The following is a 60,948-nucleotide window of genomic DNA, read 5'->3' on the forward strand; positions in this document are numbered from 1 at the left end:
ACCGGGGCTGCCCTTCATTTAACTTTTTAATGAAGTTAAATAATGCCTGCATTTGGACCCAGCAATCTTACTTCTAGACATTTACCTAAGAGATCCCGGAAGAAAACATAAATCCACAGCAGCTCTATTCATAATAGACCCAAATTGGAAAAACCTGTATGTTCATCAATAGGAGAATAGAGAGTAAAATAGTGTTATGTTCTTTTTTTTCTTCAAGATTGTATTTATTTATTCATGAGATACAGAGAGGCAGAAACACAGGAAGAGGGAGAAGCAGGCTCCATGCAGGGATGCCTGATATGGGACTTGATCCTGTGACTCCAGGATCATGCTCTGGGCTGAAGGCAGTGCTAAACCACTGAGCCACCCAGGCTGCCCGTGTTATGGTCTTATGATTTTTGCTACTCAGAAATAAAAAGAAGCTATTGATCGATGAATAATGTGGATGAATGTTAAAAATATTATAGGGGGGGATCCCTGGGTGGCGCAGTGGTTTAGCGCCGGTCTTTGGCCCAGGGCGCGATCCTGGAGCCCCGGGATCGAATCCCACGTCAGGCTCCCGGTGCATGGAGCCTGCTTCTCCCTCTGCCTGTGTCTCTGCCTCTCTCTCTCTCTCTGTGACTGTCATAAATAAATAAAAAAATTTAAAAAAAAATATTATAGGGGCACCTGGCTGGCTCAGTTGGTAGAATATGTGATTCTTGACCTTGGGGTGGTGGCTTCAAATCCCAGATTGGGTATAGAGATTACTAAACAAATTTTTTAAAAAGTATTATGTTGAATAAAAGTAGCCTCATATGAACATATGGTCAAGAACAAGTAAAATTGGGGCGTCTGGGTGGCTCAGTCGGTTAAGTGTCTGCCTTTAACTCCGGTCATGATCTTGGGGTCCTGGGATGGAGTCCTGCATCAGGCTCCCTGCTGAGCGGGGAGTCTGCTCTGCTTCTCCCTCCACTCCACTTGTGCTCTCTCTCCCTCAAATAAATAAAAATCTTAAAAAAAAAAAAAAAAGGAGAACACCTGTATGTCTCAGCAGTAAAGCGTCTGCCTTCGCTCAGGGCGTGATCCTGGAGTCCCAGGATTGAGTCCCATAACAGGCTCCCTGCGAGGAGCCTGCTTCTCCCTCTGTCTCTGTCTCTGCCTCTCTCTCTCATGAATAAATAAAATATTTTTTAAAAAAGGACTTCCAGGTGGCTTGAGTGCCTGCATGATCAGGGCATGGCTCAGGGCATGATCCTGGAGTCCCAGGATCGAGTCCCACATCAGGCTCCCTGTATAAAGACTGCTTCTCCCTCTGCCTATGTCTCTGTCTCTCTCTCTGTGTGTCTCTCATGAATAAATAAATAAAATCTTAAAAGAAACGTAAGCCAAAAATCTTTGGGGTTATGGTTACATGATTGCATACATATGTAAAAACAGAGCTGCACAAAAATTTTTTAAAGTTAATAAAATTAGGGGTGTCTGGCTGGCTCAGTCGGTAGCACGTGTGACTCTTCATCTCAAGGTTGTGAGTTCAAGCCCCACACTGGGCATAGAGCCTACTGAAAAAAAAAAATCAATAGGGAATCCCTGGGTGGCTCAGCGGTTTTGTACCTGCCTTTGGCCCAGGGCGCGATCCTGGAGTCCTGAGATCGAGTTCTGCGTCAGGCTTCTGGCGTGGAGACTGCTTCTCCCTCTGCCTGTCTCTCTCTCTCTCTCTCTGTCTATCATAAATTAAAATGAATCTTTAAAAATTAATAAAGTTAAACAGTACTCTCAGTTACTTTTTTTTTTAAAGATTTTATTTATTCATGAGAGACACAGAGAGAGAGAGAGGCAGAGACACATGCAGAGGGAGGAGCAGGCTCCATGCAGAGAGCCTGATGTGGGACTCGATCCCAGGACTCCAGGATCATGCCCAGGCTGAAGGCAGTGCTAAACCGCTGAGCTTGGGCCTGCCCTCTCAGTTACCTTTTTAAAAAACATTTTATTTTATTCATTTGATAGAGACAGAGAGAGCACAAGCAAGCAGAGTGGCAGGCAGAGGGAGAGGAGAAGCAGGCTCCCCACAGAACACAGAGCCCAATGTGGGGCGTGATTCCAGGACCCTTATATCATGACCCAAGCTGAAGGGACCCACTTAACTGACTGAGCCACCCAGGCACTCCAATACTCTCAGTTTTGTGGTATGAAAAACATCAGGCCTCACTCTATTGTTCCTTACCAATATCTACTCCCCAGAGACAGTCACTTTAACTTGTTCCTTTTACTTTTCACATTAACCTCCATAGTTATATGTACTAACATTGGCATTTCTTGATTTCTCATGTATAGATATTTTATATTATGTATTGATTTCCTATTATGGGAAATAAGCATTTAATTTTTTATACCACTACTAGAACTAGCCACACCAGGGATCAGAAGCCATATAGATTTCCTGAATTGCCAGGTCCAACAATAACAGCAGCCCAGCCAAAGGCACAAAAACATTAGACTCTGGTTATTTGTACTTTTCCTATTTGTATAAGCATGGGACATGTTTCTAGTAAGGTTACCAGACAGAGAACTGGTTCTGAACTCAGGTTCAGCTCCTTGCAGCTTGAAAATCAGTACTCAGAGACAGGTGATGGTGGGAAGGGAAAGCTGGCAACCTGGGAAGATGGTGGACTAATGTCTCAGAGACCATCGTCCCTGTCCAGGTGAAGCTGGAGGGCAGTGAAGGGGCAGGCATGGGGATAGGGAGGCAGCCAACACCCCCAGAGAAGCAGGTATCCAGCCTGCTACTCTATGGGGACATGACCCTGCACAGACTTGTGGGATTGTGGCAGCGGTTTCCAAGGCAGTAAGGCCTTGTCTTCTGAGAATGCCTGGCCTTCACTTCTCAAGGCCAGTGGTCTGCCCAAGGAAAGTAGGTTATTTCTGCTACAGACTTAGGTCAGCAAGCAAGGAGCACATGCGCTTGAAGTGAGTTAACCCTTAAGATCAGTTGGAGTGCTGTTACAATAATACTCCAAATATTTTCCATACCTGGTGCCTCAAAAGTGTTCCCAGATTCTCCCCAGTTGCTGCATTTTAGTTTCAAAAGCATCACTTCATATATAGTATATGGACTAGCATAGTAATTTTCAAACATTTTGGTCTCAGAGAGCCTGGCTGGCTCAGTCAGAAGAGCATGCAACTCTTGATCTCGAGGTTGTGAATTTGAGCCCCAGGTTAGGTGTAGAGATCACTTAAAGATAAAATCTTAAAAAGTGTTTTTTGAGGTCTCATGATTCCTTTTATATTCTTGAAAATTAATGAGGACCCCAAAGAGCTTATTTTTATGTGGTTCACATATACATCACGATTCGTTGTGTTCAAAATTTAAAAAGAGGAATTAAAAAAATTTCTCCTCAAAATGACAGGAATATTCCCATTACATGTTAACTTAATATACCTTATGGAATTTAATGATATCTTCCAAAACAAACAGTTAGTGAAAGGAGTGGAATTATTTCACATTTTTGCGAATCTCTTTAATATCTGGCTTAACAGGTGGTTGGGTTCTCACACCTGCTTCCTCTTTAGTATCAGTGGAGAAATTCAAACCTCAGGACCAAATGTGATAAAGGGTAAGAGTGAGCCATTCATTTAAGAACTGCATTTGGGGCAGTTGGAGATCTCCCCTAGCAGGCTGCTGACGCTTTGTCCTTTGCCTACAGCTTAATACCCACTTTCTGAAACAAGTAAAAAGGCTCTTACCAAGCAACTGAAGCCTAAGAAAGAAGCATGGCAAATTTTGAGATGACTCTGGACCTTTAAATGGAATGAGGAAGGATGCCTGGGTGGCTCAGTGATTAAGTGTCTGCCTTCTGCCCAGGGCCTGATCCTGGAATCCCAGGATTGAGTTCCACATTGGGCTCTGTGTGCATGGAACCTGCTTCTCTCTCTATGTCTCTGCCTGTCTTTCTCTCTCTCTCTCATTCTGTGTGTCTCTCATCAATAAATAAAGTCTTCAAAAAAATTTGAATGAGGAGGAGGGAAAATAAAGATAGCATTGTCTAGAAGTGAAGTATATTGAAGTTTTCCACCTCAGAGAGAGGTCCATGTTTTGGTAATTGTGTAGCTTTCCAGCCTGTCTGCCTGCTCCCTGTTCATTTCCTAGAGGAAGGCCTGCCCAAGGCCTACATATGTCCAACCTGGATTGGGTCTTCCCACTGGGCTAAGACCAGCTGCAGAAACAGCCTCCTACAACTACAGTGGAAACACATACTACCTACATTAACCAGCACAGGACTCTGTTCTTTTTTCTTTTTCTTTTTTTTTTTTTGACTCTGTTCTTAGATATGAGTGACACCAAACATCAGAAGACACCTAATAAAATCAAGAGCCGAGAATGAAAGGGAAGGGGCAGTTATAACATACATCGAAACAAACAAACAAAACATACATAGAAACAACCCAGGGAACAGAAAACTGGAGTAATTGTAAATAATGTAGGGGAGTAAAAGCTTTCTCCCGTCTAGTTTTTTTGGTTGGCCTAATAATTAAATCAACATAAGACAGACTAGCTGAAGGAAAAAAATTTAGGGTTGTTCATATGAGAGTTCATAACAATATGGTGCTCAAGGAAGTGGCCAAAGCAGGCAGCTTTTACGCCTTTTAGACAAAGAAATAATAAATTTGAGAGGAATTCACAAGATAAAAAAGTCTGGGCTTAGGGTAGGAAACTGGTAAAGAAGTAACAAGGTTGTTTATAAGGTCTCTCAGCCCTGAATTTCCTGTTTCTGGTGATGAGGACATCTCTTTATTGGCTGGTACAGGGAGGGTACATTCCACATGGGAGATTTATTTTCTGCTTTCAGGAGGGGCAAAGGAGGGTCAGAGTTTCCTTTTTGTATTGGCTATTTCTTAAGTAATTTTAATTCAAAATAATCAATAGTCCAAAGTGGCATATTTGGGGGCAGCCTGCCTTGAACTCCATCATCAACAAACAGAAAAAGAAATGGGGAGGTACAGTTAGGTAACATCATTTCAGCTGTAGGCTTTGTAGATATTCTTATCAGATTAAGAACTATCCTTCAATTACTTAATTTGCTAATTTTGAAAATTATGAATGGATGTTAAATTCTATCACCTTTTCTAAAGCTATTGAGTGTTGTATTATTTTTGTCCTTTAACATGTTAATATGAATTACATTGATTTTCTCTAATGTTAAGTCAACCTAGCATTCCTGGAATAAAACCAACTTGGTTATAATGTATGTCATCCTTTCAATATATTGGATTTGCCTTAATATTAGTTTTTGCATTTTTGTAACTTTTGTTCATTAGTGACACTGTCCAAGTCAAGTTTGGAATCAAAGATATGCTTAGCCTCATAAAATGGGTAGAGTATAACCTGATCTTTGTATTCTGGAAAGGTTAATATAAGAATTATTTAATTTTTGAATTTTTAAAAAGATTTTATTTATCCATGAGAGACACACAGAGAGAGGCAGGCTCCCTGTGGGGAGCCTGCTGCAGGACTGGATCCCAGGATCCTAGGATTATGATCTGAGCTGAATACGAAGGCAGAGGCTCAATCACTGAGGCACCCAGATGCCCCTATTCTTTAAATGTTTGGTGGAATTCTCCAGTGAAACCATCTGGATTTGGAATTTTCTTTATTTTTCTTAAATTCAGTTATCCATGTAAACACCATGGGATCTTATTAACAATATCACCAATTTCCAGCTTATGCCATCTTGAGAGGCTTCCTTGATTTACTCTGATGAAATAAAGATGTAAAGGAGAAATCATCAGAGACAGCAGATTCTCCTTTGAAATGTTGCTGTTTTCCATGACCATAACCACTCTTCTCAGTTCTAGTTACCTTATACCTATATGACTGCAGCCTTGAGATAGTCTTTATAACTCTATTCCATCCCAGATATGGTTATACTAGATTCATGCTCCTTAAGTATCAATATCATTCCTCCATCACTGACCATGAGTGGTTCCTTCTCTCCTTATCACTAAAACAATTTTAAACTTCTTTGTTTGCCTTTTCTAAATTATATATTGTTATTTGAAAGATTAAAATAACAAAATATGATAAAGATTAGAATCTATGTGTATATAAAAAAAGCTGACATCTTTATCCCCAAATGCTATTAACTAGAATGTTGCAAGAAATTCTCCAAGGATTTCTCACATTTCTCCAAGTCTTCTGATGAATTTTCTTTCAGGTTGTCTTTTCATAGATGTATTTCCTTTTTTTTTTTTTTTTTTTGATGCATCTCCTTTTGGACCAGATTTACTTCTTGACCAGGATAAAGTTTCTTTTCTCTTTTTTTAAAGATTTTATTCATGAGAGACACAAGCAGAGAGAGAGGCAGAGACATAGGTAGAGGGAGAAACAGGCTCCATGCAGGGAGCTCCACGTGGGACTCTATCTTGGGTCTACAGGATCACACCCTGGGCTGAAGGCCCAAAACACTAAGCCACCCGGGCTGCCCCTGACCAGGATAATAAAGATAATGCTTCATTCTGGGACAAGACTAGGCAAAGACTGGGGGCCTGAGGACAAGGGAAACATGAAGCTCACAGTGTTTGTGTCATTAAATAAAATCCTTTGTTTCTGTCACTGGAGTCTGGTGACTTCTACAGTTCAGGATTTGTGAATCTGGCAGGTGAAATTGTTAGCTTGAGAATACTACGAAGTCTTCACAATTCTAAGCCTGAGGGGATCACTGCTCAGGTTGGAGTGCATTCTTTTCCTTCACATGCACAAGCACAGCATATAATTACATCTATATACACATAGTTTTCTTTTAAGAAATGTGGAATACATATTGTCCTGACACTACTTTTTCCAATGACAATTTGCTATTTTAATTGCTGAATAGTATTTTATTTATTAAGATTTTATTTATTTATTTGAGATAGAGTGAGCACGTGAGAGAGCACAGCAGAGGGGATGGGCAGAGGGAGAGGAAGAAGCAGATTCCCCACTGAGCAGAGAGCCTGACTTGGGGCTCAATCCCAGGACCCCAGGATCATGACCTGACTCAAAGGCAGGTGCTTAGCTGACAAAGCCACCCAGAAGCCCCCGAATAGTATTTTATTATATAATATGGCATATGTAATTATTCTCCTATTGATAGACATGTAGATTGTTTCCTTTCTTTCTAACATTAGCAACTCCGTGTTTACTGCCCTCTAGAATCCCCCCCCCCCATCTAATCGCTGTGATACTTCCCCCATACTCTCAAGTCAAGGATTTGTCTCATTGTTTCTTACTCATTCTAAACACTAGTCTGTTATTGGAATAACAGGTCTCTCTTCTCAGGATTTTATCAATCTATTTATCACATTCTATTTTATATTACTTGCTATTATTGCATTTGATCTTTAAATAGAGTATAAGTGGGTGCCTGGGTGGCTCAGTCAGTTAAGTGTCTGCCTTCAGCTCAGGTCATGATCCCAGAGTCCTGGGATGGAGACCCACACCAGCCTCCCTGTTCAGTGGGGAGCCTGCTTCTCCCTCTCCTGCTCCCCCTGCTTGCGCTTCTCTGTAACATAAATAAATAAAATATTTTTAAAAATAGAGCATAATCTTCCTCATTTAATATTCTGAGATCTCTCTCCCACTTCCAACACACAGTGGCCCTTAAACTATGCAGATATGTCATACATTTCAGACAGGAAAAACGGTTTGATTTGTCAACTAGCTAAATTTAATCAATCTGATTCACCTTCCCCTTTCTTTTTTATTAATTCCTTCCTCCCGAGATCTGTCCTTATTCATCCAAGTAACTACTTCTCAAGAGCCTACCTGTGCCAGGTGCCCAGTCTGGTGAGAGTGCTGAAAGGAGCACATATATGAAGCTCCTTTGGACAATGACCACAACCTTGTCCATTCGTCATGGCTTGTCTGTTACTCAAGTCCTGCAGTTTACTTTTATGGGGGGGGGGGGAGCCAAAGTAGCTTGCCCTCTTAGCCTTCTAGGTTTTTGGCTGAGATACCCCCAACACCCAATAAAAAGACAGGTTAACAGGAGAGAAAGTGGGCAGTAACAGGTGTACCTCCTGTGCAAGTGCGAGACCCAGGAAAACTCAGCGAATCCGTGAAATGGCCCTATTCGCAAATGAAGATTTCTGGGGTTTGGGTGAAGCACAGTACTGAAGGACGGGATTGCACCACAGGTGTGTTATCTTCTTTATGACAAGAGGTTCTGGAGGTTTGGAGTCCTTCCTTCTCTTCCTCCCGGAGACATCCTTACAAATGGAAATTTCCCTTACACATGTAAATATTTCTTACAATGAAGTAACTCTCACGTGGTTTTCAGAGCTCCAGTCGTTTGTTCTAAAATAATAATAATTAATAATAATAATAATAATAACCAGTCTAAACTATCCTTACATCAAAGAGGCATATTTGGGGTAGCCGATTTTGCTTTTCTCCTTCACTTTTCTTCCACATGAGAGGTCGCGGGGCGCAGAGGCCTGTCCCCACGGTCAGTCTCGGACCTCCTGTGGAACCCTGACGATTTGGCCCGCCCCACGGTCAAGGGGCTTTATGGGAATCTACCCGCCGCCTGACCGAGCCTTCGGGAGCCCCCCACACCGGCCTTTCTGGCCTCTTTCAGGCTGGAACCCGAGTGCTCCTGGCCTCGGGGAAGACCGAACCCTTTTCCCGGCGCTCTTACGACTGTAGCCACTTCCGGTTACTGGTTGCTAATGGTTCCGGAGCGGCTGGCTGGAAGGGCTGGCGCCGGGGGAACAGCGGCGCTTCGGGCTAGGAAACCCGCCCGAGAGAGGGGCTGGTGGTGAGTGATGGGGCAGGGTGTGGCGGGGCGGGCCCGACGCTGGGCCGGAGCTGCAGCCAGGTTGAGACTGTGCTTGCACGTAAGGAGCGGGGCAGAACGGCGGTAACTGTGACCGTGACGGGTTATCGCTGGAAACAACCCCCAGGGTGGCGGACCTGTGAAGGGAAGTCAATGTGGGGTTGGACGCTCGGGGCCAGTGTGCCGCCCGGGTGTCCGGATGCGGCGCCCCGGACGCGACCGCCTTCTTCCGGGGCCTTGGGGTCTCCGGGGCTAGGCGGGGAGCTGTGCGGTGCCCCAGCGGGACGCATAGCTGTGTCTGCCGTTGTGTTTGCGCACCACGTCTTCTCGGCTCCCCTCTCTGTAGGGTATGCCTGCCTGTCAAAGCACCATGAGGCACCACCAGTAGTAATACTCTATTGTACGTGTATACCACAATTTCTTTATCCATGCATCCATCAGTGGACACTTAGGCTGTTTCCGTATCTTACCTGTCATAAATAATGCTGCGGTGAACATGGGGGCACGTGTATCTTTATTATTGCTTTTATTTTCTTTGGATAAATACCCAGAAGTGGAATTGCAGGATCATATACTTTTTAGTTTTTTTGAGGACTGTCATACAGTGGTTGCACCACTTTACTTTCCCACCAACAGTGCACAAGGTCTCTTTCTCCACATCCTCATCAACAATTGTTATTTCTTGTCTTTAAAAGTTTTTAGACTTTTTAGACAAAGAGACAATATACCTGTAAGGAATTGAGAGGACAGAGAAAACTTAACTTTGGGAGCTTCAATCAGTAAGGAATTTTAAACAGAATTTGGGCTGGGGAAGTAAATTAGTAAACAGTAACAAGGGGTATCTATACAGCCTTCTGGGCTCTAAATTTCCCATCTCTGGAGCTAAGGATGTATCCTTACCTCCTGGTACCTTTCACATGGGAGATTTATTTTCTGCTTTCATGGGGACAGAAGAGGGGAGGAGTGTCCTTGCACCAGCTGTCTTTTCAGTAACTTATGCTATAGTGGTACCTCATTTTGAGGCAGCCCGTCCTTGTCTCCTATAGCACACAGTATGTGCTCAATACTTGTTGAACAAATCAATAAGAAGAAATAGGTAAACAGTCCTTGGCATCATAGAACTTAGTCTCACAGAATTAAAGTGGTTTGAAACATAGAGAATGGGAGGTAGAGAAGATCTTGATTAGGCTGTCCAATAAATAGGAATATAATGTGATCCACCTATGAGGTTTTCTAGTAGCCACATTAAGAAAGTAAAAAGACAGGTAAAACTAATAATATATTTTATTTAAACTAGTATATTCAAAATATTAATATCCAATCAATATAAAAATTAATGAAATATCTTCCATTCATTTTTATGCTATATTTTTCTACTTATTGCACATCTCAATTCAGATATTAAATTTTCACTGAAAATACTTAATCTATATTGAGATTATACAAAATTTAAAATGTTAAAAGTAGATTCACATACCCAAACTACACCAAACATAAAGGTTTTCCAATAATTGAATTATGTTTTTAAATTTAATTAAAATTAAGTGAAATTAAAATTGTAGTTCCTCAGTTTCATAGCCATGTGTACCTGGTGGCTACTATAGTGGACAGTGCAGATCTCAATGAAAAGTTTTTGTTCTTGGTTGGGTCAGGGGTCAAATGAGAGGGTGGCACCACAAGTATGCCAGGGAGGGAAGAGGAGAGTCTTGAGGGCAGATTCCCCTGGTCTTCAACAGTGAGGTATGGCTTCCTAAAGCAGATGAATTCTTCAGCATGATTGTTGTTAGTTTAGGTACTCCGGTAATCATTTTTTGGGGTAGGAAGAGGGTCTAAGCAATGCTGGTTAAATGTACCATCTGTAAGTCGAATCTTACTGTATATAAGGAACAGTCAGAAATCAGATTATTTTTCTACAGATAAGTTGTTCTCAACTGGGGGCGACTTTGCCCCTCAAGGGGGCATTTGATCCACCTTAAAAATGCTTGCTTATAGTTGGTGTAGTAGCATCTAGTGGTTGGAAGCCAAGAATACCGTTAAATGCCCTACAATGCAGGGGACAAGACAGTACAAGGAACTAGGTCTGGCTGAAAATGTCAACAGAATCAAGATGGAGAAAACTTGCTCTAGAGGATTTGAGGAAGACTGAGCTAGCTGTTCCTTCAGAACTTCAATATGACTTCCTTATGGGATCAGGAGAACAGCTTGTTTTGTTGAAGTGTGTCAAGGTTTCTAGTTTTCATTGTTGATGGGCTTTTTGATTATAAACAAATAATGTTATGGTCAGGGTGAGAATGGAGACTTGTTGGATAGAGAAATAATACATGCTGTGCTTATAAGACTCTGTACCTTGGGATAAGGAGTTCATCTGTTCTCCTTTGTATGGCTTGTATCCTGTGACCCAGTCTCAAATGTGATTGATGCCTGATGAGATTATTTTCGTTCTTTCACCTGTACCCTTGCTTCTCTTTCTCTCTCTCTCTTTTTTTTAAAGATTTTATTTATTCATGAAAGAGAGAGAGAGAGGGCAGGCAGAGAAAGACGCAGGCTCCATGCCGGGTGCTCGATCCCGGGACTCCAGGATCACGCCCTGAGCCAAAGGCAGGCGCTAAACCGCTGAGCCACCCAGGGATCCCCTGTACCTTTGCTTCTCATTTACAGAGATTGCCAACAGCTTCTGTCTTGTTTTTCAGCAAAACAAAAGATAAAGGGGGAAAAGCTATCATTCAGCATCTAGCTTTATTTTTAAAATAGGGATATTTCTAATACTAAAGATTTAATACTTTACTTTTCTCTTCAGGACCATTAAAAATCCTTTGTTTCAGATGCTTTGAAATACTGCTCAGGTTCTTTTTTCTTTTTTTATAAAGATGTTGCATAGTTTTATTTATTTTTATGATTTTATTTATTTATTCATGATAGACATAAAGAGAGAGAGGCAGAGACACAGGCAGAGGGAGAAGCAGGCTCCATGCAGGGAGCCCGATGCGGGACTTGATCCCGGGACTCCAGGATCGCGCCCTGGGCCAAAGGCAGGCGCTAAGCCGCTGAGCCACCCAGGGATCCCATGCTCAGGTACTTCTAAGTCATAAAAACAAGTATGAGACTTGATGGTTTAAAATTTTCTACCAGTTGATGCAGACAAAGTAAATTTACATTTTTTTAAAAGCAGCATTACGTTCAAAAGATATAAAGGTTCAGTTTATGGTGTTACAAGGAGTGACTTAAGATTCATATTCCAGTAGTAGTGGAGACAGAAATGACAGGTGGTTACTTAGTCACAATACAGAATCAAGTGTGTGTAATTCTTGTCTTCAGGAAGAGATTAGATCCCTTCCTGCTTGTTCTGGGGATGGCTAATTCCTAGAACCATTGATTCATGGTGGTTTGATGTGCTGGGCCTCTGGGCACAATTTTTGTCATGTTATGATATTCTCAAACTAGGAATGTAAAACTGTTGCAAGTACATGAACTGCTAATACATTTCCAAGCCAAAAAGAAAAAATTGGATTGAGATAATAAACTGAGAGTGCCAGTTTCTTATCAGCATAGGTATCTGATGGGTAATTAAAGCTCTCAATTTATTTTTTAAAAATATTTTATTTATTTATTTATTTATTCATGAGAGAGAGAAGAGAGAGAGAGAGAGAGAGAGAGAGAGGCAGAGACACACAGGCAGAGGGAGAAGCAGGCTCCATGCAAGAGGCCTGACATGGAACTCAATCCCGGGACTCCAGAGTCACTTCCTAGGCCAAAGGCAGGCGCCAAACCGCTGAACCACTCAGAGAGCTTTTCTAAAGCTTTCAATTTAGATTAGGTTATTGTATTTACTTTAATAATCTTCAATCATCCAATTACAATACACTTTTTTTTAAAATTAAAAGTGCTATAAAGTTATTACTAAATTCCTTTTTTAGAGTGTTTATATTTTATCTCCTGTTGCTACTACAGTCTCTTCATGTGTCTCTTTTACTACCTTCCTGAACTCAGAATTACACAATACCTAAATTGGATGACGCATTACTGTTCGATTAGGACAGCAATGTCCCAATGATAAAAATGTGCATTTGTGCTGCTTAGTTCAATAGCTGCTAGCTGCATGTAGCTGCTGAGGACCTGTAATATCACTAAGGAACAGAATTCTCTACTTTGAGTGAATTTAATTTTAAATTTATACAGCCATGTGTGGGCACTGGCTACTCCACTGGACAATGCAGTTCTGGACCAATCCCTCCCCATGTCTCTCTGTTTAGAGGAACCTGAGTCTCAGAAAAGTGACTTATCCTCATTACTGTCATCCCCAGTCCCAGCAGCTCCTACTAATCACTTAGGCTTTCCTTTCCACTTGAACGTTTTCCTTGTCCTGCTGTGTTTTCTGATAGTTTCCTCTTTTTAAAGATTTCATTTATTTATTCATGAAACACACAGAGGCAGAGACATAGGCAGAGGGAGAAGCAGGCTCCATGCAGGGAGTCCGATACAGGACTCGATCCTGGGACTCTGGGATCACGCCCTGAGCCAAAGGCAGTCGCTCAACTGCTGAGCCACCCAGGTGTCCCTGATGGTTTCCTCTTTTTTAGTGTAGGCAAACAAATTCTGCAAAAATGATTATACCCCCTACTTTAAGATAAAAAGGGGATTAATATTTAGGTCATTATATCAGTAGTGATGGAAAACAAATACTTAGTATTGTTTTAGTTTAGTTTAGTTTTTTTTTTAAGATTTTATTTATTTATTCATGAGAGACAGAGAGAGAGAGAGAGAGAGAGAGAGAGAGAGAGAGAGAGAGAGAGGGCAGAGACACAGGCAGAGGGAGAAGCAGGCTCCATGAGGGAGCTCCTTGTGGGACTTGATCCGGGGACTCCAGGATCAGGCCCTGGACTGAAGGCGGCGCTAAACCGCTGAGCCACCCGGGCTGCCCTTGTTTTAGTTTTTAACGTCAAAAGAAGCTTTAACTTAATACAACATACCTGGTAGGCCTCTACTATGTCCTCTACAGAAGGAGAAATGAAGGCAGAGAAAAATGTGAATGCTTTCCCTAACGTCATACACAGAATGTCAAGTGAAAAGGAAAGCTGAGAAATAGAATTCACTATTTTTCAACCAGGAAACATGGTAATTTGGGGCTGCAAGTGAACAGGCTGTCAATAGACGTTTCCAAAATAACCCTTAATGCTTCTTAAGAAACTGAACTAATTTAGAAATAAAAGGAAATTTCCTCAGGTATATTCTCTGGTGCCAGAGAAATGTTTAATGACTGAAGGATCATTGCCTACATTCAGGATACTCATAGTTCCTAAGGCATATTCTTTGATAACTAAGGAGACCTGAGTAGCTGAAGAACTTCTGTTACTTCACCATCTTAGTAAAGCTTATTTGCGGTATGAATTCTTTGATGTCTGATCAGGGCTGAACTTACACGGAAAGGCCTCCCACACTCATCACATTCATAGGGTTTTTCACCTGTGTGGATTCTCTGATGCTGAATAAGACCTGTGCGCCCACTAAAATCTTTCCCACATTCTTCACATTTATAGGGTTTCACTCCAGTGTGTACTCTGTGGTGTCCAATAAGATGGGAGCGTTGAATGAACGCTTTTCCACATTCATTGCATTTGTAGGGCTTCTCTCCAGTGTGAGTCCTCCTGTGCTTACTAAGGTCTGAGCTGTGACTGAAACTTTTCCCACAGTCATCACATGCATAGCGTCTTCTTTCCTTCTGTTGCCACTCTAATCTACCTTCACTTTCAGTAGCATCTTTGGATTCAGGATGCTGAAGAATGTCTTTGTTAAGTCTGTCATTTATCTTCCCAAGGAATTCTGTATCCTTGGGCCTATGTTCCTTCTGGGACAGAGCTTCATCCTTAATTCTGGTTTTATTACCTGTAACAAAGAGTTCACAAACATGTCCTAATCTAGGTTTGAGAAGCAAACCCTATGAAAGAAAGAACACATAAATGTTATAAATGTATTATAAAAAATGTTGGGATGCGTGAGTGGCTCAGTGGTTGAACGTCTGCCTTCGGCTCAGGGTGTGATCCCGGGATTCTGGGATCAAGTCCCACATTGGGCTCCCTGTGAGGAGCCTGCTTCTCTCTCTGCCTATGTCTCTGCCTTCTGTGTCTCATGAATAAATAAAATATTTAAAAACAAAACAAAGTCACATACAATGCACAAACTAGGTATTTGGCACCATCAAAACATATATTGATATTATAAGGAAGAGACTAAGAGGCCAGTAGGGAAGACAGCAGCAGGATACATTATTTGGGAACAGACTAAGAAGAGAGGAAAAAGGCAATGATGTGGATCAGGGGGTTATAATCCCTTGCAAAGGCAGAATGGTGAGGGACTAAGAGGGACCGATGGGGATTACAGAATAGAGATGGGGCAGAGTTAAAAGTTTGGGAGAAACATGCAGGGGCCTAAAACACAGGTGATTAAGTGGCAATAAAACTGAGTAAAAGTGGAAAAGACTGGGATTAGGAATCTAAAAGGAATGTAGTGAGTGGGAACCATCAAAGGAGGGGAATGTGTAATTAATTGAAAGCATACCAAGAGTATGTAGGTTAGGAAAATTAGCAGGAAGTGACAATGGATGGTCTGGTGTGCTGGGTTGAATCCTTTTTTTTCCCCTGAAACTGATCTCCTCACTCTCATCTCTTCCCATCCAAATCCTAGCATGGTGGTTCCCTCAAACTTGACTGTGCATCAGAATCACTTTGGATGACTTATTAAAACAGAACGCCACACTTTCTGACCCCAGAACTTCTGATTTGAAAAAGATGGAGTATGGGTTAAGAATTTGTTTTTTTTTTTTTTTTTTTTTACATTTTTTAAAAAAGATTTTATTTATTTATTCATGAGACACACAGAGGCAGACAGGCAGAGGGAGAAGCAGGCTCCATGCAGGGAGCCCAATGTGGGCCTCGATCCTGGGATTCCAGGATCACACCCTGGGCCGAAGGCAGGGGCCAAACTGTTGAGCCACCCAGGGATCCCCAAGAATTTGTATTTCTAACAAGTTTCCTGGTGTGACAGATACTGCTGGTCCAGGGAACACACTTTGAGAACCACAGGCCTAGCTATTATGCAAGGTCCATCTCAAATGCTCTCTCTTCTAGGAAGTCTTCTCTAATCTCCTAAATTGGATGTGCTCTTTCCCTCTTCCTGCTCCCCATGTCCTCAACCCCAAGCTTAGCACAAAATAGCACACGATAGCAAGTACTCAATATTTGTTAAGATGAATTTTATGAGAAAATAGCTGTTCTGATGATTTTGGGGGGGAATAGAAAGTGTCACCTATTTCATCATGCTGTGACCACCATTTCAACAAATCTAGGAATCCTAACTGTGCAACAGTTCATTTAATTACTGTTACTGCTTTCAGTGGTCACTTGGCATGATGGAAGCAGCAGCAAGAGCTACCAGATATTTCAATGCCTGGGCTTGGGGTGGAAAACACTAGGTTACATGGTTCACTGACTGCCATGTCGTAAGTCCGCTGCCCTTCACTGTCATCACCATATCTCCTTGCTACCAGTCTTCAAATCTGTTCCTTCTTAACGACCTTTTTTTTAAACCAGGCAGTAGACTTTCTCAGTTTGGATATTTGCTCTAAGTTGACATTGTTTTGGAACCTAAATGCCATATTATCTTTGGCTAGAAATGACAAAGACTAAATTAGAACCAGGAGGTCTAGATTCCAGTCTGGGAATTATCTGATTGTTTAAATTTTGGCAGATGACAACTATTTTGGTTTCTTTCTTTTTTAAAGATTTTATTTATCTATTCATGAGAGAGAGAGAGAGAGAGAGAGAGAGAGAGAGAGAAAGAGAGGGGCAGAGACATAGGCAGAGGGAGAAGCAGGCTCCACGCAGGGAGCCTGATGTGGGACTTGATCCTAGGATCACGCCCTGAGCTGAAAGGCAGACGTTCAACTGCTGAGCCACCCAGGCATCCCTATTTTGGTTTCCTTATCACCTCTGTGCCCTCCTTTTTACCCATAGTTTGATTAGATGAGGGAATGTATGATAAAATGTTTGTGAAAGTATAATGTATAACAGTATTGCTGAGTTAATAGGATAATAATGATCAAGCGAATCATGGAAATTAGAGACACTCTCATACCATTAAGAAAAGCGTTCTCAAACATCATCATATTGGTTCAACCACTTCTTTTATATATAGCTGTCACTAGTGGTTGGCTTTCCTGTGGCTTACTGAAGATGAATATTAAAAAAAAAAAAAAGAAACAAAAGGTTTATTCTAAGGTCAGTTCACCATCTTCAGTGTAATCTACTAGTCCTCAGGATGAGTCTTCCCCCACAATTTCAGAAGAAATCTAGAGAAAAATCCCACCAGGACTTCAAAAGGCTTTCTTTCTATTTTCTTTCTTATTTTGAATACAAGGTTGGTTTTTCATGGGTCAGCAATTGAAATGACAATCCTCTCCCTTACATCTGCAATTGAACAATGTACAGAATAATATTGTATGGAAATTGTCAAAAGTAAGTTTTCTCATCTCAGAGACCTGTAGTCTACTTCTTGGTCAATTGGGAGTTTCAGAGCTTTATTTATATATCTAAGTGCCAGCTAGTCTCAGAGTCTCAGGCCAATAGGATTCCAGGAGACCTTCTTTCAAAAATTTCCTTATTTGGGGATGGTGTGATGGTGGGGGGCGGGGCAGGAGGGCCGAGTGCAAGGGAGAGCTTAAGTGGGAGGAGGGACAGAGGGAGAGAGAGAATCTCAAGTAGACAACTCGCTGAGCATGGAACCCAATACTGGGCTTGATCTCATGACTTGAGCTGAAATCAACAGCTGGATGCTTAACTGAATGAGCCAACCTAGGTGCCCCTCGAGACCTTTTAGAGCAGATAAAATGAAAAATATTTGGATCTAAAATCTTGTGTACAACTTGCTTCACGGTCTAGGGGAGCAAGGACAAGGTTAAAAGCTGAGTGAAGTGAAACTGGAACAGAGTTAAGGAGACTTCTATTTATTGGTAATAGAGGATCAGTGTTGTGGAGAGTAGCATGTCCAAAAAGTTCCCTTTGAAATACTTTAAAGTATTAAAAATTAGCACATTTGTGCTACAAAGAATTCTAAGATACTCTGCTCTCCCAAGTTTTTCTGTTATCTATGAAGATAATTCTGTATTAAGGGAGCACTACTGTTTTAATTCCCAGTTTTGTTTACAGAGAGGAGTCCTATTACCCTAGCCAACAGCTAATACAAATAATACCTTACTGGTGTGGATAAAATGAAATTTTTAAACCAGATATAGTGTGTAAAAGTTTATTTAATGATAAATTTATTTTTGAAAGAAAGTGACTAAATTTTGGTACATTATCCTGATGGCTGTTAATGATTGTTCTGGACCAGCAGGCAGGAGCCCCAGGTTCTGACTGTAATCTTAGCTCTGCCTTTACTCTTTGGAAACAGACTAAATCACAACCACTGTGGGTGTATTTCTTCAAATGTAAAATGAGGATTTGGACCAGACATTAATATGCTTTTAATAAAATTGAGAGACACGTCTTGAAATGTGTTATGATTTCTGCAGGGTTTTGTTTTGTTTTTGTATTGTTTTGGTGGGTTTTGTATTTTGCTTGTCAGTTGTTTTGGTAAGGGGTGTGTTGATGGTGGTGACACAGATAAAAATTGTGTATGGCTCTTGGTGTTGTACCTTAGGGAAAAAGTCATATTCATACTGTTCAATGCAGACAAATGTATTCCCTAAAAATTCTCAGGCCTCGTACGGTAACTACATTTCAGGAAGCACCTTTCAGTAGATTAGATTAAGAAAAGACAATTCAGGGACGCCTGGGTGGCTCAGTGGTTAAACATCTGCCTTTGGCTCAGGTTGTGATCCCAGGATCCTGGGATTGAATCCCACATCAGGCTCCCTGCAGGGCGCTTGCTTCTCCCTCTGCACCCGCCCCCCCTTTCTCCATGAATGAATGAATGAATAAATAAAATCTTTTTTTTAAATAAATAAAATCTTAAAAAAAAAGACAATTCATATTTTCCCTTGGAAAGTTATTTTAATAGCAACACAGGGCAGCCCGGGTGGCTCAGCGGTTTAGCACCGTCTTCAGCCCAGGGTGTGATACTGGAGACCCAGGATTGAGTCCCACATTGGACTCCCTGCATGGAGCCTGCTTCTCCCTCTGCCTGTGTTTCTGCCCCTCTCTCTCTCTCTGTGTGTCTCTCATGAAGAAATAAAATCTTAAAAAAAAAATAATAGCAACACATAAAGCCTCTACAATTTTAGGTATAGGAACTGTGTATTTTTCTGAATTTGTAACATGCTGTAGAGTGAAACCAGTCCAAAAATATTAAAAAAGACCAAGGAAAGACCATCTAGAACTTAAAGTTTTGCACAATTAGTCATAATCAATAATTGTATGTTCTACATAGAATTTAGCATGTTGACATATTATTGTGATTCCCCCTTTTTAAAAAAATATTTTATTTACTTGAGAGACAGCCTGAGAGAGCATGAACGGGGGGGAGGGGCAGAGGGAGAGGGAAAAGCAGGCTCCTGGCTGAGCAGGAGCCCAACATGGAGCTCAAGACCTGAGCCTAAGGCAGACATTTAACTGACTGAGCCACCCAAGTGCCCTATTGTGACCTATTTTACGACTGACTGCATGTCCTGTCTCCTCCCAAAAGCAGGGAGAGAAATTTTTCTTTCTTTTTTTTTTTTTTTTAAAGATTTTATTTATTTATTCATAGAGACAGAGAGGCAGAGACACAGGCAGAGGGAGAAGCAGGCATCATACACAGAGAGCCTGACGTGGGACTCGATCCAGGGTCTCCAGGATCACGCCCTGGGCTGCAGGCGGCGCTAAACCGCTGCACCACCGGGGCTGCCCGAGAAATTTCTTATAATAGGCCTGCTCACAGAAAAAAGATGAAGACTCCATATAGTTAAGCTTACTAAAGCTTATTAAAATAGTCTGCATCTTTTACCTTTTGCCTTCTGAAACTATTTTTGACTACCATTAACTTCTAAATGCCAAATTCAGTGAGTTGATGTTTATCAGTTCCTAATCCTGTGTCCTATTAGTAGCATTGGCTATAGCTGGCTGGAATTCCTGGTGTCTTTAGTGACACCACCCTCTCCTGCTTCTATTACCTGACAGTCCCTGATCTTTACAGAATCCTCTTCATCCACCCAAACTTCAAATGGTGGCATGCCTCAGAAATTTACATATGGCTCTTTTTTAAAAGATTTTATTTATTTGAAGAAAGGGAGGGACTCCTGGGTGGCTCAGTGGTTGAGCATCTGCCTTTGGCTCAGGCGTGATCCCGGAATCCCCGGATCGAGTCCCACATCAGGCTCTCTACACAGAGCCTGTTTCTCCTCCCTCTGCCTATGTCTCTGCTTCTCTCTGTGTCTCTCGTGAATAAATAAAATCTTAAAAAAAAAAAAAAAAAGACCATGAGGAGGGGGACAGGCAGAGGGAGAAGGAGACTCCTCACTGAGCAGGGAGCCTGATATGGAGTCTGGTCCTGGGATCATGACCTGAGAGGAAGGCAGACCCCCCAATCCCTATTTGATTGCAGGTGTCTCTCTTCTCCTCACTTTATATATATATATTCTTCTTGGTAAACTTCACCTATAGCCATGTCTTCTGTCATGTACCCACTGAGGAATCCCAAACCTCTTATCTCCTTCTATATTTTTCTCCCATATCTAGAACCATATATATATATATATATATATATATATATATATATATATATATATATTTAAGATTTTAATTTGACAGAGAACGTGCGCACAAGCAGGGGGAAGGGTCGAGGGAGAAGCAAACCCCCTTGCTGAGCATGGACACATTCCCAATGCAGGGCTCAATCCCAGGATCCTGGGACCATGACCTGAGCTGAATTAGAGGCTCAACTGCCTGAGCCACGCATGTGCCCCTAGAGCCATATATTTTTTTTAAAGTTTATATATATATTTTTAAGGATTTATTTATTTTTTTTAAAGTTTTTTAACTTTTTTTTTTTAAATTTTTATTTATTTATGAAAGTCACAGAGAGAGAGAGAGGCAGAGACATAGGCAGAGGGAGAAGCAGGCTCATGCACCGGGAGCCTGACATGGGATTCGATCCTGAGTCTCCAGGATTGCGCCCTGGGCCAAAGGCAGGCGCTAAACCGCTGCGCCACCCAGGGATCCCTATTTTTAAGGATTTATATTTATTCGTTTATTTATTTATGAATGATAGACACACACAGAGAGAGAGAGAGAGAGGCAGAGACACAGGAGGAGGGAGAGGCAGGCTCCATGCCGGGAGCCTGACCGCGGGACTCGATCCCAGGACTCCAGGATTGCGCCCTGGGCCAAAGGCAGGTGCCAAACCGCTGAGCCACCAGGGATCCCCTAGAACCATATTTTAATCTGTATTGCCTACTGGATGCATGTTTTAGGGATAGAGCAAATTCACATGTATAAAAGCTGAATCCATTGTTTTCACACACAAGATATTCCCACCTTCTGATTTTCCTATCAATTACTGACACCAGGGGATCCCTGGGTGGCGTAGCGGTTTAGCGCCTGCCTTTGGCCCAGGGCGCGATCCTGGAGACCCGGGATCGAGTCCCACGTCGGGCTCCCGGTGCATGGAGCCTGCTTCTCCCTCTGCCTATGTCTCTGCCTCTCTCTCTCTCTCACTGTGTGCCTATCATAAATAAATAAAAAAAAATTAAAAAAAAATTACTGACACCATTATCTGCAAGTTGCCCAAGTCACAAACTTGGATTTTTATTAAAATACCCCCCACCATCAGTATCTAATCAGACCTGTTCAGTAATAAATGAATAACAAATATCTCTTGAATTTTCTCTTTCCAGCCTTATTCGAGCACTGGTCTATAATCTTCTATATTTCAAAGTGGTCTCCCCTCAACCCCCTTGTGTTTATTTATTTTCTATTTACAGCGGTGTCCTCATTTACTTACAGACTTTGGAAAATAGAGAAGAATAAGTCACCTGTGATTTCATTACCTTCAAATAATCTTTGTCTACATTTGGAGATATCCTTCCAATATCTTTCTTTGTAACTTTAAAAAAGTAGAATCATGGATAGTGATTTTTTTTCAAATTTTATTTATTTATTCATGAGAGACACAGAGAGAGAAAGGCAGAGACAGGCAGAGGGAGAAGCACACTCCATGCAGGGAGCCCGACGTGGGACTCGATCGCGGGGCTCCAGGATCAGGCCCTGGGCTGAAGGTGGCGTTAAACCGCTGAGCTACCCAGGCTGCCCATGGATAGTGATTGTTAAACACCCATCTGTCATCCACTCCTCTATCTCTATGTAAAATAATGTAATGGGGGCACCTGGATGGTTGGTTGAGTATTTGCCTTGATTTCAGCTCAGGTCTTGATCTCAATGTTTTGAGTTCAAGCCCTGTGTTGGTGTTGGAGCATGGAGCCTACATTAAATAAAATAATGTAACAAACATCCCTGTGATAGGATGAAATTCTGTTTCCTCAGCATGGTATTCAGGAATACCATGGCTGAGCATCTGCCTTTGGCTACTTGCCTACTGGCTTTTGATTTTTCAAAATTCTCTTTATCAAAATCAACTCAGAGCAATTGCTATTCTTAGAATGTTATGCTTTCATGCCAGCCTTCCCCTGCCCCTAGTGTTGTAGCTCTAAGTCACCAGTGTGACTGCATTTGGAAAAGAGGCCTTTAACAAGTAATTAAGGAGGACAGCCCAGGTGGCTCAGCGGTTTGGCGCCGCCTGCAGCCCAGGGTGTGATCCTGGAGACAGAGGATCGAGTCCCACGTTGGGCTGCCTGTATGGAGCCTGTTTTTCCCTCTGTGTCTCTGCCTCTCTCATAAATAGATAAATACCATGTGAAGACCCAGCAAGTCTGTGAGTCAAGGAGAAGCCTCACCAGAAACCAAGCATGCTAACACCTTGATCTTGGACTTTCCAGCCTCTACAACTGAGAAAATAAACTTCTGTTGTGTAAGTCACCCAGCTTGTGGTATTTTGTTCTGGTAGCTCTAATAGACTAATACAAGGTGTCAAATTCTCCTGCTCAAAATCTAAATTTAAGAGAATTTAGAACTAGGATCATCCAATAGCAAACAGAAATGTATTATTAAGTATTTAAATCCCATCCCCCCATCCATTGGGCCAAAAAGCAGCTTTTAAGTCTAATGAAAAACTAAAATTTAATTCTTTCCATGATGAGGCAGTGGTAAGAATGGGGGGATAAAATCTTCCACAGTGAGATGGAGGATTAGCAAGAAAACTTGGCAATGGAGAACATTAAGGGAGAAAGCTCCTAACACAAGGAACCACATCTTCCCTCACACATAAACTTCTCCTTACCATTCCTTTGGGGCTCCCCGGATTCCTGCTCCTGCTGAGTCTTCTTGGGACGGAGCTGGGTAGTCAGTGACTCATGGGGCCTTTCCAAGGGGGTCAACTTGTCCAAAAGCGTGTCCTGTCTTTCTGAATTGGCTGGGAGCTGGGAACAATGAAGTATGATTGGGCTTATAAGGCAGATTTTGTGAAAGAACTTAAAAGAATTTCAGAGAGAGGATCAAAAGAAGCATTTGCCAGGGACCAGGAATACAAAAGAGAAAAATTCTCATTGAAGTGCAGAAGTAATAATGACTAAAAAAAGTAGAGGCAGAAACTCATCTCTACACCTCAGGTCACTAGAGTGAAATTCAGTGTCTCACAAAGATTGGCACAGGTTCAGGATCACGGTCTTCAGACTTGGAAAGAACCTTAAAAATTATCTAGTCCAACTGCCACCCAATGGGGGCATTTCTTCTCTAACTGCATTGTCCAGTAGGATAGCCTCAAGCATGAAGTGCTTACAGAGCTCTTGCAATGTGGTTAGAAGGAATGAAGATATGTAAAGTGTAAAACATACACTGAATTTTTAAAAACAGTACAAAAAAGGAATAAAAATGAGGTATTTTACCAGGTAGCCCATTTTTTACATAGATAGCTATGAATGTTGGAGAACTCTTAGTTTACTTCTGAAGCCTACCTGCCTTCCTGTAACTTCTCCCAGATCCCAGCCTTCCAAACTGATTCTGAATCCCGTTTCCTGTGTCTTTACTCAGCCACACTTGAGTTATTTGACACTGGCAGCTAGGTCCCTCCCTAAGCCTTGCTCTTCGCTAGGACAACCTACTACAGACCTTCAGATGTTCTTTCACAGCCGAGTGTCCCCTTCCCACCTGCTTGCGCGGTTCCTCCAGCTCCCTCTCCAGGTCCTCCAGCACGGTGACCGCCTCCTCTCCTGTCTTCGGATGGTGCGCCTGCACCCACGCTTGCAGGTCCCGAGGAAGAATGCTCAGGAACTGCTCCAACACCAGCAGGTCTAAAATCTGCTCCTTGGTGTGGTATTCCGGCCTCAGCCACTGGCGGCAGAGCTCCCAGAGCTGGGAGAGGGCTTCGCGGGGTCCGGGAGCGTCCTGATAACACAGCTTCCTGAAGTGCTGCCTGAAGAGCTCCCTCCTGTGAGGGCTGTAGTTTGCGGGGATCGCGTCCTGTGCCCAGGAGTGGTCTTCGGGCTTGATCATCACGAGTCCTTCCTGTTCTTCGGGTTTCGGGGTTGCGGCCATTCTGGTTGCGTGAGGACAGTCCTCTCTGGGGCTGGACTCCTGTTACCGCAGAGAAACGACCAAGCTGCTGTGGACAGGACACTCACGAAGGTACCAGAGCGAGCCGACCGTCTTCCAACGCTGAAGCGGGGCCACGGTCTGACACCAGGCTCTCATTCAGACCACCTGTGAGATCCTCGGGTTTCTCACGGGACTGACAAGCGGCACGCACCCGTCAGCACCGAGTGACCACTCAGATTCCACGGCCCGCGGGGCGCAGCTTCCCGGGCGTCCGCTCTCATCCCGTCCCCCCCGCACAAGCGCGGGACCACGCCGAGGGAGCCCTCCCGCGTCCCTTTCCCAGCCCAGGAGACACGGCCGACTCACCCTGACGCGCGTAGGGACGCAAGCGCCACGGCAGCCCCCCGCAGCCACCGGAACAAAGACCGGACTCCACCGACCAGGGCGCCCCGCCGCGGGCCTCGGCACTTCCGGCCGCTCTAGGAAGCCGGGCCTCGTTGGTGGCGCCCGGCTCCCTTCCGGCCCCGCCCATGGAGGACCCCGTGGACAGCCACGTACACCGCCCAGCTGGGCGGGGGCGGCGCCGGCGCCGGCGCCGCGCCTCTCAGTTCTCTTTAAAAACATTTTCCCTCTCAAGAATTTCTTAGGTTTACTGATTAAACACGTAGTGTAGAAAACTAATATATTACCACAGCTCAATATTTAAAAAGAATACGTGTTCTCCAGCATGTAGTGTTGACCTCCCGTGTTCCTCCGGACACACGCACCTTCCTTCCCTCCTGCACAAATGGTAGCATCTCCGCGCCTTGCCTCCGCCTTCCCAGCAGCTAATACTGGAGATGGTGCATAGAGGGTTGCCTCGAGCCTGCCTTTTTTTTTTCTTTTCAAACAATTGCGTAGTATTTTTTATATGTGCCATCATTTATTAATAATTACTTCACTGATGGCCATATAGGTTGTTTTCAATCTTTATTTTGAAACGCTGCTGCAGTAAATTACTGTAAACATAAATCTTTCTCATGTGTAAGGGTATTTACATAGAATATATTCCCAAAAATAGAATTACTAGAGTACAGAGTAGGGACATTGTACTTTTGTTAGTGCCAAATTACCAATCATAGAACCTAGTAGAGATGTTCATGTTTACCTGTCTTTGTCAGTGCAACCTCATAACATATTTTGATCTTTGCCAATCTGATGGGTTAGAAATGGCTTAGGTTTTTTTTCTCCCTCTTTCCCTTTCTTACCCAAATACTGATTATTCATCTGCTATGGCAGGCAATTTTTTAAAAGATTTTTTAAAAATTCATTTATTCATGAGAGACACACAGAGAGAGGCAGAGACTTAGGCAGAGGGAGAAGCAGGCTCCCTGCAGGGAGCCCAGTGTGGGACTGGATCCCAGAACTCGAGATCACGACCTGAGCCAAAGGCAGACACGCTCAATCACTGAGCCACCCAGGTGCCCCTATGCCAAGGCATTATTCTGGAAGCTGGAACTATAGTTTAAAGGAAAATAATACCCTTACCTTCATGGAATTTGTTTTTTTTTTTTTATTTTTTTTTTTAAATTTATGATAGTCATACAGAGAGAGAGAGGCAGAGACACAGGCAGAGGGAGAAGCTGGCTCCATGCACCCGGGTCTCCAGGATCGCGCCCTGGGCCAAAGGCAGGCGCCAAACCGCTGCACCACACAGGGATCCCCTTTCGTGGAATTTGTAATTTAGTATGTGTGCTTGTGTGTATGAAGTAAGGAGGCAGACAATAAACAAGAAAAATATGTAGTGTATTAGATGGTGAGTGTTAGTGCCAAGGAGGAAATAAAGGAAATACGAAGTTTGGGGTGAGAATGAAGTAATGCAATTTTAAATAGGGTGGTCATAAAGAATCTCACTAGTACACTGACATTTGAGCAAATATTGAAGGAGATGAATGGGTGTATCATCAGGGGTGATATCGTGGATACTTGTTCATGATACCTGTCCAAATGCTATCATTAAAAGAAGAAGAAAACATGCACTTCACATGGTTCGAAGCTATTTCAGGGAGAGGGGTAGCAAAGGCACAGCCTGGAGTGTAGAGTGTTTGAAATATTCTAGGCACAGGAAAGATGCTTGAGTGGCTGGAGCTAGGGTAACAAAAGGATGTTGGGAGTAGAGAGAGGGTCTCTGAGATAGGAGGGTCTTGGGTGAGTTCAAGGATATATATAAATTTTTTTTTCTTTTTACTTCAAGATGGGAAGTCATTCAGAGTTTCTGAGCAGGGGAGTAACATGTTCAGGTACAGGTATTGAAAATAAATTTCTGACCGCTGTGTTAAAAATAAATTTGTAAGTCTGGGCAAGTACAGAAGGAGGAAGATAGGTTGGGAAGCTACCTCAGAGTGGGGAGGGTTCTAATCATGACATAAAACCCTAAAGACACATAACTGAAAACGTATAAAAAGAAGGGCAGCCCCGGTGGCTCAGCGGTTTAGCGCCACCTTCGGTCCAGGGCGTGATCCTGGAGACCTGGGATCCAGTCCCATGTCAGGCTTCCTGCATGGAGCCTGCTTCTCCCTCTGCCTGTGTCTCTGCCTCTCTCTCTCTCTGTGTCTCTCATGAATAAATGAATAAAATCTTTTTAAAAAAAAAAAGATAAATGAAACTGGTGACATAAAAATTTGAAATTTTAAATGAAGAAAATAAAAACTAAATTATAAGCTCAGAGTGAAATGTCACCCATCTAAAGACACAAGACTGATTTTCCTAATATACAAAGACCTCTTCCCAAAAAAATAAGAAAAATACCGCCAAACCAATAGAAAAATTGACAACTTACATTTACAGCACACAGAGCATTTACAGAACACAAAGAGACTATTCAAGTTCACTAATAAAGAATTTAAATTAAAACAATAAAATTTTCTTAAATTGTTCAGATTACGAAAGATAAAAAGATTGGTCATATTCACTATTGGAAAGTATGTGAACATACAGGCACTCTTAGGTTGTATATTTTTGGAAGGCAAGACTTTTTAAAATTAGTATGTCTGTACCTCTTGATCCAGCAACTTAGTTTCTTGGAATTATTTATATAGAAATACTTACACAAGGGGCACCTGGGTCACTCAGCAGGTTGAATGGACTCTTGATTTCTGTTCAGGTCATGATCTCAGGGTGGTGAGATCAAGCCCACTTGGGCTCTGCACTCACCGGGGAGTCTGCTTGAGATTCTCTCTCCTTCTGCCTTTCCCCCAGTTTTTGAGCTCTAAAATAAGTAAATAAATCTATAAAAAACTCACCAATGTTCAAACATACAAAATACATTATTTAAATTGGAAAACTCAAATTTTTGTAGAATAATTATCTTAAATGTGTTCTCAATTGGGGTAAGCTCAAAGAGAACTTGATTTCTATACATTATATACTTCTACAAAAGTTAACTTTTTTTTAAAAAAAAGATTTTATTTATTTATTCATGAGAGACACAGAGAGAGGGGCAGAGACAGGAAGAGAGAGAAGCAGGCTCCATGCAGGGAGCCTGATGTGGGACTTGATCCCAGGACTCCAGGATCAAGCCCTGGGTCAAAGGCAGACACTCAACTGCCAGGCATCCCAAAAGTTAACTTTTTAAAAAAATTTTTATTTTATTTTATTTTTTTTTAAAGTTTCTTATTTATTTATGATAGTCACAGAGAGAGAGGCAGAGACACAGGCAGAGGGAGAAGCAGGCTCCATGCACCGGGAGCCCGACGTGGGATTCGATCCCAGGTCTCCAGGATCGCGCCCTGGGCCAAAGGCAGGCGCCAAACCGCTGCGCCACCCAGGGATCCCAAATTTTTATTTTATTTTTTAAACATTTTTTTAAAGATTTTATTTGTTCATAGAGACACACAGAGAGCATGGAGCCTGACGTGGGACTGGATCCCTGGTCTCCAGGATCACGCCCTGGACTGAAGGTGGAGCTAAACCGCTGAGCCACCCGGGCTGCCCTAAAAAAGATTTTAAATAATCTCTCTGCGCAAACATGGGGCTTGAATTTACAATTCCCAGGGTCACATGCTCTACAGATTGAACCAGTCAGGCACACCTATAAAATTTAACATTTTACAAAAATCTACTATGGGTGTAAACAGGAAAGACACTTGTCTTAAAACCTCATTTATTCTTCACAACCCACAAACAATTTCCCTGTTTGGGGAATGTTATCAATATCCCTTTCTGAAATTCTTTGCCTGACAAGTCATTTTGTAAGAGGATGTAACTCTTTGAAGATGAAAATCAGATTCAATTTCACTGTGCTTCATAGGGCAAATATAAGTGGTCAAATAAACCTGGGGGTGGCACCTGGATGGCTCAGTCAGTCAAGCATCAACTCATGATTTGGCTCAAGTTATGATTTCAGGGTCCGTGCTCAGCAGGGTGACTGCTTCTCTGTCTCTCCCTACTCCTCTGCTGTCTCCCAGCTCACACACTCTTTAAAATAAGCAAATCTTTTAAAAAATGAAAAAATAAATCTGGAGGGGTCATTTAGGAAACACAGAAATGACTTCCAAGTAAACTAGCCTTAGACAACTGTCCTCTCTGGGAGATAAATTTAAAAACAGCATAACTTCTGCTTTTCTTCCCATTAGAAGTACATGATGGAAAGCCAACCCCTTCCCTTGACTGTGATGTAACACATCCTCATAGCCAGCTGAGCAAATTTAAATAGACAACGATCAATTATTCTCTGCCCCGCCCCTGCAGTGCAGTGCATTATCAGCATGTTTCTCCCTCCTAATCTAATGTCTTGTGTCAAATTCTCTCCCAGGTTCCAAACACAAACCCTCCTCCAGGTCCTGAGGAATCCAGAATATTCTTCAGGTATGTCCCTAGCTTCAGGCAGCCATTCACTTCAGACAATCAGCTTGCCAGAGCCTTGGAGCACTTGGCTGTGGTAACCTGAGTGGTTGGATGTCAGACAGGATGAGGCTTCCTAGTGCTGTCACAGAGCCTGGTAAAACCCTGGTTCTGGTCCTTGTCTTAGTTACATCCTTCCTTTACCTGGATGGAGCCTCTCTGCTCTCACGATTGAGGCATAAGCAGGCAGTCCTGTGCATGACAACCAGGGACCTCTTATTTATCTTCCAAAGCTACCAAAAACAAACAAAAAACCACCCCGTAAAACCACTAGTAGACTATTTAAAAATAACAATACTTGATGGATGTATATTACTTGCTTTCATTATTTAAAAAGAGAGAAAATAAATGAACTAAGCATTCAAGAAATTAGAAGAAGGAAATCCTCAAGGAAAAGTTTAGAAGAGAAATAAGGATAAAAGCAGAAGTAAATGAATTAGAAGATAGAAAAAGTAACATTAATAGATCTAAGAATGAAACATTTGTAAACAAGCCTATTAAAAACCACAAACCTACAGTAAATCCAATTGAGAGAAAACCCTTAAAAATTGTAAATGACAAATAGCAGATGAAGTAAATATGCTACTAATGTTTTAAAAAATATCAATGAAATTGGTGATTTTCTGGGAAAGTACCTTTAGTTCCATAATTCATTGAAGTAGCAGGAAAATCTGTGGGGCAGCACCTGGCTGGCTCAGTTGGTTGATCTTGAGGTTGTGAGTTCGAGCCCCACGATGGGCATAGAGATTACTTAAAAATATTTTTTTAAAAGGTAGAAAACTCTAAATAAACCAATCCTAAAAGAAATAACTGAAAAAGTTATCAAAGAATCATCACCAGAAAGGCTCAAGTGATTCTGTAGTATTTAATTTTTTTTAAAGTATTTATTACCTGTGTATGATGAATTCTAACTTTTCCATTTGGAATATACAGAGAAATAGAAAAGGTGAGAATCACTCCCTTTTCTTTATCTAAATACACTTAACATTTTATCACTTCCAACTTTTAATATTTTAAGTCTATTTTACAGAATTATACTCTAAAAATACTTTTATAGGCTGTTTAACATTTAAATGTATTAAAAACTTTTCATTTTATTTTTTATTTATTTTTAATTTTTTTTAAATTTTTATTTATTTATGATAGTTACACACACACACACACAGAGAGAGAGAGAGGCAGAGACATAGGCAGAGGGAGAAACAGGCTCCATGCAGGGAGCCCTATGTGGGACTCGATCCTGGGTCTCCAGGATCGCGCCCTGGGCCAAAGGCAGGCGCCAAACCGCCGCGCCACCCAGGGATCCCAAACTTTTCATTTTATTATAAGCCTTTCATGAGAATAAATTATGTCTATACATTGTTTGAGATACTAGTACCTCAAAGAAGAGTGGGAACATTTACATGAGCTATATAACATGATTGGTACTGGACACAACTGGTGTTCAACAGATGGCAGCCATGATTGTCAGTTTGCCAAGGACTTTTCCTTTTGCTACATCATTTAATTAACTTATAATGGGTATTATTATTTTATTTTATTTTTAAGATTTTATTTATTCATAGAGACACACACAGAGAGACAGAGGCAGAGACACAGGCAGAGGGAGAAGCAGGCTCCATGCAGGGACCCAGACGTAGGACTCAATCCCGGGTCTCCAAGATCACGCCCCAGGCCACAGGCGGCGCTAAACTGCTGTGCCACCGGGGCTGCCCTGTTATTATTTTAGAACACACTTTTTCCTTTTTTAGGAGGAATAGGTAAATCACATGCTTCCCAGAGAGGCCAAGAATGTATTCTTTTAAAATACATTCATTTATTTAGAGTGGTAGAGAGAGGGGGAGAGAGTGAGCAAGCTAGTGAGAGCCAGCCAGGGTGGGGATGCCGAGAGGGAGAGAGGGAATGTTAAGCAGGCTCCATGCCCAGCACCTGAATTGGGGCTTGATATAAACACCCTGAGATCATGACCTGAGCCAAAATCATGAGTTGTATGCTTTAATGGACTGAGCCACCCAGGGGCCCCAACAAAAATAGATTTTTGCTCCTGGGGGAGAATCCCTCTGGTTGGCTGATTTTGTTAAGAAGGCTGAGCAGGGTTGAACGGTCTTTTCTACACCTAAAGAGAGGTGTCCCGTGTCCCAACACTCAAGAGAGCCATGCAGGGCCAGAGTCCTGAGTGATACAAAGAAACAGCAGTCAAGTCAGGTTTGGGTGAAGGTCTTTCACATTAGGCATTTGGCCTACGCAGCATAGAAATGAAGGGCGGATTAATACTCAGTGCTCCCACCTCCAGCCTCTCAAACTCCACCTCCCATTTCTGCTTTTTCTTTTTTTTAAGATTTGATTTGCTTTATTTGCTTGAGACAGCACGCACACAAGGAAGAGTGGACTACCTGCTGAGCAGAGTCCAACTCGGGGCTGGATCCCAGGACCCCTGATCATAACAACCTAACTGAGCCATCAGGCATCCCTCCACCTGTTTCTTTAAAGCCTGCTTTCTCACCTCTTGTTTTCACTGCCTTTGCTTCAGCTTCCTGTTTTGCAGTTTGTTTTCCTGGTGTCTCTGGCTTTTCTACACTCCCCCTTTATGCCAGACTGTCCTGTATTCAAAGCTTTTTCTTTTTCTAAAGATTTATTTATTTATTCATTCAGAGAGAGCGAAGAGAGAGGCAGAGACACAGGCAGAGGGAGAAGCAGGCTCCATGCAGGGAGCCCGACGTGGGACCCGATCCCGCGTCTCCAGGATCACACCCCGGGCTGCAGGGGGCGCTAAACCGCTGCGCCACCAGGGCTGCCCCAAAGCTTTTTCTTCTCACCTCTCCCCTTCTCCCGTTTGGGCCTCATCTCACGGCCTTCCCACAGCTGCTCAGGTCACTAAATGCTTCTAATCTCAAAGCTTCTCTTTCCGAGCTGCACCTCTGCTTTCAGCCCTAGAGCTTCTTACTCCCACATTCCTGTCGACCCCTGCCACGTTTGTTATTTTCATCTCACCCAAAGAACTAGCTTCCGTGGGTTTGATTCAAAGCCATTAGAGTTAACTTAAAGTGACATTCCTCTACCTTTAGGTGCCCAAGTACACACTTTTAAATTTTTTTAAACGAAATCTTCAAACTGTTATCAGAAAGCTCTTTCTTCAGAGAAAATCTTATTGGGGGCTGGTGTGTAAAACTAAGGAGGAACTTTTGGTGGCAAGGTGGCCTGGAATCCGCAGACCCTGGAGAAGCCCTTAGGGAGGGGCAGGAGACCCCACGGGAGGCAGTGTGGCAGTGGACCATGTCTAAAAATACAGTGGTGATGATCTGTTACAGTCAATTCTTTCCTTGTGGGAAATGTGGCATCTATGTTGCAATGTCGTGCATTTTTGTAAGAGAATCTGGAAAGTCAGATTTTATGTGAAATCTCCAGATTTTTAAAAAACTGAAATAATTGGGGCACCTGGGTGGTAAAGTCAGTTGGAGGTCCAGTTCCTGATTTTGGCTCAGGTCCTGATCTCAGGGTCATGAGATTGAGCCCTGCATTGGGCTCCATGGCTCAGTATAGAGTCTGCTTGGGACTCTCTCTCCCTCTGCCCCTCCCCCCACCCCAAATAAACCTTAAAAAAAAAAAGCTTAAAAAATTGCAATAATTTTATATATTATTGAAAACAAAATACCACGTGGGAAAAATGCCCATGCAGGCCACATACAGCCCACTGGCCTGTTTTGCCATCTCTGGTGGAAGATATGAAAAGTCACTGGAATGTGTGTAATCTATCCTCTTGCTCCACCCTACTGAACCTTCCCATCTACACAAATCGTTCATCCCAAATTATGGAGTGTTTTTTGTATTCACAGTGTTTTTAGTGTAGGTAACTGATAGGCTGGTGTCTTTTATCAAGTTAACCTAAAATTCAGGATTTTTAAAAATGTAGATGAGATATTAAGTCTAAATTCACACTTCAGACAAGATCATCACTCAACTCCAAAGAAAACGGGGAGAAAAAACGGCAGCCGTCTCTACAACCTCCCAGTACATATCTCACGGATCACTGAAGTTTCTTGAACAGTGTGCTTGTTAGTAAGCTGTCAGGTGATCATCTATTTCAGCTTCCAGAAGTATTTTCAAATGACTGTGCAAACTGCATCATCAGGACTTCTCCCCAGTGTGGATTTGCTGGTGTACAATGAGGTGTGAACTCCACTGGAAAGCTTTCCCACATCCATCACACTCATAGGGTTTCTCTCCAGTGTGGATTCTTCGGTGGCCCAGAAGATGCGAACTGTAGCTGAAAGCTTTCCTGCACACGTCACACTCATAAGGCCTCTCTCCACTGTGGATTCGCTGGTGTCCCACCAGAGCTGAGCTGTGGCTGAAGGCCTTCCCACACTTCTCACACCCATAGGGTTTCTCCCCACTGTGGATTCTCTGGTGATGGAAGAGGCCTGAGCTCTGGCTGAAGCTTTTCCCACACTCACTGCACTGGTATGGCTTCTCCCCAGTGTGGACTCTGATGCTGTATGAGATGTGAGCTTAGACAGAATGCCTTCCCACAGTCATTGCACTGGTAGGGCTTCTCTCCAGTGTGGGTCCTTTGGTGTCGAACAAGGCCTGAACTGTAGTGAAAAGCTTTCCCACACTCAATGCATTGGAAAAGTTTTTCTCCAGTGTGAGTCTTCTGATGCTGAACAAGGTGTGAACTGTATGTAATAAAAGGCTTTTCCACACTCATCACACTGATAGGGTTTTAATCGGTTATGTATTCTCTGATGGTCAATAAGTTGTGAGCTCTGGATGAAAGTTTTGCCACACACATTACACGAATAGGGTCTTTCTCCAGTGTGGATTCTTTTATGTCTGATGAGGCTTGAGTTTTGAGTGAATCTTCTCCCACATTCATCACACTTATATCTTCTCTCAGTTGAAGTGTTTCTCTGATATCTTTTGTCCATCCTTCATGTTCTTGAATGTCTCCACATGCAGGGACCTCTCCATTGATTTGGCCAGATGACTTTTTTGGAGACTCCATCTCTCTGGTAAGCTCATGCTTTTGAATCAATTCTCCTTTCTCAATTCTAATCACATCATCTGAAACAAAAGGAGAGATTTCAAATGTCACTGAAATATACAGAAACAAAATCAAACTAGAAGTACACAGATTAACTATACCAACAAAATAGTTTTACAACATTTGAGGAAGAAAATGGGAGTGACAAGGGAGGAGAACACTAGCAGTGTCTGGACTGGAAGGCCATGACTTGGGCAGAGTGGAGACAAGTCAGGGAGGAATAAGTCAACAACAGAAAAAATGATCTGAGATGAGAGCAGGTTCCAAGGGCAAGGGCAGAGCAGCATAGGGAGGAGAAGGGAAGCCATGGGGGGTCAGTGCTGATGTGGAGCTGTGGAGCAGCTCTGTACAGGTGGCTCTGAAGGCCTCTGGGAGTACTGAAATAGGGGGGAGCACAGAAAGTGCCCTATTTCCAAATATGCAGACCAAGGAGGTCAGAGTCTAATCACATGAGGCACAGAAGGATATTATTGTGTAGGCAGAGAGAGAAACAGATTCGGCCCCAAAGACACTGCTCTTCTTGCAAAGGAGAACCTGGGCATCTGTCAAGCCTGAAGCTACACTCTGTGGGTCATTTGATACTTCCCAGGCAGATGTTCATGAACACAGAGGAGGGGTTTTAACAGACCCAGACTCCTGGCTGTCCTTAGCCAAAGAAAGCATGTTCCCATAGTTTCCCTGCTTGTCGCTCCTACAGAGGTGCCTCTGAGCAGGGTTCCCAATACCTCCACTCCTCCAGGGTGGCTGATGTGGCCACTTCCTCAATGGTCAACAGTTTCTGAAAAAAAGTGAGACTGTCAAGACGTATTCTCCCTGAAGTAATTCCATTTTAGGACTCAGAGTAAAGGGCAGGATTTGTAACCATGTAAGAAAAATGCAGGAAAAAGCAATATGCTTTGTGTGGTTAAGAGACGTTAATTGGGGGTTGTGGGGGTGGCAAGGAAAGACCAGTATGGAGACAGCTGAAGACCAGAAGGTAGCGTTTGTCAGACACACTGGCTGACTGTGCCCAAACCAGTCACCTTAAGGCCACTCTGGGAGGAGAGAGGGGAAGGAGCCATGGCCCAACAGCAGATGTGAGCTCTCTGAGTGTGGACAAGGGACAAAGCCAAAGGCACCCCTCCTGAGGAAAGTGACAGATCCCTGGGTGTCAGGGCTCCCACTATATGAAAGTGGAGCTGAGAAGCAGTGCTGCCCAGAGTGAGAGGAGCCGTTTCCCAGGTCTCCTTCCTCACCAGACCACCTTGCCACGCTGGTGAAAAAAGTTCTGTTACTGGCTATGTAAGGTTATCTTAAAGTTTTGGGGCACTTTAAAACTTCATGTTACTGCCACCTCAGATACACTTGTGTGCAGAATTCAAAGGAAAATCACACAAAGTATACATTTATGCAAGAATATAGTCTTTTAGGGAGGTCTGGGTGGCTCAGTTGGGTACATGTCCAACTCTTGATTTTGGCTCAGATCTTGATCTCAGTGCCATGAGATCAAGCCTTGTGTGGGGACTCCATGCATAGTGGAGAGTCTGCTTGGGATTTTCTCTCCCCCTCCCTCTGCTCCTTCCCCCACTTAGGCGCACATGCATGCTCTCTCTCCCTCTTTCTAAATAAGTAAAATCATAAAATCTAAAATAAAAACGGAAAAAAAAGAAGTCTTTTAGAGTCATTAGCAAATATAAAATGCACTGCAGATGTGATCCAAAACATTATTGTACATGTAATAGAAAATTCATATCATCATGAGAAGAAAATCTATGGATTATTGAAAAATATAGCATAGAAACACAATTTCTAACAGACTAAAAAAGGTTGGGGAAGGGGTGCCTGGCTGGCTTCGTCAGTGGAGCACACTACTCTTGATCTGGAGGTCATGAGTTTGAGACCCACGTTGAGTATAAAGATTACTTAATAAATAAAGTATTTTTCAAAAGGTTGGGGAAGATGGTGTACTTCTAGTCAGGATGGCACAGTGAATTCATATTCTAGCCCCAAATACAGGGAGTGATAAAAGTAAAAATTAATCTATAATATGTCTGTGCTAAAAGAATAAGACAGTCATTTCTGTGGGCCAGAAAGGAAATAAAAACACAGAATGGCAGCTATAGTTGAAGTTGTGATCCTGCTACGCTCCAGAGATGGGTGGAGACGGTGGCTCACAGGAAGATGGGGGACTGGTACCAGCTCACTGCTGATGCCAGAGTCTGGGTGCCCACACACAAGCATGTGGACAGCTCTGTGACCAAGGAGCCTGTCAGGCCACTGAGAAGCTTGTGGTGACATTGATGGTCTGTGTGTTATCACTGGAGCCCTGGTTCTGGGAGTGGGGGCGGGCAGAGGTAACCACAGAACTGCTCAGCAAGGAAGGGAAGAATATAAAACAGATCAGAAAGAACTCAAAATGAGCCCAGAGATGAAAATTTCAAAACACTTGAGCAGAATGCTAAGAAAGATGGTTAACAAAATCACCGCTTGGAACATGAATTCAATCCAGATGAAATTACCCTCATCAAAAAGCCTGGAAAGAGGGTGCCTGGGTGGCTCAGTGAGTTAAGCCTCCGACTCGTGATTTCGGCTCAGGTCATGATCTCAGGGTTGTGAGATTGAGTCCTGCATGGGCTCCACACTGGACATGGGGCCTACTTCTCTCCCTCTACCTCTGCCTCTCCCCTGCTCACTCTCATGAGCTCTCTCTCTCTCTAAAATAAATAAATCTTAAAAAAAAAAAAAGCCTGGAAAGATTAAAGATATCTAAAAAAGGTTAAGTAATGACATAGTATCCATAGCACAAAAACAATTATGAAATAAAACCAGTAAAAATGAAACAAGATGATATAAAAACTGAAGACAAATTTTATTTTATTTTTTTAAAGATTTTACTTATTATTCATGAGAGACACAGAGAGAGAGAGAGGCAGAGACACAGGCAGAGGGAGAAGCAGGCTCCATGCAAGGAGCCTGATGTGGGACTCAGTCCCGGGACTCCAGGATCACGCCCTGAGCCAAAGGCAGGTGCTCAACCACTGAGCCACCCAGGCATCCCCTGAATGGAAATTTTAGAAGTGAATAAACTGGAGACAGAATAAACTGGAAGGTAACAGGACTCTACTGGGATGTACCACAGAGACAGAGACAAAGGATATGAAAAAGTACTTACACGAAATGAATAGATTTATAAATAGATTCTAACCAGTGTATTCTGGGAGTCCCAGAAGAAAAAAACATAAGGAATAAAAAAAAAATTATGTAAAGAACCAATAGCTGAGAATTTTCTAGGGCTGAAGAAAAAACATGGGTTCTTCACAACAGGGCATATATGAACCAACCAAGATGAGTAAAAATAAAACCCTATCAGGATACACTTTTTAGTAAAACTTAGGATCATAAAGGCTAAGAGTAAATATAAATGCTACTAATGAGAAAAGATGGAATCCCTAAAAAAACAAAAACAGTATTTGGAAACTGTAGTAGCCATTTGTTAAAGATTTTATTTATTTACTTGAGAGAGCAGGAGTGAGGGCAGCAGAAGAGGCAGAAGGGAGAAGCAGACTCCCTGCTGAGCAGGGAGCCCAATGTGAGGCTCAATCCCAGGACCCCAGGATCATGACCTAAGCTGAAGGCAGAGGCTTAACCGACTGAGCCACCCAGGTGCCCCGGTAGTGACTTATTTATTTATTTATTTATTTATTTATTTATTTATTTACTTACTTACTTACTTACTTACTTATTTATGATAGACATAGAGAGAGAGAGACAGAGAGAGAGAGAGAGAGGCAGAGACACAGGAGGAGGGAGAAGCAGGCTCCATGCCGGGAGCCTGACGTGGGACTTAATCCTGGGACTCCAGGATCGCGCTCTGGGCCAAAGGCAGGCACTAAACCACTGAGCCACCCAGGGATCCCCTGGTAGTGATCTTTTAAGGGCACACAACAGAATCTAGAGGACTAGCTACTGGAAGGAGTAGTACCAGCAATACTTTCAGAATGCTGAGGGAAAAAAAGGTCAATCTGAAATTTACTCTAGCTAAACCGTGATTACAAAGGGAAGAAAGGTGCTCCTGGCTGACTCAGTTGGTACAGCAAGCAACTCCTGATCTCAGGGTCGTGAGTTCAAGCCCTGCATTGGGCATGGAGCCTACTTATTAAAAAAAAAAAAAAAAAAGAGGAGGGCAATGTAAGTATTTTCAGACATGCAAAGACTAAGTGTACATCCAAAGAACCTAAGATAATCATTAAAAATATGAACTCCAATTAGAGTGAAATCTAGAGGAAAGGTGTTGGACCAGAGAATGATGCTTTAGTAACTGACAAAGTATGTCTGGAAATTTATTAAACTTACTGTGAAAGAAAAAAATTGATTTCACATTTTTATAAAGAAACTGGTTTCTATGAATGACCAACTATAATCTAGAATTTATAGAGTTAATAGAGTCTAGTTCCCTAGTTAGAGGAGAATTTCCATTCATTAATTTTTCCTAGTTATAAGAGAATTTTAAAAAGCCCATGAAAATAATGGAATTTAAATTCTTCTGATACTGCCTTCATTTAACAAAATAAAGTTTCAAGTCACTGTGCTCTCAATTTTTTTTAAATCTTTTTTTATTTATTTATTTTTTATTTATTTATGATAGTCACAGAGAGAGAGAGAGAGGCAGAGACACAGGCAGAGGGAGAAGCGGGCTCCATGCACCGGAAGCCCAATGTGGGATTCGATCCCGGGTCTCCAGGATCGCGCCCTGGGCCAAAGGCAGGCGCTAAACCGCTGTGCCACCCAGGCTCCCCAGTACCTTTACTTTTAATGCTAATTCTCTCAGCCCTCTTCCAGGATTGCCAGTAGCTAGGGAACCCTGTTTCTGTTAAGAGGGCTCCTCAGAACTGAAGTCTGTCCACTTACCCCAGAGAGGTGCCAAAACCCACATATATGTGGCAGTAAGAGCCTAGTTATGTTATTGTCTCCCCTAAAGTCAACTTTAAGTTCAATGTGACCACCTTTCCTCACCACTAACCCCAAGTCCTCCCTAATTTATTTCTCTCCTCTCTTATTTGAATTTCTCTGGATTCTGGTCTCTTGCCTTGGATGCTTTCCTGGCTTACCTCCTGGTATGACCTCTGGATCTAGATTTTGGTCTGTGTATTAAATTGCCACCATTGCTCAAGTCCTCTTCTTTGACATGACTTTCTAATGTAGTTTTGTTGTCCTTCATTTAAAGGAATGTTTTGAAAGCTCTGTTGTGTATTTCCCAAGTTATTCCGCTTATAGAGCTTAGACTACCTCTTCTTGTGGAGCATCATTTACTAGTGTTGATGATCAGCTTTACCGAATCCTCTCCTCTCCACATAGTAATCATGGTTACTTCCAAGACAGTCCTTTTTTTCCTGTATCTCCATTGCCACAGAGTAGCCTATTTATTAGCCCCTCTCTAAGTTCTGCTCTTGACTTCAGCAGTCAATGGAAGAGAGGCAAATCCTGTCTCACAGAAAGCCCCCTGCTCCCCACAGGTGAAGACCATTCACGGAACATAAGCCAGAGAATGAGAAAAGAGATCATAGTTTTTCAGTCATTCATCTCACTCCATATTTTTTATTCAATATTTTTCATGTTGCTATTTCCTTCTCCTTTCCATACAAACTTAAGTTCTTTACATTAACAGGTTTTCCCTCTTGTGAATTCTTTGGTGTTGATGAAGGTGGGAACTCTGACTGAAGGCTCTTCCACACTCACTGCATTCATAGGGTTTCTCTCCAGTGTGGATTCTCAAATGTCGAATGAGGTGTGAGCTCACTGAAGGTTTTCCCACATTTACTACATTCATAGGGTTTCTCTCTGGTGTGAATTCTCTGATGCAGGATAAGATGTGAGTTGAGACTGAATGCTCTCCCACATTCCTTGCATTCAAAGGGTCTTTCCCCAGTGTGAATTCTCTGGTGTCTAATAAGATCTGAGCTCCCCCCAAAGCCTTTCCTACACTCACTACATTCATAGGGCCTTTCTCCAGTGTGGATTCTCTGATGCCTGATAAGCTTTGAGCTATCTGAAAGCTTTCCCACACTCATTACACTGGTGGGTTTTCTCCCCATTAAAAATTGCTGCATGTTTAATAAGGTTTGGGCTCTTGAGAGATTTTCCATATTGGTGAATTCTTTCTCCAGCATAAATTCTTTGATGCTTAATAAAATCTGGATTCCATTTGAAATTTTGGTCATAGGTACTGTGTTTACAAGTTTTCTGGTGTATCAATTCACTTGAATTTAGGTTTAAGCTTCTCTCACATCCATCATGGCCAATTTCACCTGTAAGTATATTTTTGTGGGTAAGGATTTTATTATAACCTCCATCCTGAGAAGATGATGGTCTCTGAGACCCTCCTGATTCTTTTTCCCACTGCCTCTTTAACCTGCCTGCAGACTTACAGATGTCTTGAGGCTCAGCAGATCCTTCCGACATGAATCCTGAAATTCTTCCTGATAGAATTCTTTGTGATTCAGTTTTTTCACAAATGTCCAACTTTGGCACAGATCCATTGTTTTCACTTTCCTTATCTAAAAAAGTGAAAAGACAAAGTGGTAAATACCTGTTTGCTGCATTGGAAGAAAAGAAAATTTTGAGATATACCCAAGACAGTTAGTTACATATTGGTATTTGAATTGGCCATTCTAAAAATGTGGCCTTTCAGGTGATAGGTGTGATGAACAAGGACACAAAAGAGAAAAGTTGGTAAAATCAAGTAGAATGCCCATCTATCCAACCACCCATTTCTTCATCATCCATGACTGATCAAGTTCTGTAACCACTTTCAGCTAAATGTCCCCTGAATGCATCCCCTTTTTACATTTCTGCTACCACCACCCATTCTTATCACTCTTCCTATCTAGGAGATTGTCACAGCCTCCCACTGTTCTGACTCTGAGCTGTTCTTCTTAGGCATCCTGAATACCCTCACGAGACTAACTGTTGTTAATATTCTGTCACCTATATCCTACTCAGAAACCTTCCCTCTCTTTTCTTCCACAACATACCTAACTCCTCTGCCTGGTTTCCAGAGTCCATTTATGATCTAGTCTTCACAATTCCTGCCTTCTGGCTCACAAATTTATCCTATGACTACAACTCTATATTGTGCTGCAATCCGGCATCCCCTGTTTGTTGTAGGATTTCCTTTGTCTAGAATATGGTAGAGCAGGAAGGGTGGTTAGGCAGTGCTGGTCTTAGGGTGGGGGAAATGTATGATTTTGGATGAGGTGAATAGAAATGTCTCCAAAACAAACTGGAAAGCAGAATTTGTGTATTTTTATAAAAACTGACTGTAATTTATTCTTGAGTTTAATTTTGAGATCATTTACACCTAAAGTGATAGTGAGTCCATGGACTTTTTAAATAGAGGCGTTTTAGAACAGCAATAAGTATTCCATGGGGGTAGTCACCAGAAGTACATCCAACTTCCTATAAAAACAAAAACAAAAAAAAAAACCCCAAAACTTCCTACAAAAACATGAAAGTTTTGGAAGACTGAAAGTACAATTTAAAAAAAGACAACAACGCATATCTTGTTCTATAAATCTGTGAATTACATTCCACTTCTGAGTATATCATTGTGTATCTGCTTCTCTACTAACACATTTTGTTTCTCTTGATATGTTTCTTCCTCTTTTTCTTTTGTTTCTTTACTCTTTCCCTGACATTTTCTTATGCATTCATTTTTCTTTAATTTACTCACAAAAATATATGGTGTTTTGGAAATAGTCTGAAGAACAAATAGAAGAATATAAATATTCTGTATAAGGACTCAGGTTTTCTCTCTCTGTTTTTATTTTAACTGACCAATGACACATAGGGAAAAAGTTCTCTACTTCTCATGGGGTGATAAAGGACCACCTATAGTGACAGAGGCTACTCTGAGAAAGAAGATTCACAGTCCCACTCTTTCAGTGACATGAATTGCATGCAATACTGCCCCTTACCACGGTCCAGAAGAAGGGGTGCTGAAGAACCATGAAGGGCATTGGGGTCCACTGGCTGCAAGTGGACACTAAGTACTGGTCCAGAAGGTACCAACTTTCTCCTGAATATCTCTTGTCCATGTGCATGGACTGGAACCTGAGGGAAAAAAAGTAGAGTACATTTTGGCTTGTGAGAGAATCCTTGTTTGGGGATTTGAACATCTTCCAAAAGTAAAGAGAACCTCCTGTAGGAATACAAAACTGCAAAAGGATGGATTAAGTCTGATTCAACTGTAAAATGTGGCATAGCATCAAATGCAATGGATAGGAGACATAAAGGCACACTGAACTAACAGCTCCTGCAGGTCTCACCAGGTATTCAATCTCAGGCCCTTTCTTCCTACTGTGAGACTCCATCCATGTAGTCTTAGATCTCCCATCCCATTGTGTATCTGGACTACCGCTTCATCGGTGCCTCTCTCCAAACCTTCCAGTATGGTAACCACTCCTCTCCACTCTCTGGGTCATGTTCCTGCACCCAGGCCTGGAGCTCCTCAGGCAGGATGGTCAGGAACTGCTCCAGCACCAGCAGTTCGAGGATCTGCTCCTTGCTGTGGGTTTCGGGCTGTAGCCACTGATGGCAGAGCTCCTGGAGCCGGCTCAGTGCCTCTCGGGGTCCAGGGGAATCCTGGTAGCAGAACTGCCTGAAAAGCTGTCAGCACAGCTCCTGCCTGAGGCGATTGCTTCTCTGGAGGCAAGTGTCCTGCCTCCAGACAAAATCTTCCTCTTTTATCTTCACTATCACAAGTTCTTCATTCTCCTGAAGGTTCTGAACTGCAGCTGTTGTCATTTTGTGATGAAATGTATTACCAGGAAACCCCTTTCTGCTTTGTGAAGGGTCTTATTTAGTTTCAAGAGCTCTTCTAAGGGATAAAAAATAACTATTACTGTCTACGAAGAAGAAAGATCATACAATAGTAATTTTCCATTAGACAGAAGTGTAGTGGGCATTTATTATACGTAAAAGCACTGAAATACTTATTTTGTGGGATATAAGTGTTACAAAATTTCTACCTTAAAGCAGTTTAAAATTTAAATTTAAAACAAAATAAAATCAATCAATCAATCAATCAATCAATCAATCAAACAAACAAAATACCTTGGGACTCCCGGTGGCTCAGTCGGTTAAGCATCTGACTTAGGCTCAGGTCATCATCTCTCAGAGTCCTGGGATTTGGCCCTGAGGCAGGTTCTCTGCTCAGTAGACAGCCTGCTTTTCCCTTTCCCTCTGCCCCTACCCCTGCTCCTGCTCTCTTTCTCATTATCACTCACTCTCTCTCAAATGGATAAATAAAATCTTAAAAAACTAAAAACAAAATACCTTTTCTTAAAATATTTTTTTATTTATTCATAAGAGACAGAGAGAGAGAGAGAGAGAGAGGCAGAGACACAGGCAGAGGGACAGGCAGGCTCCATGCAGGGAGCTGGATGCGGGACTCGATCCTGGGTCTTCAGGATCACGCCCTGGGCTGAAAGTGGTGCTAAACTGTTGGGCCACCTGGACTGCCCCAAAATACCTTTTTAAAAAAGATTTATTTTAGAAAGAGAGATAGAGGGACAAAGGGAGAGGAAGAGAATCTCCAGCACACTCCTAGCCCATCTTGGAGCCCAAGTCTGGGCTAAATCCCACAACCCTGAGATTGACCTGAGCAGAAATCAGGATATGGACTCAACCAACTGAGCCACCCAGGCACCCCTAAAAACAAAATACTTCAAAATAGAATATAAGATTTAGGGACACCTGGGTGGTTCAGTGGTTTAGTGCTTGACTTTGGCCCAGGGCGTGATCCTGGAGTCCTGGGATGAAGTCCCACATCAGGCTCCCTGCATGGAGCCTGTTTCTCACTCTGCCTGTGTCTCTGCCTCTCTCTCTCTCTCTCTGTCTGTAATGAGTAAATAAATAAAATCTTTAAAAAAAGAAAAGAATGTAAGATTTATAAATTTAAGGCAATGCTTCATGTTAAACATGCTACATGCAATTAAATTATATGTAAGTCATAAAGACAATAAGGATCAACATAGAAAAATGACAAAGTGCTTCATAAAGTTGGAGATGCAAAGGAGCCTAGCATGTTGCAATGGGCAGGGAAAACTTAATTAAGGGATTAACTTCTGAAGAATGGAAAGGACTTGATAGGATGTGGAAGAGAGAAAAATAGGAAATTACAAACCAGGAAACACCCTGAACAACTGGTTAATGGTAGGATCACAAAAGTGGGAAAGCAAAAAGTTTGGTAAGTTTGTATACGGAAATCACAGAGGCAAAGTGCTACGATAGAAAGCCTCGAATGCCAAGATCCTGAATTCAGAGTTTATCCTTTAGGTACAGGGAAGCCAAGGAAAGCTTCTGAGCAGATGACCTGACAATACTGTTTGTGGAGTTAATATGTTGTTCATTTCTAGGATGGACTACAATATAAAAAGAGAAACGCCAAGAAACGCCACGTTTGTACTCAATACAAGTGTGAAGAAAATAATAAGGTTGGAATGATAATTATTAATCCACAATCTGGAACTAGGATTATTTATAAATCTCTTAAGTAATAAGGGTAACTTTTCTTTTTCCTTTAGGTTTTAAGTAATCTCTACACCCAATGTAGGGATGGAACTCACAACTCGAGATCAAGAGTCACCTGTTGCACCAACTGAGCCAGATGGGTCCCAAAGGCAACTTTTCTTGAGAGCCAGGGCTAACAGTTTCCACCAGGTTAACTCGTTCCTTCCTGAAAGGTCTCAAATAGGTTTCCTTTTATCCCAACAGTTCCTTCTCTACTTTCCTAGTTTTGTGGCTCAGTTCATATCTTGGATGATGTGGGAAACGAAGGCAGAAGAAAAATTATGAAATTTCCTTACTATCCACAGCCCACCGAAAAGTCCTAAAACAGCCTTAGTGACATTCGTCTAGGGACTCAGCTGCCTCAATGTTGATACTCTGCTAAGGGCAAAAGGTAATCGACCCCCAGGACCCTGTAAGTATACTTGAACATATAGAAATTCTTTTGGAAACTTCCTTTATCTCTAAACTCCCCAGAGATACATGTTGGCAATCATCCCCCAAGCATATAAAGGCCCCTGATACACATCTGAAGGGTTTCATGACTGAGTTTTTACTAAACAGTAACAAATGACCCTAACAATAGCTAGCCTCTGCAGGATCCTGGAAACCTTGTTTCCAAAATACCTTGGAGACTTGCTTACACTATCCCTAATGCCCTCCCAACTTCAAACTATATAATGGGCCATTCCTCAAGACCCCAGTGCAGCTTTCTGCCCATGGGTCCTGTTCTCTGCGTTAATAAAACCACCTTTTTGCACTTAAGACATCTTAAGACTTTTTTCTTGGCCGTTTGTCTTTCGCATGTCATTGGACATTAAGTTAAATATAATAAACTGGCACCATAACTTCCTTATCTGTCTACTATGAATCTTGTTATTAAATAACAGTTCCTAGAGTTTTATCACACAGGAATGTCTGGTTTCTGCACTGAAAAACTGAGTAACAGGAATTTAGATATGAAGCCCTAGAGTACAAGAGCAGAATGCAAAGGTCTTTCAGGGCCTTCTACTAAACATTTCACCAGTTAACTGTTGATTGTTGCACTGACATGTACTTTATTAAGAATCTGAACACAAGGAGCGCCTGGGTGGCTTAGTTGGTTAAGCATCTGTCTTTGGTTGGGGTCATGATCTCAGATTCAGTGCCACATCAGCTCCCAGCTCAGCGGGGTGGGGGGGCCTGCTTCACCCTCTGCCCCTCCCTCTCTGCTCCTCCTCCATCTCACTTTCTCTCTGAAATAAATAAAATCTTAAAAAAAAAAAAAAGGAATCAACACAAGTAAAGCTCTGGGCTAGAAGTTGTACAGCAATGGTTTCCAAGAAAGTCTGAGTTTGCAGCTGATTAACTAGATAATCAATCATGTAGAAACTGTTAGAAACAGATTCCTGGGATGCTGTCTGGGTCAGTCTGGGTATACCTGGAAAATCCCTATTCTGAGGTACAGCTGTAAGGAATTAAATGGTGCTTGAGTTTGCGAAATAGTTGGGGAAAAAAGGCCATAGAACCCACGTGGATTAAAAGCATTTAAATAACTTAATATGGCATATTAAATAACTCACTGGGCACTCACTGAAATGCTGACAACTGAAGGACTAAACCAGCTGTACGGTTGAGGCATCAGTACCTCACCGGGTCAGAGCAGGGAGGCAGCGCATGTGGACGTGCAAGAGCAAATACTTGCAGGGATGGAGAGGGCTGAAGCTGGACGAGACCAAGCGGGAAGAATTGAGAAGAGGGATGACGAACACGCGACGCTGCGGTGAATTCCCCTCCTTCCCACCGAGCTCCTACAGCTCCTGACGCATGACCTCTGAGGACACATCGCCTCGTCCCCGAACTGTTTTTAGTTCTGGCGATTCCTTCCAGGTCTCGGCCCCAGGAGGACGGGGCAGCGGTACCGGGCCGCGTGCACCACGGGCTCCCCTGAGTGGACGCCCGACAGCCGTGGGCCGCCCCGCGTCTTCTACGGAAAGGCGAGGACCCCTCCCGCGAGCAGCGCGCGTGGGACGGGGTCTCGGGAACTCCTCCGGGAGGAAGCAGCCCCTCGAGGCCAACGCCGCGCTCGCAGCGCCATCAGTGACCCCAGCCCGGCGCCCCGCCCCGCCCCCGCCATGACGTAATGCGCGGCGCCGGTAACCATGGAAACCGAGGCCTGTCTCGGAGTAGGCGGGCTCAATGCCTTCCGCACGCCGACCCTAGTTTCGCCTTTCCTCGGGATGCCTCCGCGGTCCTGGCTGCAGGACCTCGCTGCGGGGCGGCTGCGATCCCCAAATAAAGTGGTAGGGACTGCAATGCTTGGAGGGGACAAAAGGTCGGACCCGTGGATCCTCAAGCCCGGACTCACCTCTCCTACAGGATGGTTCCGATCGGACACTTCCGGTGGGGGGACGGCGCTGCGCCGGCTCGGGGACTTTGAGCCTGCGCAGAGGGAGGCCTGGCTCTGGACTGTGACTCCCAGAAGTCTTGGCGTCTTTCTCGTTTCCCAGGATGCCTCGCCGGCTCTCGAAGTTCTTAGGACTTCGGGGCGGGGTTCTTGCGCCCCCTTGTGGCGGGAAACTGGCTTCTGCTGCGCCTACGCGGCCTCTCCCGGACAGCAGTCTGGGAGGTGGAACGGAAGCCCGTGCACCTCGCACAGACCTCACCTGGGAATCCTTCCTCGGCTTCCAGGAATGAAGGTGTGCAAAAGGGTGTGCAAGACGTGGCTGGTTGTAACCCCGCCTCACAACGGCCCGAAACGTGAACTTTCCTGAGTCGGTGGGCGGATGTGTAACTACTAGGAGCTAACTGAGGTTTACTGCTGCTCCTTCCCTCACTGCCTCTTCTCATCTGCGGTGTTAACCAAAATTCAGCTGAGTTTGTTTGAAGGTCTTTATTTTTTAATTAATTAATTTAAAAGATTGTATTTATCCATGAGAGGCACACAGGGAAAGGCAGAATGATAGGCAGAGGGAGAAAGAAGCAGACTCCCTGTGGGATCTCAGGACCCCAGGATCACATCCTGACCACTGAGGCACCCACACCTACCCCAAAGTATTTTTTGCATAATATCTACTTCTCATTTTCTTTTCATTTTTCTAAAAGCTGTGAATGGATTCAAACATTGATAAGAAAAAATGGTAAACTTCATGCACACAACACCTAGCTTCTTCCTTCCACTTTACCCAATTTGTTTCGGATATATATTTCATTTTAAAAATATTTCTTTTTAAAGATTTATGTATTTATTTTAGAGGGAGAGCGCACGTCTGCAAGTGAGCACGAGTTGGGGGAGGGTGACAGAGGGAGAGAGGGAGAAGCAGGCTCCCCACTGCGTGGAGCCCGCTTAGAGCTGGGTCTTAAGACCCTGAGATCATGACCTGAGCCTAAATCAAGAGTCAGGTATTCAACTGACTGAGCTACCCAGGCACCCCTCAGATATATATTTTATTTTAATTTTTTTAAGATCATATTTATTCATGAGAGATACAGAGAGAGAGGCAGAGACACAGGCAGAGGGAGAAGCAGGCTCCATGCAGGGAGCCCGATGTGGGACTATCCCGGGACTATAGGATCATGCCCTGAGCTGTGGGTCAACAGCTGAGCCACTCAGGCGTCGCTGTACTTTATTTTTATTTTTTAAATTTATTTTTATTATTTTTTTAATTTTTATTTATTTATGATAGGTACACAGTGTGAGAGAGAGAGAGGCAGAGACACAGGCAGAGGGAGAAGCAGGCTCCATGCACCGGGAGCCCGACGTGGGATTCGATCCCGGGTCTCCAGGATCGTGCCCTGGGCCAAAGGCAGGCGCTAAACCGCTGCGCCACCCAGGGATCCCCTAAATTTATTTTTAAAGATTTTATTTATTTATTCATGGGAGATACACACAGAGAGAGGCAGAGATGCAGGCAGAGGGAGAAGCAGGCTCCATGCAGGGAGCCTGATGCCAGACGGATCCCAGGACTCCAGGATCACACTCTGGGCTGAAGGCAGGTGGTAAACCGCTGAGCCACCTAGAGATCCCCTATATTTTATTTTTTAAAAGAAGTGTACATTGCAGGTGCATGAGACCTTCTCTGCATTTCTGCATTCCATCTCAACTCCATTCCAACATATATTCATTATTTAGCATTCCAATTTTGGTGTACATTTTGCCATAAGTACTTGTGTTCTGTGGATTTTAAATCTGTAAAAATGAAAATTGGACTGCAACTTTCACCCTTGGTTTTTCATTCCACATTATAGTTTTGAAATGTTTAAACTTTTCCATATATATGTAGTTCATTCATTTTAAATACATTTTAAATGCATCAAAATGTAGCTACTCAGTTCAACCATTTTCCAGATGCTGTGCATTTAATATATATACTCTTTTTTCTTTTTGCTAGAACATGTGTATGTTTAGAAGAGACTATACATAGAAGAGAAATACAGAGAATATACATAGAAGAAAACATACATAGAAGGAAAAAGTCCTAGGTCAAAATTATGCTTGTAATATTTGCCATTCATTTTCACTGTTGTAGAGTATTACCTTTACATCTTCTAAATATGGAATAATACTCTACAACAATATGAGTTTGTCTGTTTTACTGATAATGGACATTAAATTGTCCTTGATTTTTGGACCACACAATCTGCTGTGAACCTTCTTGTATATCTTCCCTTTTGTTTATGTATGAGAATTTCTCTAGAATACATACCTAGAAATTAAATTTTGGGGTTTTAGAGTGTTAATACCTTCAAGTCAGTAATACTGCCAAATTGTTTTCAAACGTATCAATTTACATTCCCATTAGCAGCATGTAAGAGTTACAATTATTCCATATCTTACGCAACACTTGGTTCTTTGGTTATTAATTTTTACCATCTAATATGTATGAAATGATATATTTTTTTAAAAGATTTTATTTATTCATGAGGGACACAGAGAGAGAGAGAGGCAGAGGCACAGGCAGAGGGAGAAGCCGGCTCCACACAGGGAACCCGATGATGTGGGACTCCGTCCCAGGACTCCAGGATCACACCCTGGAACGAAGGCAGGCCCTAAACCGCTGAGCCACCCAGGAGTCCCTGAAATGATATTGTTTAATCAATCTTTGTGTGGGTTGCTTTTACAAAGATATCCTTTTGTTTTTTTTCTCTAAAAAGTTTTAAAGTTTTGATTTTCACATTCCTGAAGCTATCTGGACAGATTGGATAGAGATACAATTTTTTTTTTAAGAGAGAGATTGAGAGAGAGAGAGAGAGAGAGAGAGGCAGAGACACGGGCAGAGGGAGAAGCAGGCTCCATGCAGGGAGCCCGATGTGGGACTTGATCCCAAGACCCCAGGACCACGCCCTGAGCTGAAGGCAGGCGCTCAACCACTGAGCCACCCAGGCATCCCAAGATACAATTTTATATATTTAACATGTGGATTGTCCCAGTAATACTTATCATATTTGATATTTGCTATTGCCTGTCTAAGTTTCCTACTGATCTGGAAGTCACCCTTGTCATAGAAACTTTTTATGTATGTGTAGGTATGTTTTGGGTCTCTATTGTTCCATGGTCTATCTGCCTATTCCAGAGTTAATACCATATATCTTAATATCACATAGAAAAAGCACTCCCACCCCCATCACTGTAATTCTTCCTTAATTCTTTGTCCTTTGCTTCTCCTATTACAGTTTAGAATTAACTTGGCAAATTAAATGAAAAACTGCATTTGGATTTTGGCTGGAATTACAATGAAATTATAGATATTTTTAGAAGAATGGACGTGTTTTTGATATTTTTTTTCTATCCATGTACATGGTATGTTCAATTATTTACATCTTATTTGATAATCTTTGATGAAGTTTTATAATTAAACCCATAAAAACTTACAGATAATATTTTATATTTATTCCTAGGTATCTTGCTTTTTGGTTATTCTTTTCTTTTAAATTAAACAGTTTCTTTGCAAAAGTAAATATATTTATATGGTGTAAACATGAGAAGGCACATGGTAAAATTTTTCCTTTTACCCTTGCTCTTTTCTCAATTTCCAATACTTGTCATAGATCTCCATTCCTATTAGCTTGTTGAATATCTTTCTAGTGTCATTTTATGCATACCCAAGCAAATATACATTTTTGTTTTATCCAAAAGGTAGTGCACTATATACTGATATGGAGAACCAAGGCTCAGAGAAATGTAGATAAATTTCCTTACAACTTGCAGCCCATTGACGAATGCTTGAGACCGGTAGAGAATGACATCCTCCAGGAACTCCCAACTGTCTTGATGTTAATGCTTTGCTATAGAAAAAAGTAATGTTAGCTTGACAATAGTCAGGCCTCTAGGATCCTGTAAGTCTTCTTCAACAATGTGAAAATCCTTTTAGAAACTTCCTTTATCTCTGCCCCTCCCAACTTAAAAGGATGTTAATCAATCACTCCTCACAGGCCCAGGGCAGCTCTTTCTGCCCTTGGGTCCTGCCCCTGTGCTTTTAAAACCCACCTTTTTTTGCATTGAAAACGTCTCAAGAATTCATTCTTGACCATTTGCTCCCAGACCCCTACTTCAAATCACATGACATACATGCTCAATTATATTTAAAGAGTAAATTCTCCAAAGTGAAATTGTTGAGTCAAAGGATGTATACAGTTATATTTACAGTTTGCATATCGTCTATCATCTGTCAATTTACCAATAATAGTAATTGTACCAATTTACACCATGATGATAATATATGATACATCTCTTCACCAATGTCTCACTGAGAATATCACAAAGTTCATGATTTCAAAGTCTTACAGATATTTCACTGCAACTTTAACTTTCACTTTTATAAGTGATGCTGAGTATTCATGTGTTTAGGAGTCATTTGCATTTTTTCTTTGAATTGCCCACTAATATTTTTGCCATTTTTCTATTAGCTATTATTCTATTCTTTATCTACTTCTAGAGATTTTTTAGGCTTTTGTCTTTAATCTCACATTATGAAAATATTTTGCATTTTTTTAAAAAAAATTTATTTATTTATTCATGACAGACACACACACACACAGAGAGAGAGAGAGAGAGAGAGAGAGAGGCAGAGGGAGAAGCAGGCTCCATGCAGGGAGCCCAACATGGGACTCGATCCTGGGTCTCCAGGATCACACCCCGGGCCGAAGGCAGCCACTGGGGCTGCCCTATTTTGCATTTTTTGATGTTCATTTTGATGTATTTGCCATGTAGAAGTTATTTTTTGTTTTTAAAAAAACTTATGTAGTTAAAACATTATTTTGTATCTTTGTCCTCTCCTCTATTAATTAGTTTAGGTGGCAGTTTCTCAATCTTACTAATTGTTTTTAAAAAACACATCTCTTAAATAAAATATCCATCTTTTGGATTTATTTTTTAAAGTTTCCTTCCTGTTATCCGATTCATTAATTTCTGTCGGAGTCCTTCAGTTTATTTTGCTATCCTTTTCTAATTTTTCAGGTGGATCTTTAATTAATGAGATTTCTCTACATTCCATTTATTATTTTTTTCTTTATTCTACATTCCATTTAGATGTTTATGACTGAGAATTCTCCTCGCACATTGCTGTTCCCATGCTTGCTCACACATGGTGCTTTGGTTATCTATCTTTGATTATTCCAGATATTCTCAAATATTTACATTTCCTCTGTGAACTCTAGGAGGACAGGCCTGCGGGGGTTCTCTATTCTGTACTCCCCATGGTATGTTTCTGTGCGATCTGAGCCATCTGGGAGTTCTTAACACTGCATTCAAATGTTGATTTCATATTTTTACTATGATTTTCAGGCCTGTGATAAAGTTACCTAAGAGAATGAAAACATTTCAAGTGGAGGACTTTTCTGTTTCTGAATGTGTCATTCATTTTTCGTTTTACTGAAAGGTATTCAGAGAATGTTGTCTTAACTATTTCATTATAAGTGGTGTCTGGTTGGCTTCCAAGAGAATCATACTCTGAGGTAAAGAAAGGTATGCAGGAAATTTGTATGTAGTGATTTTGGGATTAACACATGTGAGGGAATAACACCTGTGAGGCAGCAGAACTAAATAGAAGTTGGGCTGTGATGCGCTCAGGGCCAAAGCCCTGCTGCTCGTAAAGTACAACAATGGCCCTTCAGGGTTGCCCTGAGTTGGTTTGAAGGGTAAGGTTTTTTTTTTTTTTTTTTTTTTTTTTTGAAGGGTAAGGTTTTTACATGCCCTCAGGCGACCAGTCTTTGGATGCACCTGGCCCCTAGGGAGGGGTCATTACCCTAGACCCACCTCTTCTTTCCAGCTGAAGGTGATTTCTGAAGGGGGCTGAGGGCTACCAGCCAGCACACTCCCAGCAACTGGGAGAATAAGTCTGTCAGTCCAGAGAGGGAGTCTGGGAGGCATAGCATGGTATTCACTACAGGGGAAATCTGAGGTATTCTCATTCTCAGCCGTCTTTAAACAAACTCTAGGTTTGACCAGTCAGATACAGCTTCTCTGCAGTTTGAATCAAGGACAGTGATACACAAACAGTAGCTGTGGACCAGGCCAGCTTAGGCATCCAGTGTCTGTGAAGGCAGCATCAGTGAGTCAAGTTGAACACAGACTGTTTAATGACAGTGATGTTGGTCAACTCATAGGATCTTTACACATGTTGATTTGATTGTGGTCTGGATGGGAGCCTTGGAGGCTGGTTCTCCAATGCTGCCAGCAATTTTATGAACTATCCAACTTTTACTAAATTCTTTTATAATTAAGCAGCATTTATTTCTTTTTCTTTGCAACTAAGATATCTGATGCATACAAAGATCTTTAAAGAGATAACTAATTGGGATTTCATTGTTCTATTATTGCCATTGCTTCTCTATCCCACCACGTGTTACTTACATTGGTCATTAGAAGCTCCCAGAAAAGTTTTCTGATCTGTCTCATAAGAAAAAAGTAAAAAAACACAAGGGTAACTTGTAATCATAAACAAAACAAACAAACATATTTATAGCAGGATGTTTTAAAAAAATATCTTTTTATCTCTATTTCTGCCTGTCAGTTACTACCTATAAGAAAATGAGCAGGGCACCTGGGTGGCTCAGTGGTTGAGCATCTGCCTTTGGCTTAGGTGGTGATCCCGGGGTCCTGGGATTGAATCCTATACCAGGCTTCCCTCAAGGAGCCTGCTTCTCCCTCTGCCTATGTCTCTGCCTTCCTCTCTGTGTCTCTCATATCCTCTCTCACTGTTTTTCTTTTTTTTTTCTCTCACTGTTTTTCATGCATGACAACATGGTTATGTCACTCCTGTCTACTCTAGGAGGACAGGCCTGCAAGGGTTCTCTATTCTGTACTCCCTATGGTATGTTTCTGTGTTGATCTGAGCCACCTGGGAGTTCTTAATGCATTCAAATGTTGATTTCGTATTTTTACTATGATTTTCAGGCCTGTGATTAAGTAGCAAATTTAGGTTATCACCAAGTTTATTTAGGTATTTTGTAACATCTATGTAACATCTTTGTTTGTAACTGTGGCTAGAATGAAAATGATGAGCTAATAAGAATCTGCCTTCTGTTGAACTCCTTTCAGTCAGTACAAATCACTGGGAGAAGGTTTTGGTTTGGCACACAGCCTTCCTTAATGCCCCCCTTAGCTCACTGTTCGTTAGACTGTATATGAAGGGATTCAACATAGGGGCTATGACCATGAAGACCATGTTGTGCCCAAGATCGCGAACCCGAGAAACCGCCAAGGAGCCGACACTGATGCAATCACGCGAGGGTTTATTACAAGCTCGAGCCTGGGACCAAGCATACCTGACGCAGCGGAGCAGGGACTTGGACCCCGAGACTAAGAGGCTTAGCAACTTTATAGGGGCCAGTGGCCAATGGGATACACAGAAAGTTGCACAGTCATGCTGGTCCTGGTCCGCTGAGCCGGATTTCCGATTAGGGTGTGTCCTGGTCTTTGATTAGGGCGGGGCAGTGCCCTAAGTAATAAGCAGCTCAGCACAGGCAAGTGCAGCCCAAAATAGAGTCAGTCCTGCTCTGCTTGTCCAGGGGTAGGGGATTTTGTTAAATTTCCTGGGTCCCACAGACCAGTGATGTGGCTGAGTCTTTTTCAGATGAATGGTTGGATGAGCCTCATATAGACTCCTGTGATTGCTCCGTAGAAAAAGAATGACCAAGGCAAGGTGAGATCCACCTTGGTGGAGGTGGAGAAAGCCCTGAGTTTTCCTTGGGCAGAAGGAATTTTCATCACAGAGGAGATGATGAAGCTATAGGATGTCAGGATACACCCTGAAGGTACCACAAATATCAATCCCACTGGAGCCAGAACGATGAACTGATTGAGACTGGTGTCAGAACAGGAGAGGGGGAGGAGAGAGTTGATATCACAGAAAGAATGGTGGGTGATGTTAGAGCAGAAGTGCAGACAGGTGAGCATAGGGTGTGTAAGAAGGGATACAAAGTGGCAAAGAACCCAGGCACAGCCACCAGAGAGGCACAAGGGTGCTGAGTCATAATGGTGGAGTAACACAAAGGGTGACAGATGGCCACATAACGGTCAGATGCCATCACTGTGAGAAGGAATTTGTCCATGTTAGCAAACATCACACAGAAATACATCTGGATAGCCAGGATAGGAGATGGTCTGAGTCTGTGCTTGGATGTTCAGCAGCATCTTGGGGACTGTAGATGAAGGAAGGCAGAGGTCTACCACAGACAGATTGGCAAGGAAGAAATACATGGGTGTGTGGAGGTGGCAGTCTGAGACAATAGCTAGCAAGATGAACAAGTTTCCAAACAGCGCTGTTAAGTAGAGACACAGGAAAAGTATGAAAAGGAGAGCCTGTCACTCTGGCCAGCTTGAGAAGCCCAAGAGAAGAAAGTCAGAGACACTGATTTGATTTCCTTTTTCTATTGCTTGGAAATATCTGCATGAAAACGAAGAGTTGAAATATTTTTGACAGAAAAAAAATTTTCCTTTTTATTTTTTTGTCCATTCACCTAATCTTGTCCCATTTACTAAATATTTTCTTTTCTTAAAGACTTTATTTATTCATGAGCGACACAAAGAGAGAGAGAGAGAGAGGCAGAGACACAAGCAGGCTCCATGCAGGGAGCCTGATGTGGGACTTGGTCCTGGGTCTCCAGGATCAGGCCTTGGGCTAAGAGTGGTGCTAACCCACTGAGCCACCCAGGCTGCCCTTCCTTTAGGCCATCCTACCTCCTCCTGATACTCTCTTCTAAGCTTCACTGACTGTGGGTATGTCTTTCCGTTTCATCAGCTGACTTTTTATTTATCCTCCCTTACTGGAACAGCACCTCACCAGGACTTTCAAGGGACCTCCAAACCTCTCCCCTCTTCCTACCAGTGATATCAATAGTGGCTCTTGTACATTCTGCACTTTGTGTGGCTGCCTGGCTGCTAGCTGTGCATTGGAACACATCTGTGAGTCTGACATACTAACTGACTCTAAGGTAAACTATGAGATTTATTTTTACTTTTTAAAAATATTTTATTTATTTAAGAGACAGCAAGAGCAGGGGGCAGGGGGAATGCGAGAAACAGACTTCCTGATGAGCAGGGAGCCTGACTCCAGACTTAATCCCAGGACCATGACCTAACCTGAAGGCAGGTACTTAACTGACTGAGTAACCCAGGCATCCCAAATCAAGTGAGATTTAAGTGAGAAAATTATTCCAGATGTTTATCTAATATCCTATGAAGCATCCTTCTTGGAAACTGGTCAGACATTTGCCATTTTGGATTTATAAGAAGAAGATAAACCATCTTAGCTTTTTATGATTCAAAAGAAAAATACAGTAACACGCCTGACAAGTGTAAAAAGTTAAGCATCCCCCAAATAGTTTACACGAAGACTATGAGCAACATAGGAAAATACTTACAAATAAGTCAAAAAGTTATATAACACATGTAATTATATAATAATACATGTAGATAAAACTAAAAGAACTCAGAGGAAGTTATGTCAAAGTAGGGGCAAATTTACAAAATTCCCTTTTAACGGTTTTGTATTATTTTAACCATAACTACAAAAAAAGGGGTTCATGTTTATAAGGTATCATGATTACTTTGGGTGCTGCATATCTTGGAGTTGTAGAAAACGCAATGCAATGAAGAGTTCCTGAAACTTGGATTAGGATGTGTATGAAAAATACTATCATGGAAAACAATGAAGAGGACAAAATTCACATACACAGAAGAGATAGTTGCTCATGAATGAAGGGCTCCCTGAGAGATAGAAAAGGTCTTGGAGAATGTGGGCTCTGGTTGGACCAGTTGGAACCAGACTCTATCACTTGTGGGCTGGGTGACCAAGGCACTTAATCACCCTGAATCTTAGTTCTCCCTTGTAGGATGATGGCATTTGCCTTAAAAGTTGTTGTGAAAGTGAAACGAGTCAACATGTGCAAAACTCTCAGCAAATAATGATTACTTAATAAATGCAAGTTGCTGGTGGTAGGTCAGGTTTCTTTCGCAGTCTCCATAGCAGCTGTTTTAAATCTTCCCTTCTCAAACCTCAAGCATGTGCCTTCACATTACTTCTCTTATGTTCACAGAGAAAACAGAACTATGGTCAGATGGATGTGTTCAACTTCCTGCCACCAATGCGGGAAACTTACCTGCGCCTCCACTCATCCTTCCTTCTTTCCTTTCCTCCTGTTCCACGTCTCCAGAGCTTTAGCTACTCTTTTTTTTTTTTTCCAAATAGGTAAATTCTACCCCCAATGTGGGGCTTAAACTCACAACTCTAAGATCAAGAGTCACCTACTCTACTGACTGAGCCAGCCAGATACCCCCACTCTTCTTTCTGTAACCTAAATGTTCTTCTGTTGTGTAGGACCCTGACTTTCAGCTAAAGTCTCTCTCACCTTTGGCTCCCCTTCCCTATCTGTGTTTACCTCTGGGTATCCCCCTGATTCTCTCCCCACTGCACAACCCCTCACGGACTTCATTTCCTCATACCCATATACCAATCTCCTGCTGCCCCTGCTGCCCCCAATGAATTGCTTTTTGAAGTCTTGAAAAACCCTATGTTCACTTCTTAGTCCTTATATTTTTAGACCTCCTAGAATTTTTTCCTTGAGAAACTCTTCCTTGGATTTATTTTCAGATTTCCTCAAATCTATCTGGCCATTCTTTTTCAGCTGCTTTAGCAAAATTCACTTCTTTTGACAGCCTGTAAAATGCAGGCATTCTGCTGTTTTGTTTTTGTTTGTTTGTGTCTTATGCTTGCTTTTCTTTTCATCCTACACATATTCTTGTATGATGCTATTCACTCCCTGGCTTTTATTCTATTCTATTCATATGCCAGTCTCTCCTAAATTATTTCTCTAGTACAATTCTCTCTCTTCAGACTCATATTTCCAGTGCTCTCTAGATGTTTCTACTTGGAAGTCACAGACATCCTATGTTTAATACTTTGCAAACTGATATTCTCCCTGTTCACAGACTGTTCCTCCCTCCATGTGCCCTTTATCAATGAACAGCGCCACAATTTGTCCAGTCATTCAAGAAAAGGAAACTTGTGAGTCAGCCCAGGACTTCTCTCTCCCCTTTATGTGTACATCCAATCAGTTGTTAAGCCCTACTGATGTTATTTTTTGAGACTCAGAATATTATTACTAAACAAATAGGTTTTTAACATCTACCACAACTAAAACACTGTTTTAGGCATTGGGAAATAGCAATGAATAAGAGAGGCATGGTCTCTACCCTTGAGGAGCTTTAAATCAAAGCCAGAAACTTCAGAGTTATCCTGGATTCATCCAGTTTATGACCAAGCCATATTGATATTCTGAATTTTCTCAACCTATACTGATTTTCTTTGTTCTTAATTATACTATGTCAGACTCTCATTATCTCTCATGCAGATACTTGCAATAATCTTCATAATGGTCTTCCTTCGTACAGTCTTCCAAAGAATGATTCTTCTAAAACAAGAATTTCCCTCCTTCCCTTCTTAAAAATTTCCAATAGTTTTCAATTGCCTGCAACCCAAATTCCCAATGCTTTATCATGGCACACAAGGTTCTTCATTACCTCTTTCTTACCTGTCTAGTCTTATCTCTTGCTGTGACTAATTTCCCACCCTTAGAATTTCATGACACACACTGAAACTTTGTCTCTCTAGCTTTTCTCACTTTGAAATCCTCTGACCACCTTACTTAAAGCTTCCCTCAAGACATTCTCTGTTGCATAGTCCTGCTTTTTGTCTTCATATTACTCACCACCTGGAATTTTTTTGTTTCCTATAAAGTAATTTATTTGTATTCTAAAATGCATCAATAAAGCATAAGGTCTACAAGAGCAGGATACTTGTCTTTTTTTTTTAAGCCACTGTATGTGTGGAATATGCCTGACAATACAGCAGACATACTGATCAACATGTATTTGTTGAATAAATGAACATACCTCTAAGAGACTCAGGAAGCTTTTTCTTAGATAGCAGTGTCTTCAATGTATACTTTATAGTGATGTTTATTCTAGGCTATATAGTATTTGAGAATACATATATAAATAGATATAAATATTTGTATATTTACTTTTGTTTTGCTTTCATGATTCTTCCTTGCTTACAAAGTTATTTTGGAGAACACATATTCATCTTTGCATAGGGAAACCCAGTTTTCCAAACAATGATTTATATATGCCTATGAAGACAGACTGATTTTTTGAATGGAGTGAGCTTCATGCCAGAGTATTCAAGGCAACACCATCTGGGATTCTATTCTTGGTTCTCCACCTAGCCCCTTGTCTTGTATCTTAGCCAAGGCAGTGGAGAGTCTGGTGAGAGAAACTAAAGGAAATAGAGGTAGTCTGTTGGACTGTTTTTTCAGTGATTGAATAACAGAAGTGTGAAAGGCATTCTACACACTAATGTGAACGAGCCCTGGGTTCTTTGGATGCAAAATGCCATGCCTTTCTCCACCCTACGCATATGTGGTACAATGCCTCTCTGCCTTGACAATTGCTGAAACCCCCAAGAGAAAATAGCCCCTGTAGTCTTCTCTCTTCATCCATCAGAGTCCTGCCCTGTCACTCCAGGAGCTTTGCAGATGGTTGGGGAGTGGCTAGGTGAAGCAGCTTAGTTTTTCAACAGAGGAGAAAGAAAAATTTAGAATTTGGGCTATTGCCATGTTCTCCTACATGGACTGAATAACGGAGGAAACCAGCCTACAGAGAGGGAAGAATAATAGAGATGCTTTTTCAGGAAAAGGGGGGAGTCACATAGTGCTCTACTTCAACTCTGACTCATTTTTTAATTGCTTTGTCCATCTAAAAGGATATCCTCTATTTATTTTCCTTCTCACCTTTGCACCTTGAACCTTCCTGACCTAGGAACTCTTCCTAAACTTAATTCTGAAGACACAGATTCCTTCTCTTTTTTCCTAGCTTGAGCCAAGGTCATACCAATTAACACTACAGATACATATCTTTTGAGTATTCTTTCATTTTGACCCATCCCTATTGTTTTTTTAAGATTTTATTTTTTAAAGATTTTACTTATCTTTTTGAGAGAGAGAGAGAGAGAGAGAGAGAACATGAGCAGGGGAGGGGCAGAGGGAGAAGCAGCCTCCCCGCTGAGCAGGGATCCCTGACACGGGGCTTGATTCCAGGACCCTGAGATCATGACCCGAGTCTCAGGCAGATGCTTAACCAACTTAGCCACACAGGTGCCCCAATCCAAGCCTATCATTAACTGTTATCCTAAGCTTTTTGTATGATTCTGTTAAAGAACTGATCTGAATATTGAAACATTCATTTACAGAGAATGTACAATTCCAGAAAACAAATATTCTGGAGGCAGCAGAGTTTTTCAATAATTTATAGGAGATTATCCTCAGCTATCTATCAATCACTTTTCACTATTGGAAACTTGATAAAACAGTGGAAAGTAGGTGAAATCAGCTGAGTAAATTCTGTAATTGTGTAAAAATAATAAAATTTTCACCAAGGTAGAAAAACTATAAATACAAGGCTTACCACTATCAAGTATTCTATGCCACACTAAATGTTCTCATAATTTTCTATTTCTCATAACACCTCTGTAATATAGGTCACATATCCTCATTATATAGACACTGAGTATTAGCAGAGCCAGGACCTGAATTA

The 60,948-nt window shown here is 42.1% G+C and overlaps 2 protein-coding genes and 1 pseudogene across 3 annotated transcripts; all 3 read right to left on the reverse strand.

Annotated features, from left to right (window-relative positions):
* Nucleotides 1-14,013: 14,013 nt before the first annotated feature.
* ZSCAN16 (zinc finger and SCAN domain containing 16) lies at nucleotides 14,014-24,865 on the reverse strand. 2 transcript variants are annotated; one of them, XM_055323191.1, is made up of 3 exons: nucleotides 24,020-24,865; nucleotides 23,154-23,292; nucleotides 14,014-14,672 (listed from the first exon to the last, which is right to left on the reverse strand). In XM_055323191.1, the coding sequence occupies exons 1-3, from the start codon at nucleotides 24,404-24,406 to the stop codon at nucleotides 14,152-14,154; spliced, it is 1,047 nt and encodes a 348-aa protein (XP_055179166.1). In that variant the 5' UTR covers nucleotides 24,407-24,865; the 3' UTR covers nucleotides 14,014-14,151. The 2 variants fall into 2 exon arrangements, with proteins under 2 accessions (XP_055179166.1, XP_055179165.1); XM_055323190.1 differs by having other exon boundaries at nucleotides 23,981-24,865.
* Nucleotides 24,866-32,921: 8,056 nt separating this feature from the next.
* LOC129508193 (zinc finger protein with KRAB and SCAN domains 8-like) lies at nucleotides 32,922-40,852 on the reverse strand (annotated as a pseudogene).
* On the reverse strand, nucleotides 39,886-43,337 carry ZNF165 (zinc finger protein 165). The gene is given in 6 exon segments (XM_055323192.1): nucleotides 39,886-40,108; nucleotides 40,110-40,355; nucleotides 40,357-40,864; nucleotides 42,284-42,414; nucleotides 42,710-42,767; nucleotides 42,770-43,337. Coding segments are annotated over 6 exon segments (1,431 nt in total). The 5' UTR covers nucleotides 43,113-43,337; the 3' UTR covers nucleotides 39,886-39,963.
* Between the last annotated feature and the right edge of the window lie 17,611 nt (nucleotides 43,338-60,948).

Source organism: Nyctereutes procyonoides, unplaced genomic scaffold, assembly GCF_905146905.1.
Source record: "Nyctereutes procyonoides isolate TBG_1078 unplaced genomic scaffold, NYPRO_anot_genome, whole genome shotgun sequence".
NCBI lineage: Eukaryota > Metazoa > Chordata > Mammalia > Carnivora > Canidae > Nyctereutes > Nyctereutes procyonoides.

Coding starts and splice junctions, on each gene's coding strand:
- ZSCAN16 (XM_055323190.1), bottom strand. CDS start 24,406: ATGGCCGCAACCCCGAAACCCGAAGAACAGGAAGGACTCGTGATGATC. Junction 23,293..23,980: donor CTGTGAAAGAACATCTGAAG/GTCTGTAGTAGG, acceptor CATTGTTCCCAG/CTCCCAGCCAATTCAGAAAG. Junction 14,673..23,153: donor CGGGGAGCCCCAAAGGAATG/GTAAGGAGAAGT, acceptor TCTTTGTTACAG/GTAATAAAACCAGAATTAAG.